Below are 72,089 nucleotides of genomic sequence, written 5' to 3'. Positions count from 1 at the left end.
AGGATGGGAGCAAAACCGAAAACATTAGTTTGCAGAGTTATAGCCATATATGGGAGGAGATGAGAATAATTTAATAACTAGCCTGATTTACAGGAAGAAAACAAAAACTCAAAGACAACGATAACCTAATATTCACAAGTGTGTAATTATATTTTCTATTGAAACACAGTTTTTCTCCCTAATTACTGCCATTTTTATCAAAGATAATCATAGTAAAACCAATTTTTTGTTTGCAAATTAAGTCTAGTTACAACAAATTTGGACCGATTGTTTACATATTTGTAGCAGGAATAGTGTCTGACCATAAAGACTTAAATCTCCAATGTTGGAACCTTTCATAAGGAATCTCAGCCAAGCCAAGGACTTGCCATTAGACACCACCTCTAATTCCTAATGATTTGGATGAATGCCTCTCTCTCTGAGGTCTTCTGAAGTTCCTGGGTCTACCAGGAAGTGACTTTTCTTACCTTGGTAAAGCTGCAGGGAACCCTGCAACCAAAGTTCTAGGCTGATTTTTTTTTTAAAGGGGCTTTATTGGCTCCATAAAGTCAGCCTTACTTCCTTAAAGCTGTCTGGTCATATCTGAGTCTACGTTATCCCTCTCAAATAGGACATTCCAGTCAGAGCTTTGGTAATATAACCAGTGTTTCCAATTATGTCCTGTTACTTGAAGTTATACAAATAACTATATCACCACAAAAATAAGAATATTCATCAGGAATTTCAGAATTCTGTTGGGATAGGGTAGAAAGAAAAATTGTTTTTATCTTTGTTAACAAAGTATACTTTTCAAATTGTTGAAAGCCATAGTTATCTAAAGAGAAAAAGCTTCCTTAAAATTTAAAAACAAAAAATTCAATGCGCTGTTTTAACAAAGACACATCATCGTCAGTTCACTCAGTCCCGTCTAATTAACTCTTGATTGCAATCTTCTGTTAGCAGGTTAATGAATTCAGGTTTTCTTTAGATTTTTGTAAATTCTTAACCAGGTCAGTGGTATGTTCTGTTCTACCGTGTTTCCCCGAAAATAAGACATCCCCTGAAAATAAGATGTAGCACATTTTTGGGAGCAAAAATTAATATAAGACATTGTCTTATTTTCGGGGAAACAGGGTAGTTATCAGGACCTTGTCTGAGTGCTTTCCATGAACATCCTTGAAGATGAAGCACTTTTGCAAAAGCATCGAAGGAAAACAATAATGTCGGTCAGTAACTGAAGTCTTAAAAATGCTCATAATTAAAAACCTGATGATAGTTATGATGCATTGACAAAGAATTTGATCATTTCTGAGACACATATTAAAATAAAAACTGGAATTATGACTGATAACTTTGCATATCAGATTTTTAGAAATTTCATATAAGTTTGGACAGTTGACTTAATAGGATCACAGATCTTCAGGAAACAATACTTACTCGTAATTATCTACTTATAATTATCTACTTAACCAAAGCTACTAAAGATTTTAAAGGCAGGTACAGAAGGCACATAGTTGTGAGCCAAACTTAGCTCTTTCAATATAGAGAAGACAGTTTTTCTAAGCAATCAAAGACCTGAATAAGATAACATGAAGCATAGGAAAAATAATTTGATACAAAACAAAATCTGTGCTTTTCAGCCAGATTATTTAAAAAATAAAGAAAACTTTTTAAGGGCAAGCAGATCAATAGTACAATAAATGTTGTCCTTTTTACATAGATACACCATTGAAAGCAAAGCTTATTTTTAAAAACACTTGTAATAAGTTCACTCTGGTTTAGAAATTTTGACTACACAAAATAAAGTTCTCTCTTTTCTTTCCCAAAACTTCTACTACATCATTTCATCTTTTATTTCTCTCTTTCCTATTCTGAAATAACCAGTTTGCTTTAAAACAAATTTACTTCCATTTTTTATGTTAAAGATGTATCTTCATATTTTATTTTTTTAGCCAAAATACATCCTACTTTCCTTGTATATGGGGTTGTTTTTTATTATTTCTAGTATATTTAATTACATCAATTAGAATTCTTAACCTATAAAAACTTTAATTTCTAGTGAAAACTAAGAAGTGAACTGTCCATTAAGCCAGCATTATTTAGATTAGCAAGTTTATGGATACATTTCAGAAGTTTTAGAAACATATTTCTTCATAGCACAATATTATTTATTTATTTATTTATTTATTATTTTTTTAACTCAATCTTTATTGTTCATATTATTACAAAGGTTCCTCATTTCTTCCCCCCTCCATCAGGTTCCCACCCCCATTGTCCTCATCCATAGGTGCACAGTTTATGTTCAGTCTCTTCCCGCATCCACCACTCCCCTTTTCCCTGAGAACAGTCAGTCCACTCCCCTCCCATACTGCCAACTCTACTACAATCAACAGCTAATATTGTTCATCAGGTTTTTCAATCTCCTTTTTTGTTGTTGTTGTTGTTTTTAATTAATAAACTTTTATACTTCTAAGAATAAATTTTAAAATCTAATAATTTTAAACCTTGTTTTTTTTCTGCTCTGGGAATTGAGAAGCAAACTTGTTTTCATGTAAATTTGCCCTTAGACTATCAAAAGGTGTAGCCATTCAAGTGTAAATGGACACATTGTTTAAAGATAGCTGCTGGTTGGAATTGGATTACCTGTTCTGGGTGGGAAGGGCTTGTCTTCCCCTTTCTCCATTAAAATTAAGGTGTTAACTTTAAAACCTCTTTTTGGCAAGAGACCTTATAGTTTTAGAACTTTAAATTTTTCAGATAGTAAATCAGTTACTTAGCATTTTCTCAAATCAATAATACCTCCACATGCCCAAGGATACACTTCACACAAAAGACAGTTCCAAATAGATCAACCAACCTCATCCAGACCCCACACAAGGCACTCACAGATCAGCACCCCAGCGCTACAACAACTCAACACATCCAGATCTAAGCCTTCATCACTTGATTCAGTAGACCCTCAAGTTCCCCCAAAAGTTTCCAGCCATGTCTGAGAGGCAGCCTTGGGGCGAGGGCAGGCGAGGAGCGAGCTGTTCCGGGCCTGGCCTTTGTTGCTCTGGTCCGCTCCACAACCAGCTGCTCCGGGTCTGGCCACTGCCTCTCCTGGCCTGGCTGCTGCTGCTCCGGGCCTGGCCGCTCCCGACCTGGCTTCTCTGGGCCTGGAAGCTCCAGGCCCGACCGCTCCGGGCCTGGTCGTTCCCGGCCTGGCTGCTGCTGCTCCGGGCCTGACTGCTCTGGGCCCGGCTGCTCTGGGACCAGCTGCTCTGGGCCCGGAAGCTCCAGGCCCGACCGTTCCGGGCCTGGCCGTTCCCGGCCTGGCTGCTGCTGCTCCGGGCTTGGTTGCTGCTGCTCTGGGCCTGGCTGTTCCTGACCCGGCTGCTCTGGGCCCAGCTGCTCCGGGCCCGGCTGCTTCGGGCCTGGCTGCTCCTGGCCTGGCATAGCACAATATTTTAATGTGGCACAAGACATATTTACTAACATAGCCCAAAATTTTTAATTCCCTCTAAGAAGAGGCCAACAGTAAGTAAACTTAAATTTGTTTAGCAATTACTGTTTTATTATTTTATCTTACTTGGAAATGATTTAGACAGTCAAAAAATTCCTGTCTTTTAATTTAATTTATCATGTTACCAAAGAGATTTTGTAAATTATTCTTAAGTGCACATACTGTGACATATAATTATTGCTGAAAAATTCGCCTAAACTTTTATTTCACTTACATCTATCTAAATTGTTTGCCCCCAACGATTATGTTTAGACTATTCATTAGAAATTTCATTAAGCTTTGTTAGTCAGCGATCATCCCAAGCTACTTTCCTTGTTGACAAATTTTGTAATTGAGATAACATGAATTTATTTGACTAGTAAACCCATATATAATAAAAGTTGCATATCTGAATTATATTCAATGCTAATAACTCTGAAGACATACCTATTTTAATTAAACCAAACTTAAACTATTATTGCCAAAGATAATCCTGATCTATGAACTTGAAAAAACGTTTTGGTTAGTTTCTATATTTCTTGGTTTTAAGAATACTTGATTCATAAGTACATATTTTAAAGCCAACTAAGTAGATCTCTTTTACAAATTAATTTGGCAATACCATCTGGAGGTAGGAAAAAATCACATATACAAACATAACCACATACACAGACACAGAGACCAGTATAGCTCCTGTCCTAAAAGTTTAGCCTTTAGACTCAACAACATGTAACTCGCCAGTTTATAAATCACTGTTGAATTCAAAGTGGCAGATGGCACAGTTAGCGTTACCCCCTCCAATGGCTAGAGCTTTATACTGCTGTTTATGGAGAAGATTTTTTAAGATTTGTATTTATCTTGGGTAAGTAATCTTAAGGTGTCTGTGGAATAGACTTGGGGCAAAAGGTCTTTTAAAGCATTTTTATATTTCAAAAGACCTCCATTTTTCTTTGGTCTGAGGCAATTATGGGCAGGATTTTAGTTTACATTTCAAAGACATGACAAGATTTGCATCTTCAAGGGACAGACAAAGAATGCAAGTGTTCTTCTAGGAGTTCTAGTGCCTTTTTGGATGGTTTGGGCAGTTCCAGTAAAATGTAGTAGTGCTGCCCTGCCATTAGGGGGAGCACTGTAAAGTTAAATCTCTGAACTCAGGGTCCAATGGGGCCTCTTCAGGGCTGGAAATGAAGAGAGGGCCATTTGGGTCCCTAACGTCATGGAAATGATAAACACTTCGGGCCATGCCAGTTTTGCCCAGCAGGAGATGGGCTTCATCTTAGTGCTTTCCACTCACTGTGAGCTTTAGCAGTGATCATTGTGATGGGAGGATAGGCACAGAGCCGGACAATAAGCATCCAGGTGAGGACAGGAAGGGCCCTGGTGCAGACATTGGTGGCTCCAGGGGACTTGGCCATCGCATCTCCCTCTCCCTCCTCACTAGAGACTTGCATAGCCCTCTCAGCGTTTCCCTTGGTGGCCAGGACAGCTTGTGAGGCATGCTTATAGTTGTGCTCCGATCTGGGTCAAGCTGAGGGGGCTCAGGATCTGTAGTATCTCGGAGGAAACAAGCATAAGGCCCAGATGAGTCTTTAAGAAAGTTACATATGTTAGGGTCTTTAGTGATATCGGCCAATTGGCGTATTTTGGCAGCTGTAACAATTCAGAGCCTTCCTGCAGCATAAAATCTTTATGAAACATTTTCATTTCAGTGAAAATACAGTTCCTAATCTTATTTTCTACTTGATTGCCTCCTGTTACCCTAACCTTAAGTGTTGTTACTGGAAACATTTGTGGATGACATCCCTGTGAGCCCTCTTCTCAGGTGGCCACTTGCCTCTCCAGGATTGGGGTCTGCCTCCACTGGCTCAGTATGCATAGGGCCTGTGAGAAAAGCCCATAGGCCTCTGGAGCATAGTCTTAGAGCCTTGGCATATTGGTATGTTGTGCCACTGAGCAATGCCTAGGAGGCTTCCATAGGGGTTTGATATTCATCAAGGAGCTGGTCTACCCCTTCCCCCCATTCTTTTTTTTTTTTTTTTTTTTAATTTAATACATCTTTATTGTTCAGATTATTACAATTATTCCTCTTTTTTCCCTCCATAGCTCCCCTCCACCCGGTTCCCACCCCACCCTCTGCTCTTACTTCCCCACCCTCCATTGTCCTCATCCATAGGTGTACAATTTTTGTCCAGTCTCTTCCCACATCCCCCACACCCTTTTCCTCCTGAGAATTGTCAGTCCACTCCCTTTCTATGCCCCTAATTCTATTATATTCACCAGTTTATTCTGTTCATCAGATTTTTAATTCACTTGATTTTTAGATTCACTTCTTGATGGATATGTATTTGTTGTTCATAATTTTTTAAAAAAATATATTTTATTGATTTTGTACAGAGAGGAAGGGAGAGAGATAGAGAGTTAGAAACATCGATGAGAGAGAGTCATCGATCAGCTGCCTCTTGCACACCCCCTACTGGGGATATGCCTGCAACCAAGGTACATGCCCTTGACCAGAATCGAACTCGGGACCCTTCAGTCCCCAAGCCGACACTCTATCCATTGAGCCAAACCGGTTTCGGCTGTTGTTCATAATTTTTATCTTTACCTTTTATTCTCCTTCTTACTCTTCTTCAAGAATACCTTTCAGCATTTCATATAATACTGGTTTGGGGTTGATTGAACTCCTTTAGCTTTTTTTTATCTGTGAAGCTCTTTATCTGACCTTCAATCCTGAATGATAGCTTTGCTGGGTAGAGTAGTCTTGGTTGTATGTCCTTGCTATTCATCACTTTGAATATTTCTTGCCACTCCCTTCTGGCTTGCATAATTTCTGTTGGGAAATCAGCTGATAATCATATGGGTGCTCCCTTATAGGTAATTAACTGTTTTTCTCTTGCTGCTTTTAATATTCTCTCTTTGTCTTTTGCTCTTGGGAGGCACTGACACTAGGTGTTTGAGACATTTATATCTGTCCATTAATTTTTAGCAACATTGCACCAAGGATTTGACTTACAATATCCCATTGGGTCAGGGAACATTCGCAAGTGAAGAAGTGACACAGAGACTGTAGTCTCTGCTGTATTTTCCATTAGTGGAGCACTGGTTTCAAACCAGTTGCAAGGTAAGTTCCCTCTTCCTGGTTGGGACACATAGTCCAGGTGTGCCTCACCAACTCAGTGATCAATGGTAGAAGTCTCCTATCTTTCTCACCTATGGGAATCTTTTCCTCATCCTTTTATCCCAGAGCTGGTCCTTGAGCAGTGACAATAGCCTTGCCCTCAAATCCACTTTCCTGAGTCGCTTTGGCCTTGAGGCATGAAGGATCCTTATGCACATTAATGGTCAATTAAGGCCTTTATAATTAGTGGTCTAATCCTCTTGTTAGACCTTATGGCTTTGACCATGCTGCTCTGGGGAGATCTTTGGATTATTATGGCAGCCATGACCTTTGGGTGTGACAGCACAGAACAGACACAATTTGCAAAAGCACAAAGCAGCTAAACAGGCCCTCCAGTGAGTTGTGCTCCTCTCCCAGATAGTGTTACACACCTGTGTTAGGTAGTTAGTAAGCAAGTTGCAGGTAAAAGGCAGTCACCTGAGTTAATTGCAAGATTAATTATGCAATCCTGCCAACTATGCCAATTGGGTGTGCCAGTCTCAGCCTGTGATGATAGCAATGCTATCTGCAAGAGATGACTGGGGGCACTCACCTGGGTCCCACTGAGCTTTCCACTGACAACTCCCCTTTCCAGACCAATGTTATGACTGGAACCATGCTTATGGTTCTTATTCTGCCTGCAGTATGCTCTTCAGTAATAACCATCAGGAAACCCTAAAGGAAAAAAAAAAAGTTTATTACTGGCCCTGGAACTTACAAGGCATGCCAGGGGGCACACAGAGGGGTTGGGGGGAGGGAGAGATAGAGAGGCAGAGAGAGAGCACACATAGGCTTGGGGTTCTGCTTTCATTGAAGTCAAGATTGGGGGTGGGGGGAGGTCTAGGGTTTCTTTATTAAAGAATTTAAAACATACGAGTGGTAATTTAAAGTGTGGAAAAGCCTGACTGGTGCTGCTTAGCAGTTGAGCATTGACCTATGAACCAAGAGGTCATAGTTTGATTCCCAGTCAGGGCACATGACCAAGTTGCAGGCTGGATTCCCAGAAGGGGGAGTGCAGAAGGCAGCCAGTCAATGATTCTCATCATTGATGTTTCTCTCTCTTTCTTCCTCTCTGAAGTCAATAATTTTTTTTTTTTAAATGAAGTGTAGGAAGAGAGAAAAAGAAAAAATCCCAAGTGGCCAGTTATCTAAATCAACCAGGATCTCTAAAACAAAAGACCTTCCTGATGGGGTGAGGTAAATTCTGACTCTTTATCGAGTTATGTTTCTGGCAATGTGTTTATTCAAAATAGCCTGGGGCAATCAAAGCTTAAATCAGACACTTGCCTTACAGACAGAAAAGTTAACTGTCAGGGCCCACACTGCAGAGAGGTTATATCTATTAGACTGTACAGGAGAGAGTAAGAGTTAAAGTGGGGATGCCTGAAGTTTTGTTCCCAAGGTTTTTGATCTTCTTCCTCCTCCTCCTCCTCCTCCTCCTCCTCCTCCTCCTCCTCCTCCTCCTCCTCTTCCTCCTCTTCCTCCTCCTCCTCCTCCTCCTCCTCCTCCTCCTCCTCCTCTTCCTCCTCCTCCTCTTCCTCCTCCTCCTCCTCCTCCTCCTCCTCCTCCTCCTCCTCCTCCTCCTTCTCCTCTCCTCCTCTTCCTCTTCCTTCTCTTTCTCTTTCTAAAAGTAAAGGGAGCACTCCTGAGGGAAAGAAGAGGGGACAGAAAGGCATGGGCACCCTCTCAGAGAGAGATTACATGGGATCCTTGGTCCTAAGGACTTTTTTTTTTCTTAATTTTCACCGAGGATATTTTTCTATTGATTTTCAGAGAGAGTGGAAGAAAGAGGGAAAGACAGAGAGAAATATTGATGTGAGAGAAACACACTGATTGGTTGCCTCTTGTACACCCCCCACCAGGGCTTGGGTTGGGAAGGAGTCTGCCCTTGACTGGAATTGAACCTGGGATTCTTTGGTCCTCAGACCGACACTATCCACTGAGCCAAATTGGCTAGGGCATCATGCAACTTCTTTTCATCTGAATGATTCTGTGTATTAAGCAACCTCCCTAAGTCGGGCACTTGATCCATAATCTCTAATATGAAGTGGGTAGTTATATCCCTATTTTAATGGTGAGCTAAGGCTCAGAGTCGTTAAGACAAGTGACAGAGCTAATACCTGGCCAAGCTCAAATTGAAATCCAAGTTTGTCTAAAGGCTTCCAAGGCTGTGCTCCCTACTCCACATGAAATTGCCTCCAATCTAGACACTAGCTATTTGGTTAGTGTTTAATTCACTAAGATAGGTTTTACACTGGGGATGGGGGTGGTGGTGTTTATATAATTTCTTTTTAAAAAATATATATTTTACAGATTTTTTACAAAGAGGAAGGATGAGAGATAGAGTTAGAAACATTGATCAGCTGCCTCCCGCACACCCCTCACTGGGGATGTGCCTGCAACCAAGGTACATGCCCCTGACTGGAATTGAACCTGGAACCCCCCAGTCTGCAGGCCAACGCTCTATCCACTGAGCCTAACCGATTTCGGCTATAATTTCTTATTTATTCCAATTAATTGCAATTTGTCCTTCAAAAACATTGGGTAGTGTGACTGCCTGTTTCAGAGAGGGTTAATTAAGGATTGTGAACCTTACATTTTTTACATTTCAGTGATGGAGCGTTTCATCCCCCCACCCCCACTCCACCCCAAGGAACAACTTCAATACTCCTGATAATTTCTAACTACCACAGAAACAGATGAGCCACATTCTGGATTCATGTGTGAAAAAGGAAGAATAGAGGTGATACTGAAAATGCATTTGGTCAAAATACACCAGCTCTGGCACAGCTGACCCCGTTAATCTCTCCCATCCGGAAAGACGCAGAGCCCCAGCGGTGGGCATGGGATGGCCTTCCCAGTGGCACTCGGTCGCTGACTCTCTGCCATTTGGAGACTGAAGGCAGGGGACCGATTCCTCAGGGCTCCAGCCACACCCAGAGCAGGTCTGGGGGGCATGTGATGGATCCGTCCTGATGAAATAAAGAGGTTTGTTTCTGTTTGATGCAATTCATGACAGATTGATAACGGCAAAGGCATTCATACTTGGTGTTTCACCCTCCCTTCCTCCCCCCTCGCCCCCACCCTTAACACCACAGATCGTGAGGCTGTTCAGGCATCTGGTGTTTGTTAGATGGCTGCGTTGCATCATCCTCATGATTGCTGGGGAACATCTCCTAGCATTGGAGCGATTGGAGAGAAGACCATGGGGCACAAAATGGCCTCATCCGGTTTACATCTTCATTACTGTGCTTCTCACATACCTGCTTACATCTGGAAAAAATCTCCAGGTAACCCTCTTGGGCTCTTTTTCTAAAAAGTAACTGTAATTATTAGGGTTATCCCCAAATTCAGCTTAGAATAGGTATGTGGCTGAACTTCAGCCAAAATCCTTTGCCTGTCTAAAAGAAATTTTCCTTTTTTTATTTTTTTTATTTTTTTTATCCAATTACATAGGAGGAGCCTTTTACCCAAACGTGGCCAGTGAGGTTCCTGGTTCTCTACACCCAAGTCTTCTATTTCTGCCCTTAGGTACTAGGCAAGGAGATTTTTCAGGAAGAGACTTAAAGATTTTCTCAAATCTCCCACTGACTTTTTTTTTTTTCTTCTTCTTTTCAGTACTGAATCCCAGAATTCTAATGTATATTGCAGGTCAAGTTAGAATTTTTACATATGCCCAGTGTAGGTACTATCACAAACTTTACCTTACAGAGTAACAACATAAAAAAAAAAAAAAAAAATGTCCATTTCTACTACCGTGTTTCCCCGAAAATAAGACCTACTTACAGGTTTCCTTCTGAGTGAAATATAAGGCATCCCCCTGAAAATAAGGCCCCCCCCCCCCTAGGCTAAACATGAGAGATTTGGTCCACTGATTCTGAAAGAAATGGAGTCACAAGAAATTCACCAGGAAATTCAGGAATTGGATTGTTCTGATGATGTTCCAGAAGATGATGACATGATTGTCATTGAATAAATGAGTAAATTCTTGATACTGTAGGATTCACAGTTTGTCTGGTTTGTGTTGACCACTACCGTACTACCGTACTACCGTACCGTATACAGGTAATAAATTTCCTTTATTTTCATTTAACAATAAATGTGTACCGTATTCTTCTTCATGGAAAAATAAGACATCCCCTGAAAATAAGACCTAGTGCATCTTTGGGAGCAAAAATTAACATAAGACACTGTCTTATTTTTGGGGAAACAGGGTATTGCCTGCTTATTCCCTTGTCTGGGTCTCCGGCAGCCTTAGTGTCACTCAGCCACCATTCCTGCTGGTTTTTCACACCCTAAAGTTATAGGGCCTTCTCTTCCCAGCTTTGGAACCCTTGGCTGTGTCCTGATGTGGGGCTGGGACTACCTGCTCCTCACAGGAGGCCTCTGCAGCCAAGATATTCCTCCCAATAAAAAACATGTGGTGTCAGACCAGCCCCTTTGGTGCTTCTGCCCCTCCTACCAGTCTCAATGTACTTCTCTGATTGTGGGGCTTCCGTTCAGCCAGATTTCAGGCAGGTCTGAATGATAGTTGTTCTGTATTTTAGTTGTAATTTTGATGTGGTTGTGAGAGGCGCTGAGTATCGTGTTTACTTACACCACCATCTTGGTTCCTGTCTCTCTCTCTCTTTTCTTTGCCTTGCCCCGTTTGCCTCCTAACTACCCCCCCCCCCACCCCCCAGATTTGTCCTCTGGGCCAGCAGTCACCAACCTTTGGGACCTTACAGACCACTGGTTGGCGGGCAAATGCCATGTCCCTAAGCCTCTTTCCCCATTCATGATCCTTTGAGGAGCTTAATCTGATAGATAATAAGTACTGCCTACCCCCAGCATTTATTAGGGGCTCCTCAGTGTTACCGTTCATTATCTCATTCAATCTTCTGGGTGAGATTGAAATCACAGACTGTAGGTATGTTGTCTTTCCTACACTTTTAACATACTTTCTCTAATAAATATTGAAAAATCAGGAGAGATCACACATAACCACACAAATTTCAAGACTCTTCTGAATAAAGGGAAAATCTTGGCCGTTAACAGATAGTTCTGGGCAGCAGCTGAGTTTCGGAGGTGAGGGTAATATTTCCCTCAATATTACCCTCAATATTCCCACAAGCCTGCACCACTTCCTATGGTTGGATAGGACAAGGGTCTCAAGGTCTGGACCATTCTTACTAAATGCTGTTCTTATTAAATGTTCAAATGTAGCACAGTATTTTGCAGACAAAGGTGTAAACAGGATGAAACTAACAGGAACTCAAACTTATAAAAGTAACCAACTGCAAAGAAGAAGTCAACATGTAATTGACCAAGTAGTGTATCTAAGCAATGGCTAAGCCTCCTTTCCGGGAGGCAGGGCGTTGGATATGAATCCCCTGTCTCCTTTACTTGCTGCAAGTAAGTAAAACTTCCTTGCACCAGTCATGTCTCCTTTTTGAATAGAGCACACCAAGCAGCAAATCCTTTGAATTCAGTCACATTATGAGTTCCCATTTATCTTCCTACTAGAGGCCCGTGCACAAAATTCGTGTACTCGGTGTGGGGAGTCCCTCAGCCTGCCCTGCGCCCTTTCGCAGTCCAGGAGCCCTTAGGGGATGTCTGACTGCCGGCTGAGCGAGCCTAAGCCATCAATCAACATCCTCAGTGTTGTCTTAGAGGCAGGAGAGGCTCCCACTACCACCACTGAGCCAGCTTCTGGCTTAGAGGCGCTGTCCCTGTGGGAGCACACTGACCATGGGGGGCCAGGGGGGGGGGAGGGGGCGGGGGGCAGCTCCTGCATTGAGCATCTGCCCCCTGGTGGTCAGTGTGCATCATAGCGACAGGCCATTCTGCTGTTCAGTTGATTTGTTTTTAGCCTTTTATTATAGGATGTGGTGTTTTATTAATTCTTAGACAAATGTTTTTTGTACCCCTGCTTTTACCAAATGAAAAAATAAATACAGACTATAGAAGTCACATGAATTTAAAAAAAAACAAAGACAACAACCTACCTATTTCCTGTTTATGACCCTAGAATAGGTGATATTATTACCTTTACTTTACAAATGAGGAAACTGAGGCACATGGAGGTTAAGTAACTTCACCATGATTGTATATCTGGAAAGTATCAGGGCAAAGACAGGGTCATTTGACTCCAAAGCTCATGCTCTGCAATGAAGAAAACGTTTTGATCCTGCAGTTCTACTGAAAAAAAATTCTTGAGCACGCACGCCTATTATGTACAGTTACTTTTAAATTATATTCATCACCATTGTAATATGGTATGCACATTCTAAAATATGTACATAGATAGAAAATTTTTAAAGATGATAAAAATTTAAAAACATAAGTAACCAAATAATTTAATGTTTTGTAGTAGTATCAAAACATTGTTATCGTTACTAAAATATTAAGATTAGAAGTAATATTTTCAGTGAAAACAATGTGATTTGAACAAATCATTATTTATATTTATTTAATTTTTTTGATTAATCCTCACCCAAGGATATATTTACCACTGATTTTTAGAGAGAGTGGAAGAGAGAGGGAGAGAGACACATTGATTGGTTGCCTCCCACATGAGCCAGGAACAAACCTGAAATCCAGGTACATGCCCTTGATCAGGAATTGAACCCAAGACTCTTCATTTGTGAGGGACAACAATCTAACCATTTAGCTACACCAGCCAGGGCAAATACATTCTTATTTTCAAAAGTCTGTATTTAACAGTTTGTGAAGGTCTGGGTCTAAAGTCAATTTATTTTATTTTATATGTATGTATGTATTTATTTATTTATCCTCACCCGAAGATGTGTTTGTATTGATTTTAGAGAGAGAAGAGAGAGAAACATCGATGTGAAGGAGAAACATTGCCTTCCATACATGCCCTGACCAGGGATTGAACCCACAACCTAAATATGTGCCCTGACCAGGAATGGAATCCACAGCCTTTTGGCTGTCTCTTGCATGCTCCTATTGGGAATGAGCCAAAACCCAGGCATGTGCTCTGACCTGGAATCGAACTGTGACTTCCTGGTTCATACGTCAATGCTCAATCAAGGAGCCACACTGGCCAGGCAATCAAAAGTTTAATTTAAAGTTCCCTCAATACTAATGTCTCTTATGTGATTATTTCCTGTGATTGCCATATGTGTTCCTTCTGCTATGAAAAAGGCTTATGCATGTTTGGCCATTTTCCATTGACTATTTTTCTAAAGCAATTTACTTATAGGTAAATTCTTTCTGCATTTTTGATATTAATCTTTTTACTTTTACACATGTGGCAATCTTTTCCCCAGTTTGTTTCTCATCATTTCACTTTTCCTGGAGACTTTTACAGTTTGTCTCAACGAACAGTAAGTTTTAATTTTAATATTGGGTCAAATTGATCAAGCTTTCCTTCCATGGTTATCACTTTTTTTTATTTCTTATTTTATGTATTGGCACGCCTATTGTGTAAGTTACTTTTAAATTATGTACTTGGGGTGGGGAGTCCAGCACATGATTGAACATCATAATGTTAGCAGAAATCTCTGACTTGGTGCTGGTTTTAAGGAAAATATTTCTTACTTTTCACCTATAAGAATAGAATGCTGTTGCTGTAGGTTTGGGAGATTATCAAGTTAAGAATATTCCTTCTATCCTTTGTTTGGTAACAGTATTTTTTTTTTTAAAAAAATATGCTTTTTTATTGACTTGAGAGAGAAAGAGAGAGAGAGAGAGAGAGGAAGAGAGAGGGAGAGATTGAAACATTGATGAGGGAGAGATTTAAACATTGATGAGAGATTGAAACATCTGCCTCCTACATGCCCCCTACTAGAGATTGAACCCACAACTGGAGCGTTTTCCCTGACTGGGGATGAAACCAGTGATCTCCAGCTGGCAACGGTATTTTTTAAATTTCTATTTAAATCACGAATTGGTGTTGAATTTTATTCTGCACTTATTAAAATATGTTATCATTTTTAGGATTTAATATGTTATTTTGGCAGCTAACAGGTATAAGTTTTCTAGTGTTAAGACATTCTTTTGTATCTAAGATAAACTCAACTTGGTAGAATTGGTTCTTCAGTTTTTTGGATGGAATTTTGGCATCTGAGTTCATGAGTGAGAGTACCTGGTAATTTTTTCATTCTGTCCTTAGCTGATTTTGGCATTGCAGTATACAGAGCTTTATACACTTAGGGCATTTTCTCTTCTGTTCTCCAAAAGAGTTTGTATTAGGTTGGAATGATTTGTTCTCTGGTAGTTTGGTGGAGTTCACCTGTAATAACATTTGGGCCTCATGTTTTCTTTGTGGGATTATTTTAACTACCGATTTTATTTCTTCAGTGGTTATAACACTTTTCAGACTTTCTTACTTCTTCTCAATTTTATTTTTATTAGGCTTAATTTTTCTAAGATTTTGTTCATTGTGACTATGTTTTAAAATTTATAGACATCAAGTTGTTCATAATATTCACTCACTGTTTTTATTGTCTGCCATGTTTGTATTTAAGTACCTCTTTTATTCCTATTACATTTTAATTGTGCCTTCTCTCTCTCTTTTTTTAGGATAACCAAAAATAGGTTCTATTTTATTTTATTTTATTTTTTGAAACAACAAAGTTCTAGTTTTGGCGATCCTCTGTATTGTATCTTTGTTTTTTATTTACTACATTCTTACTCTTATTTTATCTCGTTCAATCTACTTTATTTGAGTTTTTCCCAAATAAAAACTTATAACTTTACTAGTATAAATTGGATGCTTAACTTAAGTTTTTTCTTCTTTTCTACTATAACAATTTAACACTATAACTTTCCCTTAAAATAGTATTTTATTTGTATCCTTCAAATTTTGCATTTATATGTATAAGCTTATTATTATTCACTTTTATTTTTAAAAAGTCTATTCTGTTGGCCTCTTTGATTTATGAATTCTTTACAAGTGTGATTTCTCATTTATATTTTTTATTATTTTTATTTTAATTTCATTGTGGTCTGAAAGCAAAGCCTGCCTGATAGTTATTCTTTAAAATTTGGTGAGGTGTGTTTTATTGCCTGGAATGTGGCCAATTTTTGTAACTGTTCCATGTGTGTGTTTGAGAAAAACATATATACTGTAATTGCTAATTCTGTTATGTATTTATTAACTGCAGCATTCAATACTTTTATATCTTCACTAATTTTTTGTCTACTTGACCTGTAATAATTGACAGAGATAATCTGAGATCTCTCAGTATGATTACAGATTTGTCAGTATCTCCCTGAGTTCTATCTTTTTTAGAAATTTGTTACTTGTTGGCTAATTTTTGGTGATACAAGTTAAGAATGATTATTTCTTCCAGGTGAGTTAAATGTTATCAATATGTAATGATCCTTTATATCCTAAAAAATGGTTTTTATTAGTATCTGTTTTGTTTGGCAAAAAAATATAGCAACTCTCCTTATTATTCAGTGTATATACACTTTTATTTACCTTTCACATTTAATCTTGCCATTACATTATATTTTAGTGGGTGTCTTTAAGCAGTATATAGTGGATTTTTTTTTTTAAATCCAGCCCCATAATCTCTTTTAACTGGTTTTATACATATACACATGTCAGAATTATTGCTGTATTTGGATTTGTTTATGCCATCTTATTTTATGTTTTTTACTTTTTTTGCTTATTTTTTACTCTTTTTTTCTCTTTAAGTTGATTTTTTTTGTGTTTTTTCCCCCCACTATTTTTTTTTCCTATTAGTTTGGAAGTCAGAGTCTCTTTTTAAAAATGTTACCCTTGGAATTTATGATGTCTATTTAACTTAATAACATTTAAAATTTTCAATATCTGAATAATTCAACTTTAGTTTATTCTAACATTGATTATTAACTTCCCAATTTAGATATTCTTGTCACATAATTTTAATTCTGTTACTTGGTTCATCTCACACAATGTACATTATTGTTATACTGACTATACATGGAGATAACGATGGATGGTTTGCTTACATGTTTACTCATTTAGTTGCTCACAATTCTCTCTTGCTTCCCCATCTTTTCTTCAGAGGCTGTATTATTCCTGAAGTTCACCCTTTAGGAGTTTGGTCAATGTCATTTTTAAAAAATTTTACATTCATAGAATTTCTTAAAGTTTATTTTTTATTGTTGATGTTATTACAGATGTCCCCTATTTTACACCACTTCTCCCCTTGAGCCTGCAACCCAGGTATGTGCCCTGGACCGGGAATCAAATCTACCACCTTCTAGTGCACAGGCCCACGCTCTAACCACTGTACCATGCCAGCCAGTGCTCTCCATGTTTCTTAATTACGGTTTCATATTTTCTAATTCCTTGCCTCTTTATGCTGCATTCTGGGTAATTTCTTTAGCTCTGTATTCCAGTTTACTAAATTTTTTATTAGTGGGAAACCCTTAGTTAAGTCTAGCCTATTGATTAACTTTATTCATTTAGTTTAAAATGTCATTGATTATGTATTTCAATTCTGAAAGTTCTTTGTATATTCTTAAAATGTGGTTAGCAAGATTCGGCAGTCTCTTGTTCTTGGGTCCTTTAAAAAAAATTATTCTATTAAATTTTGTACATGATTATTTTATATTCTATATCTGCTGATTTAAACCCTGAGGTTCTTAGGGTTTAAATTTGAGTTTGTTGCTCCAGCCATCTCTCATAATAGGCTCCTTTTATGTTTTGTTAATTTTGGATTTGCACTCATATTCTGAAGAAGTGAACTTTTGGGAGGCCAGAGAGAATGTGCACACACTAGATGAGCCATGCCTGTATTTTCATAGCCCTGTATTGTGGAGAGCGTCATCTCTCTCAGCATCACAAGGGGCCATGATTAGTGCCCTGACCCCAACTCTGCTGTAAACACTTTTTCTCACATGATCCCAGGGCCACCAACTCAGGAATTTACTTAGTAGAGTTTACTTACTATTATAGTTCTGTACTCGGGTTCAACTAGCTCCTATTTTCTTCCTGAAGAAGGTACAGGGAAGGAAATGAAATTTCTCTCACATGTTAGTAATACTGAAATGCATCAAAATGATCTTTGTTGTAGTTTATCCAGGTTCCAATTGCATTTTGGTAGGAGAAAACTCTATTGTATCAAATTTGCCATGCTTCTAGAAGCAGAGGTCTCCTCATATTGAGCTGGGTTTTGTTGTTGTTAATCCTTACCCAAGGATATTTTTTCCATTAATTTTTAGAGAGAGTGGACGGGAGAGAGAGAGAGAGAGAGAGAGAGAGAGAGAGAGAGAGACAGAAAGAGGTAGAAACATCCATGTGAGAGAGACACATCAATTGGCATGTGCCCTGACTGAGGCCAGGGATTGAACCTGCAACCTAAATGCATGCCCTTGACTGGGAATTGAATCGAAGACCCTTCGGTGCATGGGTTAACATTATAACCACTGAACTACACCAGCCAGGGCTTTTTGAGCCTTTTAATCAATTCTCCCGTCGCCCATTTTCCTCTCTGAAAAAGAATCATTCCATCTGGAATACCCAGAGCTTCCAATTCCTGTGTCTTTTCTTCCAGGATAACATTTATCAAGTTTTCTTCTGAGAACCCTAGGTTTGACTTTCCTCCACTCTGCTATGTCATTAACCTTCCTCTGTCTACTTCAATCTTATTATAATGCAATGTGTGGTTGCATATGTCTTCTAGTTTTATCAAAGATGGAGTCTGTGTTTTTTTCTGTTTCTTGTTGTTCATTTATCTATTAAGATAATTAAAAAATATTTTATTGATTCCAGAAAGAGGGAGAGAGAGTGAGATAATATCCATTGGTTGGCTCCCATACAGCAATGCAACCAGGGGTCAAACCTGCAAGCTGGGTATGTGCCCTGACCAGGAATCAAATCACAACCCTTTGGTGCATGAGCCAACGCTCCAACCAATCGAGCTGCACAGCCAGGCTATTAGGGTAATTTTTGAGAGGACAAAATTATGGAAAGAGCATTACTCTGTCATCTTCAAAACTCAGCTTTAACTTAAAAGCTTTTGGAGGGAGATTGATTGCTCACTTAGCTTGAAGGAATTATTGTAGTCTCCATGTAGTCCATATTCCCAAAGAGTAGCCTCTTCAACCTTGGGATCCTTTCCAGTGACAGGTAGATAGTTGGTTGAATAAGAGGAGGTGTTTTGACTTTCTCAGATGAGATTTTAGATGATCAATATTGGACATCTCTGACTGGACCATGAAGACAGTGCCCTCAAAAGAGAAGTCAGAACAAATGCCTGTCTTTCATGGAATTAGTCTGCAATTACCATCTTTTCAACTTTTGCTTTGATTCTCTCTAAAGAGACTGCAAGTAAAGACTTTCATATTTGCTCGGAATGAATATTGATACTTTCTATAAGTTTCTCTCTCTCTCTCTCTCTCTCTCTCTCTCTCTCTCTCTCTCTCTCTCTCTCTCTTTCTCCTCTCTCTCTCTCTCTCTCTCTCTCCATGATTTTGTGTCATTTATTCTTGTCTCATCTTTGAATTTGACTTTGCCTCATCAAGCCAATGCTTCTCCCCTATGCACAAAAGATTGAGATCTTAGTGTTGTTTTATCTGGATATCCCTAAGGGCTGTAACTTTCACAAATTAAGAAATCTTTGGAGGATTTAAAATAAAATCTTAATTTCCTTTAAACATGAAGTCCACCATAAAAAATTAAATTTTATAGACTATTCCCAGTTATAGTTCCTTGGATCACCAGCCTAAGAAATAAGAAACTATACAAGCATCATTATATTTATATAAGTATGGGAAACTTGGGCTTCCCACTAATAAAAGTATTTTCATGGATGTGACTTAATTTGAGTTCTTATAATTCTGAGGGAAAATTGCCAGCTTTGTTTGAGGTAGGATAGGAAGAGTTTTATAGTGAAATATTTCAAACTTGTGGTGGAAAAAAAAAAAAGGAAACTACTTAATTCAAAACAACAAAAATGTCAGCCATAAAGATGTACAACATTTTTCAGGAAGTCTTGTCCATCCTGAGCAAATGTTTTTATACCAAATAACAATCCTATTATAATCTCCGTTATTGAGAGACATTCCAAGGTTGCCAGATGGAAATACGTTAAATATGTTCTGAAATCCAATCTAACAGAATCCCAACATTTGAGCTCATTCATGGGAAGGCATTCAAAGGCATCACAATTTTCATAAAATATGTCCGTCGAGGTAATCATGAATGCTGAATATTGTCAGAGTTTCTCAGGAATTCTCAGTCTTGTGGAAAACCTTTCCAACTGGACTTTAACCACCAAGAAGAAATAATAATAACTTGGAATTTAAAATAAACAGTGCTGGAAAAATACTATAACCCCCACCCCAAAAGGCAGCCGTAGGAATTTAATGCTACTTGTAATATGACACAGGATTTGAAAGTGAACATAAATACTAGTCCTGGGGCTGGCTGCCGAGGCACAGGCGTGCATGCATAGAAAGAAAGGATGCCTCTCCAGAAATGACCCACCCTGACAATCCTCCCATCCTCCCCGCAGTCGTGGGTAGATGTTGTCAATGGCAGGAACGTGCAAGTGACTCAGTCATGAGCTCATCACTGCATGTGCTGCTGCTGATTAGCAGGAATTAGTACTAGCTCTTGGCCTCTACCTCTGTGAGAACGCAAGGGAAAAAAAGAAGCGAGCCAGGAGAAGGTCACGCCTATGGGCATGGGCTCTGTCTGCAGAGCTTCCCTGGTTTGGAGACCCCCTCAAAGAGTGGACAGAGGATGAAAATCGGATCTGGGGTTTAATGGTTTCAGGCAACAGTTGCCTTTTTCTTACGTTCTGTTTCCAAAGTCTCCTATAACAGAGCAGGGACTATATCCCAACATAATTTTTTTGCCAACTTGAATCTGTCGAAAAATGACTCAGTGTTGAGGAGAGTGGGGTTTTCTGGCTTTTCCTCATGCATCTGAGTCTTTTTATTCTGATATGTTAATCCTTCAAGTCATTTGATCTGCCCAAGGCAATATAAACAACATTTACAGCAAGTCTTGCACTCTATCCGTCATGTGCAAACGGCCTGCTTTTCCCATTGCCACATGAAAGTGAGAGATTCAAATGGGGCCATTCAGACTTTCCCACTGAGAGACAATTAGACAGTGTCAACTTGGGGCTTTGGCGTCACCCGTTTTTCAGGAGCTAGAACCTGAGGGGGAGGGCGGGCCAGCTTGTTTCAGCGTTTCCCACCTAGCAAAGTGAGCAGAGTTGGGGTCATGCCTGAGCCTGGTGGGGGCTACAGCAATGGCAAAGCCCATGGTTCTGTACTTGAACAGAGCAACTGTGGCTGAGGAAGGGGAGACGGGGAGACTTCAGGCCAAAAATTCACTCTCTATTGGTAAAGTGGATTATACTCGGTGTGAAATTGTCCTTTAACTGCCTGTATTCCACAAATATTTCTTTTGTTCAAGGTCATTTCTGCCTTGTGCATGTCTACATGTGCTTGAATCATAATTGTCAGTTTGGACTATCAGCTTGCGTCAGTCACCAAAAAAGACTTTCCATGTAGGGAACATTGGAGAGGGACCCAACAAAGACCCCTGCCAGTGGGCAGCGCACGGGAGGGTGTGGGAAGGTTTGCAGGGAAGGCTTGTGCATCACCAGTTTGCAAGCGTAGGACTGGAAGAGTCGTCATTAGTAATTACTCACCAAAAGCCACACCACAGGAAGCCAAGGCAGATGGCCTTTTCTCAGTCAGTTCCTGGACAGTAGATGTTGGCTGTTCCCTATGCTGCTGGTGGAAGTGTCAGTTCATCCAGCCGCTCTGGGAAGCTGTGAGGGAGTATCTACAATGACGGAACTGATCGATGCATGCCCTCTGGCCCAGGGATCGCACGCTTAGGCACACAATGCCCCAGCAGAAATGTTCACCCAAAGATACATACTAGAATGTTCCTAACAATGAGGTGAAATGACTAAATAAATGAAGACACATGCACACACTGAAACACTGGACAGCACTGAGAATGAACACACTGTAGCTCCACAAGGCATCATGGATGAACCTCACAAACCCAGTTTGTTCCTCGGAGAAACAAGCCAGACACAAAGGAGTTCATATTACACAAGTCTACTTATATCAAGTTCAAAAACAAGCCGAGTAATCTCTGAGCTAGAAATCAGACAGGTTCCCTTTGGCAGGGGGAGTGGTGGTGGTCAGCGGGGAAGCGGGAGGGGAAGGAGGAGAGCCTGTGTGGGTGCCCATGATGTCCTGGTTCTTGCTGACACGCTGGATGCATGGGTGTCCACTCTGAAAAATATTTGTACTGGACACTTACAAAATATTAACTTTTTCTGTGTATGTTATACTTTAAAAAAATTTACTTTCAAATATAGGTGCTCCCCTTTCCCCTCTCCTCTAACCCCTGGCCATTTTTTAATTTAGAGAGATTAATTTTCTTCAGTTACTAAATGCAACTCAGAAATCAGCAGTTTCTTTTCTGGCCCCATGAGTTCCAACCCACAACTCACCATCCCCACCCCAGGCCCCAGGCTACAATACATGGGGAATTTTTTCAGGGCTGAGAATGCGCAGGCTCACCTCCACTTTACAGATGAAGACATGTGGGTCCACAGAGATGAAGTAACTTGCCCCAGATCTGGAGTCTCATGGACTCCACAGCCCTTGCTCTTTCTTGTAGATCAGTGGTCAGCAAACCCGGCTTGCGAGCCACATGTGGCTCCTTGGCCCCTTGAGTTTTTAGCAAAGGCCAGCTTAGGAGTACCATAATTAAGTTAATAATAATGTACTGACCTATATAGGTGTTTGTTTTTAAATTAACTTTAAAAAATATATTTTATTGATTTTTCACAGAGAGGAAGAGAGAGGGATAAAGAGTTAAAAACATCGATGAGAGAGAAACATCGATTAGCTGCCTCCTTCACACTCCCCACTGAGGATGTACCCACAACCAAGATACATGCCTTTGACCAGAATCAAACCTGGGACCCTTCAGTCTGCAGGCCATCACTCTATCCACTGAGCCAAACCGATTTGGGCTCTACCTATATAGTTTAAGTTTGAAAGATTTGGCTCTCAAAAGAAATTTCAATCGTTGTACTGTTGATATTTGGCTCTTTTGACTAATGAGTTTGCCGACCACTGCTGTAGACCAAAGCTCTCTTCTTCTTAAACAAGAAGATAGCAGCTTGAGAACTCTAGCATGGTAATGTGTAGATTATATAGTCCATCTGCCTCTGTTTACAGATGAGAAAACAGAGGGAAAATGACTGGTCCCAGGATAGTGGCCATCATTTCATGTTCAGACTACTCACTGTAAGAAATGAGTGGAGAAAAATACACAAGTAAAAACAACGTTTAAAGAACTGGGAAGGAATAGACACAGCAAGATGCACTGGTATTGTTAAATACAATTTTACAATCTAACCTACATGTCCTTCGTTTTGCCTTGAGGGTAAGCCCTAACTGGAACCTTTCTTCTACCCAGGTGAGATGGTCCTGCGTTGGGCTTTAGAAGTCCCCCACATATCACAAATAACTATGTACATTGACCTCTTAGAAGCTGACCCTGAGAGCTTATGCAGCACAGCCCATTGCCCCAAACTGAGCCCAACCTCGTGACTGACTTACAACATTTGGGGCTCAGGGAACTGATTCTCCATATGATTTAGCCCTTGGCTGTGGACAAAGGGTGACGACCCACAAGCTGGGAAGGTCTGTGGTTTCTTCTACAGCTCAGATTGAGGCTATGCTGCGTCTGAGCGTGGGGAGAGCGGGGGCAGCAGAAGCACCCAGTAAGGAAAGAGCACATTTCCCCCCCCCCGAACTTGTCAAACCCTTCTTTCTCCGCATGAATGCAATAGATGTTGCATTAAAGAAAACAACATTTTTTTTGTAGCCCAGAGGGTCCATTTACTGGCTTTATCTTATGTTCTAGAAAGTGGTTCCACCCTCATGCACTGTTGGTGTGAATGCAGACTGGTGCAGCCATCCAGGAAAACAGTATGGAGGACCCTCAAAAAAATTTAAAGTGGAACTGCCTCATGACCCAGCAATTCCACTTTTGGAGGGTTATCTGAAGAAACCCTAAAGTCTCATTGAAAGAATATATGCACCTCTTTGTTCATTGCATGTGATTTACAATAGCCAAGCTATGGAAGCAACCCAAGTGCCCATCATAGATGAGTGGATAAAAAAATAAGTGCTGGTGCATATGTACAATGGAATATTACTTGGCCATAAAAAGAATAAAATCTTACTATTTGCGACAGCATGGATGGACCTGGAGGGTTTTATACTCAATGAAATAAGTCAGAGAAAGACAAATCCCACATGATTTCACTCACTTGTGCAATCTAAAGAACAACATAAAGGAACAAACAAGATGGAAACAGACTCACAGATGCAGAGAGTGGACTGGTGATTGCCAGATGGAAGGGGGTTGGGGGACTGGAGAAAGAGGTGAAGGAGATTAAGAAGAACAAATTGTAGTTACAAAATAGTCACAGGGCTGTAAAGTACAGCATAGGGAGTATAGTCAATAATATTGTAATAACTATGTGTGGTGCCAGGTGGGTATTGGAAATATCGGGGGAACACTTTGTAAAGTATATGATTGTCTAACCACTATGCTGTACACCTGAAACCAATACAAAATAATATTGAAAGTAAACTGTAATTGAAACAAAAGTGGTTCCAGAGGTGTTCATGTATTATTTTGTATTGACAACAGTTGCCATAGTGGCTGAGGAACATTTGTGACATGAAATAGGTCATGTTACACACACAAACACACACACACTCTCTCTCTCTCTCTCTCTCTCTCTCTCTCTCTCTCTCTCTCTCTCTCTCTCTCACACACACACACGTCTAGACTTGAAATACACAAAGCAAAATACCAATTTTTTTTTTTAAATATATTTTATTGATTTTTCACAGAGAGGAAGGGAGAGGGATAGATAGTTAGAAACATCGATGAGAGAGGATCATTGACCAGCTGCCTCCTGCACACCCGCTACTGGGGATGTGCCCACAACCAATGTACATGCCCTTGACTGGAATTGAACCTAGGACCCTTCAGTCTGCAGACCGACGCTCTATCCACTGAGATGAACCGGTTTCAGCAAAAATACCAATTCTTTACATTGATGATTAGTGAACATCGGATTGGCTAGAATTGGAAATAGTTTTATTTTTTTAAATGTTGAGTAAGACTTTTTAAAAACTTACTAGCTAATTTTAATCGCATTATCAGCAATAATATTTGATACCCATGTTAGCACTCATTAGTGTTGGCTCTTAGAGAAGTCAGTGGCTTTTCTGAGATTACTTCCAAAGATGCACTTTGAGCTTTTTGGGATGCTTCTATCTTAAGTAATTGAAGACTTAAACACTAGTTTTTCTAAAGACAAATATAGAATGTCAGCAAAATGGCAGATTAGGAAACTCCAAAACTCTGTTCTTCCAAAAAAGTGGTAAATATGGTAACCTGGCAAATAATGTCAGAATTTACTTTTTTAGAATTGTGACATTCAATCAAAAGCTCTCAAGAAGGGAAATGCTTAATGAAGGGAAAATACAGCTGAAATCTGGTAAGCGAACTTAATGGCTGTTGTTGTTAATGTTTTTAACTTCATTTTTAACACTATTACCCTCTTTCCCCAAAATAAGACAGTGTCTTATATTATATTAATTTTTGCTCCCAAGGATGCGCTAGGTCTTATTTTCGGAGGATGTCTTATTTTCGGGGAAACACAGTAGATATTTCCTTTTCCCCCCCAGAATAAGTCATAAGAATTGCAGTAAGTTAAATAAAAAGTCAGGTTTATTTAAATAAGTATGATTTAAAACTTTAATATTTTCTATATAATAAAGAGGGAATATGCAAATTGACTGTACCTCTGCCACAAAGTTAGTGACACCCACAGCAGAGGCAGGGGGTTTCTGTAATACAAGATGACTGCACCCACAGTGGAGGCCGAATTCCCTTAACAAGAAATCACCAGGGACCTGTGGCTGCACCCCCCCATCCTGTCCTCCATGGGGCTTGATAGGGGACCTTGGGTCATGCCCCCAACCCTGGTTCCAGGCCAGGGGACCTCAGGTGGTGCCCCCAGCCCAGCAGGGCTTGACAGGGGACCTCAAGGTGCACCCCCCGCCCTGGTGCTGGTCTGGAGGATCTGAGCTGCACCCTTGCCCTAGCACCAGGGTCGGGGACCTGAGGCCATGCCCGCCCCCCCCTCAGTGGGGATTGATGGGGGACCTCAGGCTATGCCCCCCCCCCTCAATGGGGCTTGACAGGGGACCTGAGTCTGTGCCCCCTGCCCGTCAGGTCTTGTCAAGGGTGGGACCAGCCAGGTCTGGATCTAGCCCAATGTGGGGGGCAGCCTGGTCTGGGTCTCATGCAATTCTGAGGCACACGTGGGTGGGCGGGGACTTGACTCTGGGTCCTGTGATGCGCCCCAGACTCTGACAGGAGGAAGGTTTTCATATACATTTTACTAATTTTCTTTCATCTCTGACACTTCTATTATAGAGAAAGGGCAAATAATGATATTAAAATATTTTCTCTAATTAATCCCCTTTTAATGTGCACAGGTTTTGTACACCAGGCCACTAGTATTAATTATAATTTGTATTTTGCTTTTAATTTTAAGAGCTAATATCAATATTTTAGGTAAAAATAACTTTTGAATCCACATTTGAAAAATAATTTTAATTATTTCAACATTTTTACATTTAGCTTAATTTACATTTTGATGACATATATGTAACTTTTGTACACATTGGATATAATATTGTCGGTTGAACCTAAATTTTACTTAAATGAAAGAACAGACTATTTATTTTATAGCATTAATACATAATCAGTTACACAATATGTATATTTCCATTTTGTTACTCATCTGAGCGTCACTGACCATCAGCAAAATACCCAGACCTGAGCAATAATAGTAAAATTTAGATTTTTGCTATTTTACTGACTTTTAGTCTTATGAAAACCATATATTTGCATCTATTGTTTAATTTTGTTGCTTTACTGTTGTTAATATGAAGAAATATTTGTCAAATAGAAATATATTTTAAGTAGAAAAATATATTTTATTTAAGAGTCTGTAAGCTTGACTTAAAACTTTAAAATATTTACACATAAGGTATAATTGGCTCTGCTCACACCCTTGCTTTGAGCCCTGCAAATGTTAAATGCCTCCAACATTTCTGACCAGATCCTGCTTGCCCTTGTGTTCTAGGCAGCTGGTGAAGGGCTGTGGCTGTCACCAGGTGCCTCCTCTCTGGCCACTGCAGTGCTGACTGGCTGTCTGGCATCATTGAGTCAACATGGGTTCAATTCTCCTCGCATTGTAAGTCAGTGTGCACCGCTCTCTCTAAATCATAGGTCTCTTATTTGCAAGAGAGTGTTTTAGTAGCAATAGGGAAAACTTCACAATGCCTTCCATCACATCCCTTTTTCTATTAAATCAGAAACATAAAAATGGGTTGAAGTAAGGAGTGGCTCTGTTGGTTGAGCATCGTCCTATACACCAAAAGGTTACCAGTTCAATTCCCAGTCAGGACACATGCCTGTGTTGTACTTGGGTTGGAATGCCTGCAGGGGTACATGTGGAAAGAAAGCAACTGATTGATGTCTCTCTCTCACATCAATGTTTCTCTCTCTCTCTCTCTCTCTCTCTCTCTCTCTCTCTCTCTCTCTCTCTCTCTCTCTTTCTCTCTAAGGTGAGCATTAAAAAAAAAAAGTAAAGAGTTTTGTGACTTTTATCATTAGCCCATTTGAAGCTCTCTGTGATTTCACTACTCCTTCGCCCCTTCCCCTTCTCTTTTTCTTTATTCCCTTCTCTTTCTTTTCCACGTCTTCCCCCTTCATTTTAGTGAGGAAAGACTTTTGGTAATTACCATGTCATTTATTTTTCTCTACTCCTTCTTTCCTCTTCATCAATGCCTATTTTGTTCAAACCTGAAGTGTCAAAATTCTTTTTGAACCCGACTTCCTGCCAGAATTCTTTAAATAGATCAACCCGTTTGATTCTCTAACATCTTAAAAACTCACTCGCACAAAAGAGAATTGGAAGGTTCTACAGTATAGTTCTTCTGTGGTTTCCTCACGATTAACAAGGAATGTTATTTCACTTGACAGCATTTTAAGTCCAGTAATAATGGAAGTTCTCTCTTTTATATAAATGTCATAGGAATAAATAAACAATCTGGAAGTACGATTGTCATTTCTACTGGATTTTCAGATAAGGGTCTTATCTCGGTAGTTCACCCTTCATGACTTTTCTATGTACTTGCTTGTTCAGTGAGTGGAGAGGAAGTGGGTTTCCTACATCATGCTAAGACAAGCTGCCCCTCATTTGCTGCTGTCCTCCTGACCCCACGTTCCCACAAATTACTCCGAGTTGGGTGAGGTGGTTGCCAGGATAGGCAGTCTAGACTATAATTAAAACAAAGATTTTTTTCACTCTATAAATTTAAGAGTTTGTTTTTTGAAACCAGCCTGCTTCTCTTTAATATGGCTCTAGGAAATAAACCACAAGTGACACGTTTTCCACTGTGGTTTCCTCAGGCGTTGTGGCCATCATCGTTTGGGGTGTAATGGTTTACAACGGCTTCGGGTCCGGGTTGGATGGTGGTGGTGGCTATCACAAAGTCTTCACAGCTGTAACTCTATTCAAGTAAATCAATAAAATGGATTTGACAAGAAGTGAGACCTCTTGGAAACTGCCAGGGCTAAATTACTGAAGTATTAGCCTGTTCTTATTTATAATTCAATGGAATAATCTAGACTTTCAAAAGCACTGGGTGCTCTCTGGACAACTTAATTCTGCCCTGAGTTAGATGTAATATAGCCCTGGCTGAGTAGCGTTGATGGTTAGAGCATCATCCGGATACATCACGTTTGGGGTTCAAACCTCAGTTGGGGCACATATAAGAATTAACCAATAAATGCATAAATAAATAGAATAACAAATCGATGTTTCTCTTTTTCTCTTTCTCCTCCCCTCTTCCCATCCTTTCTCTCTTTCTCTCTCTCAAAATCAATTAAAAATAAAACTTAAAAAACAGTAACCTGAAATGGGCTCCACAATGAAGACTTTAAAGTGTCCCTAAAAAAGTGTACAGTTAAAGAAACATATGCAGAAGTTGCAAAATCCTTGCAGACTGCTTCATTTCTGTTTTTGAGTACTTCCTACAGATATACATATATATTTGTTTGCAAACCTTTATTGCTTACTGCTGTATCATGAAGCTGCTGTCCTTGGGAAATATGTAGGGACTGAAAGGTCTGGGGCTGACCAATGTTGTAATCTCACCCCCAGTTCTGGCCATACAATTGCTCAGTAATCTTAGGCCGTAACTCATTTTTCTTTGGAAAATGGTTACACTGTGTTGTCTTGGGAGGTGTGATAAGATTCTGTCACATGCTTATTTAACAGAACCTGAGGGCCCAGAGACAGTGAGGCTGTGTGATTATGCAGAGTACATCTTATAACCCCTCCAAAAAATAAAAAAAATTTTCATTGATTTCAAAGAGGAAGGTAGAGGGAAGAAGGATAGAAACATCAACAATGAAAGAGAATCATCTATCTGCTGCCTCCTGCACGTCCCCTACTGGGGATGGAGCCTGCAACTGGGGCATGTGCCCCAATCAAAAATCGAACCATGACCTCCCAGTTCATAGGTCGATGCTCAACCACTGAGCCAGACTGGTAATTTTTAAAAACACTTGGCTTTCAGCAAACCTGGGTACTGTCCCCCTCCTCCTTTGGAGTAATAAAAGTTATAATGATAACCACAATGAACGTTAATGACACTTGTACTGTATGCCAGACATTGGGTGAAGTGCATCATGTGCATTTTCTTATTTATTCCTCCCAACACCGCCCGAGACCCCTGCAATCTCCATTTTATAGTTGAGGAAACTGAGGTGCAGAAAAGCCAAATAGCTTATGTGAGGTCTCCCAGCTAGAGGGAGGTGGGAGAGAGAATACAACTCGTCTGCCTTCCGAGCCCACATTCTTAGTTTCTTCACTCTCCTGGGGCAAATATATTTGATCATCTATTATGAAGCAATTGAGGAGATCAAGATGTATTCCAAGGCAGACTTTGCTGCCTTTTGAGTCCTTAATCATTCTTTCAAACTCTCCAGTTGGCATGGCTCTCTGCTCATAAAAAGATGTTTCATTTACCGAAACATGACTCCAGCAGTCTATGAATGCCGCCGACACATGGCGGGGAAGAAGGAGTTAACGTGCTGGCAGTCCTCCCCGCAGGTCCAGCCAGCAGCAGTTCATCACAGATACGGGGCTTTGATCCTGACAGCTTTCCTTTCACTGCGGGGAGCAGGGAGGCTTTGACATGGGGAAGCAGGAAGGACTATAGAGAAAAGGGTCTTGTTTGCTTCCTGGGTGGATTGCCTCCTTCTTGGCACACCTCCAGGAAGCGAGTCTTTTCCTGCCCTAAAACTTCGGGGAAATAAATCTCTCTCCTGTAAAACAGACCCGAGAGAGGCCCCAGGGCAGCTGCATGAGATCCGTCAGGTCTAGCGACTTGGCTGTCAGGGTGGCCAGTGTGTAGCCTGGCAGGTTGCTGCAGCCTCTGACCAGGGCGGGTCTGGGAGGGGTGTCCACGTGACCCAGGGAAGAGAAGGGTGATGCGGGTCTGGCCTTTGATCCCGGGGGCCAGCAGCCAGAGGAAATCGTGTCCTGAGCTTGATCCGCTGGGGAAGGAAGCCCAAGGGAAAGGGCAATTTTGAGAGCATTTGGGGTGGGGGGTGGGGGCAGCCTGAGAGGCAAGCACAGAGGAGACTGAGCCCCGCAGTCCAGAAGCCAAAGGCAGACTCCCATGTACAGAACTCGAGAGGAGCAGGAAGAGTAATGGGTACAAGCCCACGAGAAACAGTCCCCACAGGAGGAGCAAGAGCAGGAGCAGTGAGGTCCCTAGACCCTATGTGATTGTCTTGCAGCCCAGGATCCTCTCATTCTTGTAACTGCAGCCTGGTTTCTGTCTGTGGCATTTAACCCATGCATTCCGAAAAAAGGGGATCTATCTCTCCAGCTCAAGTCAGCACAGGCAATCGATCCTGTTTGTCAGAGTAACTGGTGCAGGGATGGGTGAGGATGTACCAGGGCCAGTGAGAAATAATTTTCTGGGTCTTCAGACAGGCATTCTTCTCCTCAAGAGGTTGGTTAGAAGTAAATACAGTTGAACCTTGAACCACACCAAGGATAGGAACGCTGTCACCTACAGGGAAAGTCCACATACAACTTAAGTCGGCCCTTTGCATACTTGGCTTCCCAACTGTGGATAGAAAACAAACATATATCAATACATACCGATGAGATTGTATCTAGTTGGGATCATGATTGGGGAAGCACTCGGTGTTAGGTTTTAGTATTGTTCAAACATGTACCTTGTCTCCTCCTCCCACCCCACTTCCAGTACAGGAATATACCTCTTTATTCACTAACATTGGCCTTTGCTGTGTGACTTACCTTACAAGTGGGCAGCCCTGAAATTTGGGTTCTGCCATGTGACTTGCTTCAGCCAATGGGGTGTCAGCTGCTGGAACACAAGTAAAATTTTTTGAAATGTGCTTGCGCAGTTGGGCTTGCTCTTTGTGCTTCTACTGTGGCCATGAGGAGAATCTTCCAACCTAGATGTCCCCTCCACTGCCCAACCTCAACATGAGTCCCCAACCTGCATAGAGGACTCCAGCTTAACTGGACCCCTGTGTGAAGTAGAGTCACCCAGAACCTAACTCAGCTGATCCGCAAAGGGGGTGAGTAAACCCGGTTGACATCAGCTGACGGGCAGATGTATGACAAAGAAATGCTCATTGCAGGATGCTTCTGTGGTTCTGGTTTGGCACCATCACTGCGATAATAGCTAACTGATGCAGCCTTTTTTTCAGAATGAAGCCAACATGGCAGGACAGGGCTAAGAAACAGAGTGAGGAAAAGAAAATAGGTCCCAGTGACATCATTTGAACCCCCTGATCAAGCTGTTCCTAGAGTCTGGCTACTTCTTAAATTTTCCCATCTGGGAGCCAGTAGAATGTAGATTAAAAGTGAGAAGGATCTCTATGGCCCTACAATACAAACACAATCCCATATAATAAAAGCCCAGTGGCCACAACAGGAGAAGAATGATCAGAATGACCAGAATGACCAGAGACCAAAATGACCATGGCTCAGCCATCCCTGCCCCCCAGCAGGGACCCCCAACCCAGATCCGGAGCCCCCATCAGGGCAGGTTGGCTGGCACTGAGCCTCTATTCAATATAATAAAAGGGTAATATGCAAATTGACCTTAACAGCTGAACCACCAGAATGAAGGCTTGATCAGCAACTATGAGGTGCACTGACCATCTCTAGGTCCCATTCTCTGTCCCACACACAGGGCAACCTGAGGCAGGCCAGCGCCAGTGAATGGGCAGAAACAGCCAACCTCTTGGTCCTTCCCCCGGCTGTCAGGCTCCAATTGCCCGATGGCAAATGGGGAACTGGGGTAGGTGGTGGTGGAGGGGGGGGGGGGGGGGCAGGTCCAGTGAGTGGGCAGAATGGCTGACCTCTCGGTTCCTTCTCCCCAGCTTGTAGGTTCTGATCACCCGATGGCATATGAGAACCAGGGGTGGGTGGCAACAGGGGGCAGGGCCGGCTTTGGGCAGCCAGGGAAGATGGCCCTGATTGCAGGCCAGGCCTAGGGACTGTACCCATGCATGAATTTCGTGTGCTGGGCCTCTAGTATATACTCATATGTATAGATAGAGATATCTGTTTATGTAAAGAAGCAATAAGAAGACAACAAATTCAGAAACCAAACAACAGGGGAAGGTAAGGACTTATGTTTAGTTTTCTGGGATGCAGATTCAGAGATGGAGGTTTATATGCAGCTGAACATTGGAGAGAGTTGTGTAGGATCAGTAGTTGGGAGGGTGTGAGAGAAGCAGATGAGGCAAAGGGAGAAGTTGAACTGAAGTGTAATTTTGTACCAGAGGCCTCAGGGGATCCTATGGGAGACCTGGAACAGGACTGGTTCCTCAGACTCGTCCCAGTGGAAGCAAGAGAGCTAGACTTTTGTATCCATCCTATTGACCAGGCCCTGAATGTGCTGGCCTTCAAAAGACACTTAACCTTGGGTTAAGCAGTTCCCTTTAGTGGAGGGCACATCCTGGAGAGAGGCTCAGCTGTGAGCGGTCACTCTGGGGTGGGTGGCAGTGTTGGTGGAAAACCAGAGTATCCACTATAAGGGCCATACCTGATGCAGGGATTTGAATGGTTTCAGGCTGAAATTATCTAACCGGTGAGAGCAGAGTATTACTGAAGCAGTCATTACTTGACCTTCTTTTGCTTTGCATTATCAGGAAGGGAGGAATAATCAGCCAGTCAACAATTTAATATAAAGAGGTTATAAAAGAGTCCCACATTTGTATAATCAGAGAGATGGAAGAGTGACATGAGTCATTCTATTTTAGAAAAGTGAGAAGAAATTTATGTCATGAAAAGCCATGACATAATGTTTTATTTTTCATAAAAGTGATAGTAGATTGGAAGGCCTGGCTGGTTCTCTGATGTTTGGTTCTCATGGTGATGGTGCATATGAATAAAACTTCTCCATGTCACCAAGAGGTATGGCATTCAGTTCGGACTAAGGGAATCAAGCGTGTCCCTGCAAAGCCGGAGGAAATCTCTTGATCCCAGAGCTGACCTGGCACTCGCCATGTTGGGAAATGGGGGCCAATCTCCTTCCTTTAGCAGCCTTTCTGTCCCTTGGGATGTCCTTGTTTTCTTCATTCCATCTTTCTCAACAGTTACCGAGTCTCTTGGGAGCTAGCTTAGAAGGTGAGGGAGAGCCTCTTTACATATAGATCCTCTTGCTGAGAAATTCTGCTTCTTGACTTTTCAGCACCCTTATGTGGAAATGTGTTACTTACAATGCCTAAAATATTTGGGGTGGAAGGGATGGAAGCAGGGAAAGTAATAATATTGGCAACACATCATAAATCCACAGAGACAGGGATGCTGAAAGTGGCAGAATTAAGGACTTTGGAAAGCACATGAGGTCAGCTGTGAAGAGGGCACTATTGTGAAACACTCAAGGACTGTTTTCTTAATCCTGGTGTGCAATATGGTAGAGAGAGCATTCAGGAGTTACACCATTAGAGCACTGATTTCACAGGAGTTTAGTGTTTCATGTTAATCGTTTTGACATTTCCAGACATTGGCTAATATTGGTCCCCATTCTATAACAGCCTATTTCCCTCTTCTTCACATGAAAGGCAAAGTTGTTGAGTGTTCCATCCCTGTTGAGTCTGGATTTTTACCAATTGTTTGTCCTAGGTGAAGTATAGTTCCTAGGTATAAAGGAGACTACATTTTTATTTCTAGTTGGTCCTTTTTTGAGACTGGGCCAGGGAGTTAGAGTTTGAGGAAGACAAAATGTATTGTGAAAAGAAGAAGTGTTTTAAGCCTCAGAATAAGGAAATTTATTAGGTCTTAAAGGTAGGATTTGAAGTTTTCTTCTCTTAATCAGAGCATGAAATGACATCTAAAACTAAACATAAGTCCTTACCTTCCCCTGTTGTTTGGTTTCTGAATTTGTTGTCTTCTTATTGCTTCTTTACATAAACAGATATCTCTATCTATATGTATGAGTATATACTTTGAGTTTTTGTACTCACAATTTTTATTAATTTTTATATTATTCTGTTATAACTTAGAACAATGATTCACTTTTTATATTATGCCCTGCTAATAGCTCTAAAATAGGGACCCCCGCCATGTTTAAAAAAAAAAAAAGCCCACTTTCTCCAAGGACATTTACTTACAGATATTTTGCTATGATATAGATCCATTTGGAAAAGTTGTAAAAGCACAAAAGCTGTAGCAAGATAAGCTTTATTTTGAATTAATAGCATTATGAAAATCCTATGTTTTAGGGGATTTTGCATTTTATAAAATTCAATGGCTTTTCTGGTAAGAAATCTTAGCACACTTGGAATAGAGAATCTTTTTTTTTTTTACTTTATTAAAAGTGGCCACCACGAAACTACAAAAACACTATGTGTAATGAAGCAGACCCCTAAATGCAGAAAGAAGACAGTGAGCCCATCTGTTACTGCTATTATTCAACACTGTGGTGAGGTCCTAGTCATTGTGATAAAAATAAATGTATAAAGACTGGAAGTAAATAGAACACTATTTAGCTAGAAAATCCAAGAATCTCAAATAAAAAACCATTAGAACCAACAAAATAGTGCAGCAAGGTAGTTAGATATAAGATATCAGGAGCATAGTGAGTGTAAAGGAAAGAAAGACCCCATTCACAGGATCAATAAAAATAGGAACAAATCCTATATAATAAAGAGGTAATATGCAAATTGTCCACCACTCCAATACACAAGATGGCCGCCCCCATGTGGACATAAGATGACCGCCACAAAATGGCCAGCAGGGGAGGGCAGTATGGGGCGACCAGTCTGGCAGGGGCATGGTTAGTGGGTGATTAGACTGGCAGGCTGAAGAAGTTAGGGGCAATCAGGAAGGCAGGCAGGCAGGCAGGCGAGTTGTCAGGAGCCAGCAGTCCTGGATTGTGAGAGGGATGTCCAACTGCCTGTTTAGGTGGAATCAGGCCTAAACAGGCAGCTGGACATCCCTTAAGGGCTCCCAGATTGGAGAGGGTGCAGGTTGAGGGACACATCCCCTACCACCCTGCATGAATTTTGTGCACCAGGTTTCTAGTATAAACAATAAAGGAGATAAGACCTACATGAAGAAAATGGTAATACTTTGCCAAAAGACATGCTAGAAATCCTGAATAGATTGAGAGTCACATCATGTTCTTTAATGGGAAGACTCAATATTTTTAAAAAATGCCAATTGTCCCAAATTAACCTGTTAAGTGAGTGTAATTCTAGTTAAAACAAGGAGCAATTCTGGATTTCCTTGAAAGAGGAAAAAAATAAATGGCTTTATTTTGCTCCCCAAGCTGATAAAGTGAACAAAATCAATTCTGAATTTATAAACATAAGGATAATTAATTAATTGTCTAACATTCTTCTTTCCTCTAGACATTATCTTTTATATTTAGGAACAACATATAAATCTGTACCTGTTCCATGCCCTTAATTAGATCATGACATCTTGAAGAACATGCACTATGCATCCTTCTTTTGAAAATAGGCGGTCAATGAATTTTTAATAATAAATTTCCCCAAACAGAAAGTCCAAATGATGGTCCAAGAGTATTGATGGAATCAGTTATTATATGTATTCATTCACTCACAATTGTTTTTGAAAAGTCCAGGAGAACAGAGTAGATGCCAGGAAATTAGAAAAATGCAGTTATGGTGCAAATCTTCAAAAGACTTAAGTTGAGCAGTCCTTTCAAATTACTCTCCCTCACTGTCAGTTTGGAAGATTTGGGAATAATTGTATAAAGCTGAAATATGAAAAGAGAGACACACAAAAAAGTTTAACAAAGCAATTCGAACTAGAGTATGTGCCTATAATAAAGGGATAAGGAGACTGGTCCACAGATGGTCACTGTACTTTGTTGAAGCATATTGCCTGCCAGGACCCCACACAACTTCATTTATCAAATTCCTTAAGCTTAAAAGAGAAATTGTGATGACTTCACTTTACACTGGCCTTGAACACAGTGAAAAAGATCAAGGGGGAAATGCTGGGCTATATATATCCAGAAGCAGCAGTGCCAGACAATTTGGTGAGGTTTGATATCATTTTGAGTGATCAGGAGTGAGAAAAGCCAGAAGACTCTGCAGTCTAGAAAAAGCTCCTGTAGATATTGGGAAGTTTAGGAGATACCAAAAACACCAACAAAGATCTGAGAATTGATGCCAAACAGGAAAGAGAAGACGAAATCGGTGCCAAAAAGAAAAAAAGAAAAAAAAAATCAAGCTAACTCCTCAGGGAAGATAGACTCGGGTATTCAGAGTTGAGAGTAATCCGGAAAACCACAGTGACATATGTGATGTCATGAGGATAGTGACAGCAAATTAGATATGTAATCAGTGTGTCTCTTCCTCGAGCTGCCTGTCTAATGTACTAGTATGCCTTGAAGTCCCGTCACCCAGGGAGCAATCTGGGGTCACGTTATTTTGGGTTCCGTGTATGAGGACACAGACGCATGACTTGTCCCCTTTACAATCCCTGCCATTCTTCTACGCTCTTCTGACAACCAGATTTTGGCTCAGACTCTCTCCTGAGAAATCTTAGTGCCGGGCCCTCCTGCCCTGCCATTAGGACATCGTGCTTTCTGGAATGTGACAGGGATGTTTGCAAGTGTCCAGAAACGTTTCTCCCTGCTTTCCTCCTCCTGACCACCAGGTGAGGAATTTGAAAAAGCAGATTTCAATAATCTCCTTTCAGAACTCACATTCCCGGCAGGGTTTGCCATTCATTTCTGTACCAAGAACTTTATGAAGTGGAAATGGCTAAGCTCATCTGGCAGGGCTTGATCACAGACGGCCGGTTCCCAAATCCCTGAGGTGTGAGGGCTGGGTTCTCCCCAGTACGTTCTTTTCAAATAAACGTTCCCACACTTGGCCTTTCCCTCCAGCCGTCCCAACCCTACCCCAGCATCTGGAGCTTTCCGCCTTGGCTCTGGCTCCTTGAAGCCTGGGCTCAGCCTTCCAATCCCAGGTTGACCTTGGCTGAGCACCCCGCATGGTCATTCTTCTTGTGAGAGTAGAAAATCTCAGGCACAGATTTCTGCACTTGGCCTCTCTGCAGGGCTTTTAAGTACTCGAGGCACAGGCAACCCCCAGGTGACATGGAACACGAGTGAGAGCCCTTGTTTACCCGAAGTCTGTGTTGACTGAATTGGATTGGCCTTTGGCAACCCTGCTGCTGAGTCCACGGCGAGAAAAGCCAGAGCTAAGTCAGGTTTCAGGTCTTCCCAAGACTTGTAAGCGCTGATGGGCATGTTGGGCTCTCTCACTGACATTCTCAGTACATACTTTACTTTCCACCTTGTAGGACAAAACTCTGTCAGTGTGTTCTAAACCATTAATGCACTACTAGGCATTTTACAAAACAAAACAAAACAAAACAAAACAAAACAAAAACACACAAAAAAACAAAAAACCAACAACAACCCACAACAATACCCCTCGTTGTATGCCTCATTTTTCTCCTCTGCAAAATGGTCACTTAGGATGGTTGTGAAGATTCATTGAGGTAACTATTTAGCTCAGTGTTTGGCTACTTGAAAATTTTGTATTATTAATTGATTCAGCCAAGTCAGGTAATATTGATAAGGAAGCAGTGTGAGAACAAATTAGAGGAACAGTCAAGCTGGAAATCTTCGGATCTCTAGTTCCTTCCATAGTTTTTACTTTATGGTAAAGTCCTCTTATTGTCCCTGGGGTAGCAGCTTTTCCCTTACTGTTAGCAGGCTGGGGGCTTGGATAGACCTCCGGTCCTTGCCACCTGACAGACCTGCAATTAAAGTGAGCTCTGCAACTTCTATGTGACATAAAATCTTTGAGTCTCAGTTTCTCTGTTGCTAAAACAGGTACCATAGTTCTACCATATGAAGGAGTCTGGAGGTGTAAATGCTCCCAGTACTTGATAAATGCTTGATAATCCTTATTTTGACTCATGGTGCCAACACCTTCCTTGGTTCTGACCAAGATCCCCCAGGCCCTGGCTTCTCACGATCTTTCAGCAAATGGCATGAATTATGTGGGTCAGTTCTCCACTTTCTATTTCCAAGTCTAACCTATTTGGCTCTTCAGTTTTTCTTCCTTATCCAGTCAGTTTTTTGGTGTTTTGGTGTGACATGTTATATCTATATCTATAAAAAGGCTAAGTGTCCTTCAGTCCAACCAGTAGCTATGATGCACATTGAGCACCACGGGGCAGATGCTTAGTACAGGAGCTGCCATGATGCATATTGGCCATTTAAAAATAAATGGCACCATGGACCTGGTGCTCACAAAGCAACACTCGGCTTCCTCCAAGTGGGACACAGGCTCTGCAACCACCCTGGAGCAACACCCCACCAAATTGCAGTCGACACTGCTGAGACCCCAAGGCACAAAATGTGGCTCACAGCCCAGTCCAACCTGGAAACGGTCACTGTGGGCACCAGGTAATGATGTCATGTAGCAATTCCTGGCTTCTTCTCCCTAGTGACTAGCCTCATTGACGGTTCTTCAGCCAGGAACCCGACTTCTTTATAGCCAGGTGAAAACATTTTACAGTTTAACTAAATGTTTGTGAAGCGTTTTTCCATGCCTCATCTCATTTGATCCTCATAGAAGTCCTGGAGTAGATAGATAGGACACTCAGTAGAATCCTATTTTCTTTTCATTAGCCAGAAAACAGAGATTTAGAAAGTTTAGAAACTTGATCCAACTGAAAAGAAGTAAGAAATGGTGAAACTTGAAAATGATTTCAGGTTTTCTCACTGTGCAGAATATAGTCAAACACTGCTAGTTGTGGGTAAACTAGTTTACCCTTTGTTCTCCCTGTGTGATCTACAATAATAATCTGCTTTGTGTTGATATATATTGTTTTGTTGTTGACAATTATCTGAAAGAGAAGTTGGGGTGCTTCACTGGGCTGGAAAAAGTTTTGTTAAATCAGAAAGCATGTCTAATTAAGCAAGTTTATTCTATCTATAATAATAAAAGTGTAATATGCTAATTAGACCAGACAGCTGAATGACCTTCCAGATGACTTTCAGAATGAATCTGGGCTGTGAGGGCTGAGCCCCTTGTACGAATTTCATGCATTGGGCCTCTAGTGTGTGTGTGTATGCCAGTCACACGCATGTTTTGATCTGTCATTGTCGATCATAAATTTGGTTGATACTTCTATTATAGGGAAAGGGCAAATAGCAATATTAAAATATTTCTTCTAATTAATTTCTTTCCATGTGCACGAATCTATGCACCAGGCCACTAGTTATAAATTAAATGCATTTATAAGTTAAAAGTTCTAGGCCAATTTCATTAAGAATCTTGAAATTTTTTTTGGTTAAATTCACCATTCTTTGATTCCTTGGCTACCCTTATCAGTGGTGTCAGGGATGGCAAATATATGTTGCACATGCCACCAGCACACTCTCCTGAGTCCATAGCAGACATCACTAATTAACCACGGCATGTTTTCCCATGAGCTGGGCCAGAGTCTCAGTCCCTTTGATCACATCTGCCATCTATCTACACATTTTCCTTGTTACCTGTCTTGGACTCATGATACTCAGTAATCAGCTGTGCTTCTCTTGTCTCCTCCGTTAGACTTAACATGCACATATTATTTTTCAAGGTCTGTGTATATTCACTAACCATTAGTCTAAAGCAATAGAAAATAAATTACATGACCAATAGCCCTTGCCTTGTTGCTATAACCAGGGTCTGTCATTGTAGGTTATGTAATTAAACAAAACTGTTTTATTACACATTTTCATTTTTCTACTTAATCATAATCATTTCCCATGACATTAAATAAGTATTCCTTAAAAACATGATATTTAGTAGCTGTGCAAATAATCTATCAAATTGATAGATTCCTGTTTATTTAACACGTTTCCTGCTTTGAGACCTGGTATTTGGCTGCTACCAGTGTCTGGTTATGATAAATCACACTGTGATGAATTTCTTTGTATCTATGTGTGTGCCTAAATCTCCAATTAATTTTTTAAATTATTGAACTTATTGGAGTGACATTGGTTAATAAAATTATGTAGGTTTCAGGTATACAATTCTATAATACATAATCTATAATTTGTAATGCATATTCACCACTCCAAGTCAAGTCTTCTTTCATCATCATTTATATCCCCTATTCATTCTCCTACCTCCCTTTGTCCCCTTTCCCTCTGGTGATCATCAGGTAGATTTCTAAAACTTGGAATCATTGTGTCAAATGGTTAAGAACAGCTTTAAGATGATTCTCTTGTTGTTATTATTAATCCTCACCTAAGGATATTTTTTCCATTACTTTTCAGAGAGAGTGGAGTGAAAGGGAGAAAGGAAAGGGGAAGAGAGAGAAAGAGGGAGAGAGAAACATTGATGTGAGAGAGACACATCCACTGATTGCCTCCCAAATGTGCTCCTGATTGGGGTGGGGAGCAAACCTACAAACCAGATACGTGCCCTTGACTGTGAATCAAACTCATGACCTTTTGGTAGCTGTGCCAACACTCTAACCACAGAGACACACCAGCCAGGACAAGATGATTCTTTATACACTTTGCCATAGTGCTTTCTGGAAATAGCAAGACTACTTATACTCCTCTCAGTAGTGTAAAATAATAATGACAATCATTGCTAAGTCTTGTGAATCTTATCTTTGTACTGGGAACTTTTAAAATAATTTTATAAACATTAACTCATTTCATCCTCACCAGACCCTTATTTTATAGCCAAGGAAACTGAAGCGCAGAGTGGGCAAACTAAATTGCCCAAGGACACACAGGTGGTGCTTGGCAAAGCCTGGAGCTGAGCCCATTCACCTACCCCGGGGTCCCAAGATACTTTATGGCACTTTCAACAATCTTTAGTGCAATTGGATTTTTCTACTTAGGTAGTATTTAAAGAAAATCGACTTCTGCTGGCATGACTTGAATGCAGTCTTATCTGGAGTCGAAGGACGGCCCAGGTGACCCTGCTCAGTCTTTGTAACACGAAGTCTTACAAAGAATCCCACGTGCTTGGTGCAGAGTAACGGAGAGATTTGGTAGAACTCTACCTATACAACGAGATAAAATGTTATCATTCAAAACAACAACAAAAACAGTATTTTTCTGAAACCTATTTCCCCAGAAAGCTCATCAGGTGCTTTGAGTCTGAAGTGGCTGTTGTTGGTTTCATGGCAGGAACACATGGGCCAAGGAATGTTCACCCAGGAACACAGGTGAACAAGAATTGCTTATTTCTAAACTGGAGAGTGGTCCTAAGGACTCCTTCCTGCCCCTCATACAAGAGGATGCATTCGAAGCAGCCCAACATGTGTCAGCTGGACCACAACACAGCTTTAAGGTTATTGCAAACAACAGTTCTCTCTTTTACCTTAAATTAAAACAATGCTAATGCTGATTTAAACATTTAAAAAATTTAAATAACTTAAACATGATCAGCTGCTAGAAGGCACCGTATTATAATTTATTTCTCCCTCTTCCTGAAATCTAAAGTTAAAAATCTCAAGTTACAGGGATTCCTGACTAGCAAAGCAGTGCTTTTTCTTTGTTTTTCTTGGTGTCTCAGGCAAATGATTGGTTTCCTTCAGAGCCTTTTATTCCTGTGATTTCTCAAAATTAGGATATGACCCAGGGGATGGGGTTGCCAATTTTAGCAAATAAAAATACAGGACACCCGGTTAAATTTGAGTTTCAGATAGACAGCGAATACTGATTTTTTAGTATAAGCATGCCCTGGGTAATATTTGGGATACACTTATACTAAAACATTACGTTTGTCTGAAATGCAAGTTTAACTGGCGGTTCTATACTTGACTGGCTGCACATTGGGGGAGGTAGATGAGGAAAGCTCAGGGAAGAGAGAGGAGGAGAGGATTTCAAAAATTGAAATTGTTTCTTTCAGGTTGAAAAAGAAATGTGAACAGCGTCTGCTGCCCTGCTCATTGCTGCCATCCCTTGGGTTTTGGAATTGTCCGCTTCCTGAAGAGCCTGCTGCGTACTGGGTCAGGCCGTCCTGATGCCCAAGGGGAGTTTCTCAGGTTTGCAGATGTGCCCTTAGCACTTCCCCTGGAAATCACAGAGCGCCAGACAGACCTTACCATCCCGATCATCTCCGTTGTCCAAGTTCACTTTTGATGCTGAGGGTCCCTTTCCCAGAGGAAAGTCTGGCATTTCCCAGAGACAACAGAAAGGCGCTTAGGTAATGTATGAAAAGACAATAAAAATCGCAGCCACTTTGGCTAGAGTGCATGTGGTGGTGGTGGTGGGGTTGTTTGGTGAAGCCGGGAGGAGCGGGGGAGGTTAGGATGGGGGAAGGGATTATTGGAAGTTGTTTGAAAAAAAAAAAAAATGATCACAGCCTGATCACAGCCTTCTACGCCCTGCCATGCTGTCTGCCACTCTGCTGCCACAAAGTTGAAGTCAGGACACCGGACCTTGATAAATTCATCAAGTCATCTTTCTATACATCTCCTGGGACCCCCACATCTCCTGCTGGAGGGGCTGCCTTTCTTTGATCTCCTTTGGGGGCAATGCCACACACAGAGTGACAGAAGAGGGATCAGCTCAGTGGCAGGCACTGGGGCTCCCACTGAGGAATGGGAGAGATGAAGGAGGCTTAGAAATGACTTGGGTGCTAGTGTTCCCTGGGTGTAGGAGGGCATGGGTTTTGCTCCTGGCAGCAGAATTCATATATGTTAGGACCGTAGGGCACTACAATCCTTAACGGCCATCTGTAAGCTTCCAGCCGCAGGAGAGATAAAAGACCAGGAAAGACTCGCTGGCCACCAGGAGTCAGACCATCCAAGGAATGGACACTGTCTTGAAGGCACCTGATCGCACCCCTACATGTTATCCGCATCACAAGCTCACCAGCTCAGCCCCCGGACCACACAAGTTTCCTGCCAGTGACCGCATCTAAGGATGACACTCGAGCTCGTGGGTGTTGCCATCGTCCACCCAATGTCCCCTGGGCTCAGTGCTGTGCGGCCCTTCCCTCTGGATATGCCATCCCCACCCCCTCTCTCTAAATAAGTCAATGTTCTTTAATCACCTGTGAGATGGCTAATAGCCTGCCCGAGAGCACCTCCGCCATGTTCCCCTTTCACTTCTCACACTCTCACGGTGTCTCCTGGCCTGGCTCCTTTTCAGCATGGACCTAACAAAATACAGACCTTAAAAATACTCAGATTACAAAACGCCAAGCCAGTGATGTCCACTTTTACAGAGAGGGTTAAATGTCTTGCTCTTATTTTCTTGGCAAGTTAGTGGCTGAGAGAAGAAAGCAATCAAGCCCCGTTTAATCACCAATAGATACACATTCTCTCTCTCTCTCTCTCTCTCTCTCTCTCTCTCTCTCTCTCTCTCTCTCTCTCTAAATCTTTATTTTCCCCATTATTTATTTAATTTAAAATGAACATGCATTTGTAATTGGCAAAAATAAACATGCCAGTCATGGGAAAACTTAAAAATGCAGAAAAATATAAAGGTGAAAAAAATCCCAGCTCAATCCCATGCGCTACAGATAATCCCTCTTCACATCTTTATGCATTTCTTTCCGGTCCTTTATGTGTATGTGGTTACATCATTGGGAGCATACTGATTACATAGCTTTACACGCTTTATCAGTTTCTCTGTGCTATTAATTTTTGCATAGTCCTGTCCGAGGAATACCCCACAGCTTGGATATACCAAGACTTACTTGACCGTGTACCCATTGATAAACGTTGAGGTTGCTTTCAGGTTTTCATTCCTACCAATAAAGCTCTGTGCATTTCTAATTATTTACTTTATTTTCAAGAACAGGTGCTGTTGGCAGCATGCTTGGGTTCCCAGGCTCCTGAGATCCTGACCATGGAGCTTAATCACTGTGGTGGTGCCCAATGGCTCCTTTGCAAACCTGTTCCAGGTTTGAATGGGGCATCAGTAACACATTCCCCCGCCCCCCTCCACCTATGGCCTCTGACACATGGCCCAGGCAATGAGATGGGCAGCCTCTTCTCTCTCCTTCCATGATGTGTTTAATTGGACAATGAGACTGGGGATTCTGTCAGCTCAGAAGCCATGAACGGAAGGGCTTTGGATGGAGACTGTAGTGGGGCAAAAACAGTAGTTGGTAGGGAAGGGCGAGGAGACTTCTACTGAAGTGAATGCCCTTCTCAAGCCTGTGTCTTCTGCTCTCTTTTCTCCTTAGGATCTCAAGAAATGAACCACCTGCTGGTCTTTGTGCTGCCCCTGCCTGCTGCTCGGAGGGAGAGAGACCAACTGGTGGATGTCCTCCTGGAGCAACTGTCGCTGGAGTGTCTCTCCCTCCTTCTGTGTCCTGCTCATCCTGGCTTCCCCAAAGACAAAAACTGCCTGCTCAAAGGGATTTCCTCAAGCTCAGGGACACCCCCCTATCCTCACTTTCAGAAATGCTCAGGGCACCTAGCACTTGGCCAGGCACATGCTAAGCACTCACTATGTATTTGTTACTTCATGGCCAGAGCAATCAGTTCAGTGGTGATTTTTCACTTTTGCAAAAGATTCCCGGCAGGGTTCCTTTAAATGGCCTGCTCCCCTAGAGCATTTAAAATTCGACTTGATTTATAGGAATTCGATGTACATGGTTCTGCAGGGCCACATCAATCGTGTAAATTGAGATGCATGTGCTGCTGGGTTCCCACTGACCGAGAGTGTTGGCAGCTCTCCTCCACCAGCTTGGAATGCACACAGGCCCGGCCTTCGCTGCTCCCGGCTTTTATCACAAAGGAGCTCATTTTGTGAATGAACAGCCACTGCCAACAGCCTGATGCTATTCCCAGTGACCTTTGCCCGGGGATTGGATTCCCGCCCAGCGGGGAGACTGGGCCTTAGGAAAAGGTTAGCTCATTGATTGCCACAGCCTGCTGGGCTGAGGGCTGGGGAGGAAAGGGCCTGGGGACCTTTTCCTTTTCCATGAATCTCCTCGGAGAAGCCGTCCTTCCCGCCTCCCTCCATAGCTTTCTGTCTTCTTTGTGTGGGCAGATTGGATTCTGTTCAGCAGGGAAGTTTTATTGCTTCTGCTGCTCCTGCTCCTGTTTTTCTGTTTGTTTTGTGTTTTTTTTTTTTTTTTTTGTAGCTGAGAATAGTAATCATTCTGGTTTGCCATGCTGTTTCCCAACAGCAATTCTGGGGTCTTCCTGAGCTTCCGCCCTTTCCTCCCCCCACCCCCATTTCCTCCCCCCCTCCCCTCCCCCTCCTCCTCCTCCTTCTCCTCCTCACCACAGCTTTTTCAGTTTGATGTTTTTAGGTATCAAAGGAAGGTCTCCAGGAACCCTGCAACTAAAGACTTTAATGAGGACCATGCCCAAGAAATCCTGGCTGCCAAAGACATGATGATGATTTATGTCGCTCACTCACTCCCTAACAGCAAGAGGACTATTTGTAAAAATAAAAAAGCTGCTCATATGGAATTAAACAAGAGTATAGCTGCCTCCTTCCAGACCCCGGGAGCTTAACAAAGAGCATCCACACTCTGCTGCCAGCAGCACATGGCTCGGGGCTGATATTAGTCTTCCTGTCACATAAAGCTAAATCCTGTTAGTACAGGCAGCAGCGCGCACCCTCCCTATCGGTGGACCTCAAAAGGCACATTCCCAAGGAAGCACAAATGTGCATCAGACACAAAAGGGTAGCCGCTTAACCTCCGGCCCAGGCCAGGCCCCTGAAGGAGTCTGGGCCACAAGAGCGGGTGGGAGCTGCCAGCTGCCGCTGTCCCCACACACAGCCTGGCAGTCGGGTAATTAGGGTCCCCTATTTGTTCCTGGCATCAGAGAGATGCCTATTGGATTCTGGCCACCCCCGTGAAGAGAGCGCTGGAGGGACGACATAGAAACTCTGATGCCTACGCTTCCTCATTTGGTGACTGAAGTTACCTCACAGTGTTGTGAGCAATAAGGAGAACAAGCATAGGAAACATGTGACCCGATGCTGATACATGCTCCTTATTATTATTATTATTATTATTATTATTATTATTATTAATTCTGTGTTATGGCTGCTGGGGAGGGGTGTCATTTAGGCCTCTTGCTGCAGAGAAGCCAGCCCCTAGGTGTGGAAGCTCCACCATGTGGTCCCAGAGGGACTTGGGCTGGTGTTAGGGATCACCCTTTTCTGTGCTTCTCCTCTCTTCCCTTCCCCTCCGCTGCTAGTTCTGACCCTGAGTAAATGTGGGCTTGAGGGGCAGGGCTTCCAGGCAGCAGAGAGAGAAGGCAAGGCAGGAGCAGGAAGAAGGGATGGAAATTCCCAATATTAGCAATTGGGAGATCAGGAAGTTCTCTCTAGAACTGGGGTGGTCGTGGTGATGATGGTGCGATACTTGGTGATTATTGCTATTATTACATAAGGGAGAGGTGGAAGGCTGCCTGCCTTGGTGGGTAGAAATATCTGTCATTGCCTGCTAATGCACCCATGACAGGGGAGTAAGAACTAGGAGTGGATGACAATGATGAAAACAAAGGTGGTGATGACTACCTTTTGTTAGGTTTTCTGTGTGTCAGACCACGTGTCTGCACTATAAATACATTCTTCGTGTATCATCTCATCACAGCTCTGTGCAGTGGACATTCCCGTTATTACTTTGAAGATGAGAAAGTGGAGGCTCAGAGCTACGAACAAGCTGGTAAGAGCAAAGAAATCCCAAATTTAGAAGGACTATCTATTAGGCCCATGCACAGGTCCCACTACTGCATTCAATTCAACAGCTCTTCACAAAGCAGGAACCGGAAGCCAGGCTCTGACAAGAATGAGAATAATCACCACTCTTATTTTTCAAAATCTTGCAGTCTTGTGATATTTCCGGAAGACCTCATTTCTATTTCTTCCTTGCACTGAGTCCGTGCCACTTGACATGAAAGTCCCTTCTTAGGCTTTGAGAGTCTCATCATTGGTTTTTCTCACCTGGGTCACTGTCTTCTCCAAGGAGACACGGCATCCTCATCACCTGGCCAGCGGGCTCAAGGCCTTTCCTGAGCTCAGCATGAAGACAGAGACAAGAAACCAAAGAACTGCCATGTGCCTTCCAGTGAGGGTCTCAGTCTGCTCATTTCTGTACATCTAGAGCCTTGAATTCGGTCCCAGGAAGGCAAGCAAGGGTCAGTGTCCTAGTAAGGCCTGAAGCAGGAGGCTACTGCCAGAGGCTCAGGGAGAAAACCAGGGCCTCCTATTAGAGAATACAGCCATCTTTCTTCAGTGTGACTTAAGGAATAAATTCAAAGGAAGAACAGAAATCCATAAAAGCTGTAACATCATGTCTTTTGATGGGCTTTCCCCCTCCTCTTTCATTGACACTTACAATGGGGGTAAAGTAGCAGTAATTATTCTATGGATTGGCAATGTATTCTACCTAGCCAAGCTGAAAGAAGTCCCAATGCCATGCACTTGTCCATGTTGGAAGTCAACTATCAGATCAGGCTGGTCAGTCTCCTCCAGGGAGCAGAGCACAGCCCAAGAGTTGTATACCGCGAAGGTGGAGATGGTGCTCACTCAGGGCTCAGACTGACCCCAGATCTGGTCTCCATCTCGGAAGGAGAACCTGTCATGAACTGAACTGTGTCCTCCTCAAAATTCGTACGTGGAAGCCCTAACCACCAGCCCCTCAGAATGTTATATTTGGAGTTAGGGTCTTTACAGAAGTAAGCATGTTAGTGAGGACTTAGGGGGGCCCTGCTCTAATATTATTGTTGCTCTTATAAGGAGAATACATTTGGATATAGAGACATAGATGAAGGCAAGACATGTGTGAACAGACACAGGGAGAAGACAACCATCTACAAGCCAAGGAGAGAGGCCTGGAACAGATCCCTCCCTCATGGCCCTCAGCAGGAATCAACCTTGCCAACACCTTGATCTTGGAGGTGTAGCTTGCAAAGTTGTGACACAATACGTTTCTCCTGTGTAAGCCCCCCAGTCCATGGTGCTTTGTACGGCAGCCCGAGCTGACTGATAACACTCCTCCTTCCCTTCCCTGTAGATTGAATCTGGCCCCATTCTTCTCCCAACCTTAACACAAGCGGCGCGGGAGGAAAGATGGCGTTTTTCTTTCCCAGACAACTGGGGATTAACCTTTGATCCCAGGAGAAAGAGCAGGGGACGTGAGGCCTGAGGAAAAGCAGAAAGCTGGGCTTACCACAATAAGCCCTTGGTCAAGCAAGATGAGGAAGAATTGACCAAACAACACAGGTCCCAGAAGCCTCCAAGGCAAAAAAAAAAAATGGGAAACACACACTTTGCTGCTTTGATTTTAATGCACAGATGCTATTGGAGAGCAAAGAGAATTATTTTGCAGAACTAAAAATAGTGATAGGCTGTCTGATAAGGATCAGGGTAGATCAATCACACCGCAGTCCAAAAAGAAGAAAAATGAGGCGAGAAGAGGGGCACGCTGAGGGACTAGAACCTAAACAGCAACTCATATGAAGCCTTTGTCTTGCCCCGTGAGAAGCCTGAAATGGGAATTTGTGAGAAAGGGCTGAGTGATACCTCAAACTCACATCTTGACATTGCTGGAAAGGAAGGTTTCATTGGCTCTGGGTCAGAACCAAGAAACATGAGCAATGTTAACTTGCAGGGTGTGATGTGACGATCCAGTCACTTTCCTGGGGGCAAATCAAGTCAGACTGTGACAGATACTACATTATAGCAAATCATATCTGTCGGGGAGCTAACCAATGCCCAAGGCAGGGGCTGCAGTATCTTAATGCGCAAACCATCTCCCTGAAGTAAAACATTTCATGAAATTGCCTTATTCACCCTGGTGTTTTTTGACATACTGAGGGGTAGTTTCCTGCTAAGACATTTTCTTTTTCATTTTTATGTAAACAACAGAAATGTGTGGGGTTACCAAAGATAAATCTCCCAACTCAAACATACACACTGAATGCCTGTGCCTCCTTTTAATGTCCCTGAGGTGAGACCACATTGCCCAGTGCACCTAGCATGACTTTAGGCCTCTCGTTCAACTCAACTTGTGGAGCTCACCCACCTCACCCCCATCTGTCCAGGGCTTATAAGATAGAACAAAGAGCAAACAATGAAAGACAGGAAAGAAGTAGGCTTTACATTATACAACAGTATCTCTGCCCCCACCCATGCTGAAGGAAATAGCTCATAGAGAACCCACACTCTTTGTTAGAAAGGAGTAGCCCCAAAGGAAGGCCATGGGCAGCCTACGGGTCTACTGGTGACAACCAACCTCAAGGGAGTTAGCAGTACAAGTCACAGCTGAGGAGAGGGGACTTCTCTAGATAGTCACTTCTCAGGGGAACTCAATTACTTATTGAGTAACAAATAGGCACTAAGAGAATGAGGTTCAGGGAATAGAGCCAAAAGGATCAGCCATTAGACACTAATTGTGATCTACAGATTTGAGTTACTGTCCCAGCCTACCCACACTGGGAAGATCTATTCTTTTTTTTTTTCTATTCCTTCCCCTCACTTTGTGTTTTCCTCTTACCTTCAGGATCTCCTTAGGTAGTGAGAACGTCAATTTGTATTCCCCACCCTCTTGCTAAAACAGCAGAAATGGGCATGTCCATGTGGGCATTCTGCTGACATTTTAGACTCATAATTTTTCCCCATCCATATCTTCCACAGACAGACAAAACCCCAAAGCAGCTCCTTAACACAGAACTGTTCTTCACTAGGGGTTGAAGCTTCAAACTCCCTGGACTCCTTCTTCTTTCCCAATCCAGTTAACGACTGTGCTATTTTTGACTACAAAGTACATGGAAGTTGCTTTTTCCTTCCTGTTGCAGCTGTCACCATCCCTGTCCCTGCACTTGTCATCCCTCAAAGGCATTACTGCAACAGTCTTCTAACTGATCTTGTCTTCCATCAAACCGTACCTCTATTCTTTAAGTTTCCTTCAGTATTCCCATGGGTGGAATTCCCTTTGCTGCCATGTCCTCTTGGAATCCTCCATAATATGCCCTGTGAGATAGGGGCCCTCCTTCTTCTGAAATCACACAACCAAGATTTATCTTAACTTGTGTACATGAAGATATATCTAAGGTTTATACTATGTATTTTATGCATCATACAGACCTATTCAACAATTTACTTGACTTCTCCACGTGGATAAACTATAAGCACTTCAAATTAACATATCCAAAAGAGAATTCTTGGTTTTCCCTCTCAAAATGAGTCTTCCCATTTTGTAATAGCAACATGATTCTATTTGTGTGAAATTAAAATCTGTGGATTTATAATAGATTCTTCTTCATTTCCATCAAATCTATCAAAGTTTTCTACTTCCAAAATATTTTTGGATTTACCAATTTTCATTATGCCTGTTATTATTTTAGTGTAAACCAACATCTTGCCAGAATGATTATAATCTACTTTTACAGGATCTTTCTGTAAAGTGATTTATAGAAAATATAAGTTAAATCATGCCATTTATCTGCTGAATACCCTCCAATATCTTCTTATCACACTTAAAATAAAATTCAAATTCTGTACTCTGTCCTACAAGGCTCTATGTTCCAGCCCCTGTTGCATCTCTGACCTCATCTCCTACTATTATACTTTCCTCCTTACTTACCTTGCTCCTTTGGTCCATTCCTTGAATACATCCTACATTCTCCTGCCTCAGAATCTTTGCTCTTCTTCCTCCTGTCTGGGACACTGTTTGCTTCTTTGCATGGCTAGCCCCTTCTCTTCATTCATATCTCAATTGACATGACACCTTCTTAGAGAGACCTTATTCCATTAGAAAATAGGACCCTTACTTACTTCACCTCATCTTACTTTGCTTTATTTTTTCCATATCATTAAACTCTGCATGAAATTCCCAGTTTTTATTTATTTATTTATTTATTTATTTATTTATTTATTTTTTTGGTTTGTTTTTGTTTCCTCTCACCTTGAACATGAGCTTCATAAAAGCAGGAATCTTATCTGTGTAGGTAACAAACTTTTACTGTAATGGCTCTTGGAAAATTATACAATCCCTTGTATCTAGCCTCCTTCTAGTATGCAAACTCATGCATAATTATTTCCCACGTTGAATGGCTATGACTCACATAATCAATAGGGTATTTTGACAATGATCAAGCAAAAACTTCTGAGACTAGATCATAAAATACATTGTGAGTTCTGCCTTATTTTCAAGGATAACTCATTCTGGGACTAGCCAGCTGCCATATCATAAGGACACTCAAGCAGCCCTGCAAAGAAGCCCATGTGTTAAGAAACTGAGGCTCCCTGCAAACAACCAACATCAACTTGGCAGTCATGTGAGTGTGACATTTGGAAGTTGATCATTCAGCCCCAGTCAAGCCTTCAGATGACTGCAGCCCCAGCCAATGTCTTGATTGTTACTATACCTTCTTAAGAGACCCCACACTAGAACTATACATCTAAAATGTTTTAGGATTCTTGAACCACATAAATTGTGTAGGATGATAAATATCTTATTTACTTTTAATTTTTAACTTCTGAAGTTTAAAAATATTGTATGTGCTTTTATTGATTTTATTGAGGGAGAGAGAGATAGAAACATCAATGAAAGGCAATCATCAATTGGATGCTGCCTGCATTCCCCCTAACTAGGGATCCAGTCTGCAACCTGGGCATGTGCCCTGACCAGGAATTGAAACAGCGACCTCTTGGTGCATGGGACAACTGAGCCACACCACTGGACTATATCTATTTTTAAATGTTTATACGTAGTTTTAGGCCACTCCATTTTTTCTTTTGTCTGTGAGATTTATTTATTTATTTATTTATTTATTTATTTATTTATTTTGCTTAGTTGCTTCACCTTTTTCACCCAGACCCCCAACCCCTCCCCTCTGGCAGCTGGCAGCCTGTTCTCTGTATCTATGAGTTTGTTTCTATTTTGTTTGTTAGTTTATTTTGTTCATTAGATTCCACATATGAGTGGAATCATATGGTACTTGTCTCTTTTTGAGTGGCTTATTTCACTTAGCATAATACTCGGCAGGTCCATCCATGCTGTCCCAAAAAGTAAGATTTCTTCCTTTTTTATGGCCAAGTAGTATTCTACAAAGCTACTCAATTTTGACAGGATTTGTTTTGTGGTACTAGATAATACACTACAGTGGTTATTGCTGCTACAATGCTTTTTGAGGGGGCCCAAGAATAGAAAAAAATATACCATACAACATTATAATTTTGGGCAAAGAAAAATTCATCAACTTATTCAACCCAATAATACCCAGTTAGGAAGTATCATATGGAAAAACCTGAATTGTGTATTGTTTGGATGAACCTAGAGGTTTTACTTTCCATACTTAAGTCAAACAAGAGGGTTGCAGTTCCATCTCTTACCCTTCAGTCTGTTGTGAGTATGCCCTATTTCCATGTGCTCTTGTGTTTAAACATTTTAAAAGTGTGCTCCCCAAAATGTTTTTTCTGTGCTAAAACTTTATTGATAAGTACAAAATTTCTACCTTCACAAGAATAACCTGAGTCCTCTAAACTAGGAAAAATTGGTGAAAAAACATTGCAGAAAGAATACTTCAAAGAATAATTCCATCACACCACCAACTCCAATGTAATTCTTACATTAAATTGCATTTATTTCCTTTAAAAGTTTATGACATAAATACTTCTTTTTATTGTTCAATTGTATATTTTTATGTCTGTGAAAATTATTTGGTATCTTAGACAGAAATGGAACACATCATAATTTTTCCCTTTAATATTAATGGGAATATTTTTGCATTTAACTATTTTTCATTTTGTGGCTGGGTTTTAGGAACAAATTAAAGTTCTTAAGTGAGGAATGAGATGGATATACATGATTTATAGAAGACGATCAATAGAGAATTGGACAAACAAAAGGTTCTCCTGCTCCTTAGACTTTGTGCTGGGCTGGAACTCAGATTTCATAAACCAGGATGCTTTCTTTTTATCATATTCCATCCTGCCTTGGGTTGTAATTATTTGCATACAAATCTTATCCTAATTCTTGAGTGCAACCTCCTTACGGTCAGGTCTTTTAAATTCTGGTTATAAATTAAAGTGATCTTGTTAGAAAATAGATTGTAGGCCTACCCGTCACATCTATTTATTCAGCAAAAATTGACTGAATGCTCCTCCAGATGTCAGGACTGTGCTAGATATTGGGGATCCAAAGATGAATGCAATATGGTCCCTGATATCAAACTGCTCATAATTTAGTGAGAGAGAAAGAGGGAAAACAGAGTTAAGCACAGTGCTGGGGCAGGGGGCTTAAATGCTTTAATGGAAGAAGGAAGGGAACATTGTGGAGGGAATGATTACATACTACCACAGCGAAAGAAGGATTAGAGAAAACATTTAGTGGAAGGGTTGCTTGAGTTAGATAATTGAAGAACAAGTGTTAGTAATCAATGAATGTTGGTTGACATTGCCTCCAAGACACTGCTGGTATTGGCCCTGGAATTGTTCTTGAGGTTGCATTATCTTCCCCACCCCACCTGGTGGAATGTAGAAATTAATGAGGAAAGAGAAGAAGCATTGACCCCAAAGCTGGGAAGAATTTATTCCTCATGCATGTTAGATTAATTCAAAGAAGATGAATACAGAAGATTATCAATAGTACTTCCTTGAGCTCCGCCCCCCCCCCCTTTTTTTTCCTTTTAAACTTTGCTACAGCAATATTCTCTTAAAGCCTTTCAAATGTATAGGAGACTGTCAGTTGGTTGTTATGACTGAAGTGGAAGGGCTGGAAACATTTTCAGAGGTATCCAAGTGCATAAGGTGCAACTATTAGGTAATGAGTTGGAATTTTAACAGTCCTGAACGCATACATCTTAATGAGCCCGGTCCCCCAGGGAGGAGGTCAACCGCTATTGGAATTACTGGAAACATTCTGAGAATGCATGTCTCTCTGGAAATTGTCTGCAAACCTATAGCATGTTCTTTTGAGCTGCCTTTATGATGAGTAAATTTTAGTCCTTTGAGTCTGAATTCTTACTTATTTCTAACGGGTAATTTTCCAGGCCATGCCAGCCGGGGGGAATAGTTTAATGATAAGACAATGACATAAGCTCATTAGTCCACAGCTCAGTCCTACCAGCTGGGTTGCTAAAATTTTGAACCACCTCATTCTGCCTCCAGGTACATGTTGGGGAGTGAGGAGCAACACTGGGATGGAGAGAGGGGATGAGTTTAGTTTTTGTTGTTGTTGTTTTACAAAAAGGTTTATTTTCACTAATTTTCTATCTTTTTCTTCATAACTTTTCAATTGTCTTGCAATCAGCCCAGTTACTCCCACCAAATCTGGAAGATACTTTCTGGAGATATTCCATGTGGTTGTTTGTCTTACAAGGTGGTTGCCATCATTCTTTCGCTCTTATGCTTTTCCTGCTCCCTTACTAAGAAGTGAAGTCTACCCTGTGCTTAAATCCATGCTGACGTGTGATTGCTTTGACCAATAGAATATAGCATAAGTGACTTTGTACCAATTCCGCTTTCAGTCTTTAAGAGGACTGGCAGCTTCTAATTCCTGCTTCTTGAATTACTCCCTCCAAGCAACACAGCTACTAAGCATAAGCCATGCGAAGAGGCCACAGTAGGTACCCCAGTGACAGCCTCCAGTGAGCTTACAGTCAATGGCCTGCATCATCTGGGGCCTTCAACCACCTCAATGAGCCTACTAGGCCCACAAAACCAAAAGAAATGATCATTTTTGTGTTAAGCCAGTACGTTTTGAAGCAGTTTGTTATGCAGCAACAGAGAAGCAGAATCTCCGGTGCCCTCTTATACCAGCCCTGGGCAAGCATTGCTGGCTCACTGGTGCTGCTACCATTGACATTCCTCCACGCAACCTACCCACAGCCAGTCCCTTTGCTAAGTGACTCTGGTATTTAGGGAAGCTGAGCTCCAGAATTAGCCTGTCCATGAAGATGGCAGTTGAAACTATCAGCCATAAATGACAGTTTTTCTCTTTTTTCTTTATTCTCTCTTTATAGCTGAAACCAAGCCAGTAGGAGGAAGTCAAATCATTTGTTCTTAGGCGAGACCATGTTTTTCCAGAACTTTGGCCATTAGGGTGGTGATTCTCCAAATTCTGTTCTCTAATAGGTCAGAGAATTCAAGTCCTCTGCCTTGTCATCCATCTCTGCCTCTATTACCATTATCTATTCTCATCAACTACTAGCCGGCTGCGTTCCTAGAATTTGTCTAGATGATCCAAATCAGTTTTAACAAACAAGCATAGTGCTGCACACAGAAAAAAAAAATACTTTACAAAGTCTCTGTTGGCTATTTCCCTTACTCATTCACCAAGCATTCATTCAGATGCTTGTTTTATGTTAAAAAAAAAAAAAATAATGTGTGCCAAGACCGGTTTGGCTCAGTGGATAGAGCGTTGGCATGCGGACTGGAAGGTCCCAGGTTCGATTCCGGTCAAGGGCATGTACCTTGGTTGCGGGCACATCCCTGGTAGGGGGCATGGAAGAGGCAGCTGATCAATGATTCTCTCTCATCGATGTTTCTAACTCTCTATCTCTCTCTCTTCCTCTCTGTAAAAAAATCAATAAAATATATTAAAAAAAATAATGTGTGTGTGTGTGTGTGTGTGTGTGTGTGTGTGTGTGTGTGTGTGTTTTGGAATGGGGAAAAGAGGAAGGGAGAAAGCTTTTGCAATAAGTAGAAATCTCAGAAAGCCAAAAGGAGCTAAGTCTTAGAAGGGAGATGAAAAAGCTGTGGAATTCCATTGTTAGTAAAAAGGTGTCATTTGTACAGTGTTTTCAAAAGTGTATGTGCCACTAAAGAGACAAACTTAAAATGTCATTGATTTAAAGTCTGGAATGTTGGGAGTATGACAATTTTTACTAAAACATGATTTGGGGGTAGGAGGTAGGGGGTTGGGTAGAAAAGGGGAAGGAGATTAAGAAGTACAAACTTCCAGTTACAAAGTAAGTTATGAGATGTAATGTACAGCATAGTGAATAAAATCAATAATCCTAATATATAAAAACCCAGGGTCCATAATGACTGACGAAGGCTTGACCAAACACAGGGAGTCAGTCCTACAGTCACCAGTGTAGGTGCAGCAACCCAGCACTGACGCCAAGGCGGCTGCAGATCAGGTCTGCAGAGAGGCCCGGAGAGAGAGGCAGGGTCTGATCCACAGCCTCTGTAGCAGCTGCTGATCAGCCATTGCCTCTCTCTTTCTCTCCAGGCCTCCACAGGGGCTGCTAATCAGCCCCACCTCTCTGATCAGGCCTGAAGATAGGCCTGAAGATGCTGACTGACATAGAAACCTACCTATCAGAACCAAATCTGGGTGAACTGTGAGGAGCCAATGGCTGCCTAGGAGGCAGAGCTTTTGATGCTGACTGGCATAGAAACCGACCAATCAGGACCAAATTGGCTGGCACCTGAAACTAATATAATACTATATGTAAACTATAATTAAAAATAAAATTTTAAAAGTGTATACATGTGAAATGTTTTGAGCAAAAGCAACATAATTGGAAACAGCATAGCCTCCTATGGTGACTTTTGAAAAGGACAGTCCTCATTGGCACAAGTAGGCACTCACTTAGTTGTTTAGTGAATAAATTAGTTACTCCTAATGACAGAGGAGGGAGAATTCATAACCAGAGGAGTGGCTGCAGAATCTAAATGACCAGCTCAAAGTATAATTGTTTTGGAAGTCTGATGTTTTATCTTAAAATATTGAAAGATTTTTGTCAACTATTTCATAATAACATCTATTAGATAGAAAAGATCCTGGAGTAAAATTAATGTTCCAAAAAGATGTGTGATGTCCATCATTCATTCACAAAGGAGACTTTTGTTGAGCACCCATGAGGTGCCAGACACTGTTCAGGGCAGTGGAAGGTATAGGGAGTCCCTTCTGTCGCTTTGTAATCTTTCTAGCACTTATGGCCACTGGAAGCATGTGTCCTGCAGTTAGCGAAGCCCAGAATTTAGGGAGCACTTGTGACATTTCCCCCCCAAATGCTGGCAATAATGTTTTTATCAAGTAATCACCATTTTTTGGAGGTGTACTGTGTGTTCTGATTTTCCATTGTTGCATAACAAACCACCCAAAACTTAGTGAGTGGTGTGAATGTGGGTTTTCTAATCAAGACCTGAGCAGGACACTACAGGGACAGCTCCGCAGCTCTTATTTCTGTTTCATTGGTGGGGACCTCAGAATGGTTAGCTTGCTTAGGGTGATGTGCCTGGGGACTTAGTTCTGGAAATTGCCTTGATTGGTTGATTATCCTCCAAGTTATATTTTCTGAACTTGAAATGAATGTTCTTCACTGATATGACTGGCTCCTGAGCTGGACCAGCTGGGGCTGGCCAGGCCCCTTTCTTTCTCCACATGGCCTCTGCCTGTGGCTAGCTTGGGCTTCCTCACAGCATGGAGGTCTCAGAGTAGCTGGAATGCATACCTGGCAGCAGGTTCCCGCAGAATGAGACTTCTAAGAGACCAGATAGAAGCTGGAAAGTTTCTTATGACCTAATCTTGAATATCTCAGAAGGTCAATTCCACCACATTCTATTGATTGAGCAAATCACTAAAACTGGCCCATATCCAAAAGGAGAGAAATTCTACTCTACTGCTCAGTGGTAGGGGTAGCAAACCATTGTGTGACCATCTTTACTCTACCGTATGAAGCAGGATGCTTTAATCTACTTTTATGTAGCAGCATACCAAGTGCTGCACTTGCAGGGAGTTTTGGAATCCTATGATATCCCTATGAAGTAGATACAATTATGGTTTTCATTTCACAGATAAAGAAATTGAGTCTCTGAGGGAGAGTCACTTCCCTCTGAACTATGGAGCTAGTGGTGGAGCCAGCAACAAATTAAAGCTCAATTTCCTTGAATCATAAAACGAACAGATGGCATTCTGCCTCCTTGGAGATGGCTTCAGGGAGCACAGAGAAAAGCAAGTGGAGGAGGGAGACGGGTTCTTAGGCGCATCCTTGGAACTGCTCGGAGGGAAGGAACTGCCGCAGCTTCGGCCGCAGTCAGCCCATCTTGGAGCTGAGACCAGGGAGAGGGCTTGGGCTCCAGGGAAGTGTCAGTAGCTATAAAATAAAACAGCTATGCCTCAGGGTGTATGTGAACCACAGCAGGTAACCCCAGACTGGAATATTGATTTCTTCAGGGCAAACGAAAGAGAGCATGTACGCCAAATTCCGTGTGTGCATTTTTTTTTTTTTTTTTTTAACCTAAGAAAAATAGCGGCGAGTCTCTGGATCAACCCTAACAATCCCACATTCATGAAGTGGCTCCAACCAGCAGGGCTGTGTTTGGAATGGAAAGGCAGGGGCTGAGGCAAAGAAAAGTGAAATTTTTCTCTTTGGAGTCGTGAAGTCTCTCCTTACCTCATGGCTTCAAGCTGCCTGAAAAGCTCGAAGGGCATTTCCACACTTAGCACACTTCCCGGGGCTGCCCGCTGCCTGGCTCCAGGGCGCATTCTGTGGGGTTTGAGTGTGTTCCGTCCCTCAGGTTGTAACAGATACTGGCAGGAGGGCCTGGTTCTGGCTGTGGAAGGCAGGTTGCCCCGGACGGTTACTGTGGCCTTGCTTCCTGGCCGAATGCTTGGTTGATGGTATCTTGTCTGATGCATATCCTATTGGAAATGGTGTGAAACAGGGCCCTGGAGTAGGTCTGGTTTTAGTCAATCCGGCTTGTGCATCTGTGTTTGACAGGCGGCAGGGGCTGGGCCGCTGGCTTTGAAAGAGAAATACTCGTTTTGGAGGAAGCCGTTTCCCTCTTCAATAGATTTAGAAACACAACAATTGCTTGTGGCTGACACAGGGCTGAGCCTACGTGAAATGCTTAGAAGTCCGTTTGCTTGCTTCATGTAGGTATGCACCAAATGTTCATTTGGATGCCTTCCTTATGCCAGGAATTGTACTGGGTGTTAGGCAGGCAGTTATGTATAAAATAGACATTGCTCCTGCCCTCATGAAGATTACAGTCTAGTGGGGAGAAAATCGAACGGATTCAAAAACTAATATAAATGTTGCTGCAAATGAAAGATACAGGGGCTCAGAGGGGATGTAGCCGGGCTTGACTAAGATGGAGGGGAGTAAGTGCCAAGGGAGAAACACTGAAACGGAAACTGGAGATCACAGAGGAGATATCAGGGCAAAGAGTGGGGAGAACAGTATTCCGGACAGAGAGAGCAGCAGAGCTGAGGGGAAATGGCTCCCATCCGGTTTGAGAGACACAGAGAGCCCAGATCATGCAGAACTTGAAGGCATGATTTTGTATTTTGAGTTCTCTCTCCAATCAGTTTTGTTTAAACCACTTTTTACCGTTGTCAGTTTGATTAGAAGCAAGTACCTATCAGGCATTGAGCTAATTAGATCCTGAAACAGCCAATTAGTAGCCAGGCCTGTTATTGCCAAGGCTGCTGGCATCCTCCACTGAAGGGGTGAATGGGAGGGTCCACATGAGAGCACTACCTTGGCAGAAAAGATGGGATTTTATTGTCCCGTGTATCATTTTTCACTACCTTTGTCCATTTGTACTTCCTTTTTATTAAACATTACAGAATACATCCTCTATGCAGCATGTCTTAAAGATTCAAAGAGGTCTGTGACACACCCATCTCCCCTCTCCAGCAGCGTATGACTCAGTAGACAAGCCAGCTCTGTGACTCACCCCACAAAACCACAGACTCATGCAGAGGAATGGACAGCATCTTCAAGATCACCTGGTCCAGGTTCACAGATATAGTCCCCAGGGTCAGAGAGCTTGAGAGTAATTGTCTTTTAATTCTGTGGTTTTCATTTTGATTATAATTTAAAACGTATTTTACTGGTTATAAGGGGGAAAATATGTCCTCTCATTCACATTAATTATTTACAATTGAAAGAGATTTTATGGAGTAAGACTTTAGTTGCTTAAGTTAATGTTTGTCAAACTGGGGTCCCTGGAGGGTTCAGGGTCCACAGATATATGTTCAGGAGTCTATGAGAATTTTTACCCCTTAAAATTTGTCTTTTGGTCTCCAATTTGGGAAACTTATCTATCCCAGCGCATCACTCTGACAGATAAGAAAACAAGGGCCTAAGAAGGATAAAAATAAAATGCCTACAATATTCGGATACCTTATATTAGTGATTATTGTTTTCAAAGTCCTTTTGCATTCATTATCACATTGGTTTCTTGTAAATATCCATGAGCCACAAAAGGTAGACATAATAGCATGCTTTCCTTACAGATGAAGAAACTGAGGTTTGTAGCTGTTAGCTAACCTGCCCAAGTATCAGTAACAGTAAACATAAATAGTAGAGTTAGAATGAAAATATTCCAATTCCTAGCCCAGTGCTCATCCCATTGTTTCACCTGCTAGAATTATGACAATGAATATAACCCATTATAATTTGCAATTTCTGTTTTAGGCACGTGGTTTTGTTTTGTTTGGCCAATTCCACAAAATTTCTCATTTGGTCACAGTCATCCCCTGATAGCTTAATGATTTTTCTCTCCTTAGCTGTGGTGGTTTTAAAATAACTACAAAGGAAGGTCTATGTGTCCTCCTTTGGAATCTGGTCAACTCATGGAGTGTGAAAGAAGTGACTTCTGAGGCTAAGTCATAGAAGGTGATACAACGTCCACCTGGTTCTCATGGAATGGTCCCTCTTGGAATCCAGCCATCATGCTGTGCACAAGCCGAGGCCACATGGAGAAGCCATGTGCTGGTGCTCAGTGGGCATCTCCAGCTGAGGTCCCACCACAGCCAGCTTCAGTCCCAGACTTGAGTGAAAGCCTCTGAGACACTCCAGCCCTGGCAGCCATCCAAGGCAACTGCACAAGAGAGTCAGCGTGAGAGCTCTCTAGCTGAGCCCAGATCCCTGGAAGATGACAATGAAACAATTCCTAAGCCACTGATTCTCAGGGTGATTTGTGAAGCAGCATCATTGGCTGGGAGGTGAGCCGAGCAGCCCCTGCTTTGGGGAGCTCCATTAGCGTCCCTCCTGGGAGGCCTCGGGCTCAGCCTCATGCAGGGAACTCCCAGGTTGTCTCCCTGAGACCAGAGCTGGCCAACGAGGGTTTGACGGTCCAGTCTCTAAGCTTTCTGGTTCTGCTGGCTCATATGTTCTTTTTTTCCATTAGAAAATGCTGTGCTTTTGACTCCAGCTCAGTGCTGCTTTTGTGAACAGAGAATCAGCTCAGTCTTGAGTAAAAACCCCATGTTCCTTAGCATTCCTGCTGATGAGGTGTCTCTGTTCGCAAGTGTTGAAAGGGTTTCCCTTCCAGATCCAGGCCCCCTTCCCCTCACCACCACCCAGAGCCAACTGTTCTGGATCTAAGGCAGTGAGATGGAAAGCAACAGGCAATGAGCATTTTCAGAACAAGAAAAAGATGTCTGCATCTTTGGCCCCAACTTCCTCCCTCCCAGCACATGCCTGTTCAGATGGATCTGGGTGTTCTGAATTAATTAATTAATTAATTAATTAATTAATTAACTCAAAGTAGCAATAGATTCACATGATCTGAGTGAACTTGCTAGGCTACTAATGAATCATCACTGTACATACTATTTTATGGGAGAAAAATTCTCCGTCTCCCCCTGTGCCAAAGTGGGGAGTGCAAGGGAACAAAGTCATTTGGGGTTTTGGGCAAGTCAATGAGTGAGTAGAAGATCTTTAAAATAAAATATTTAACAGGAGAAATAAGCTTAATTTGTAAGAGTTACTTTCTAGCTGATAGTCACTAAAAGGCAATGTCCCTTGAAAGTGAGAGTCAAAATATTATGTACAGGTTGCAGGTTGTCTGCAGAGATCTCTCTTACAGAAAGCAGAGATGCCTCCTGTGTGATGGATGCACTTAGAGGTTCCAGGAAGGCCCCTAACCTAGAGCTTCTGCAAATGAACACACAGGCTGAGCACCATGAAACACTAGTAGACACCATTCACTGAGACCAGAGCTTCTCAAGAATTAAAAGGGATTAAGGCCTGGTTGGTATGGCTCAGAAATCACTGAATACTGGTACATCAGTGGTTGAGCATTGACCTATGATCCAGGAGGTCAGGATTCGATTCCAGGTTGGGACACATGCCCAGGGTTGCTGGTTCCATCCCCAGGAGGGGGCATTCAGGAGGCAGCAGATTGACGATTCTCTCATTTAAGTTTCTATTTCTCTCTCCCTCTCCTTTCCTCTCTCTGAAATCAATAAAAAAATTTTTTTTAAGAGATTAAGGTGGGATTCTAAAGACTCCAGTCTAAAGAAGCTAAGGCACATACCTAACTGAGAAAGCCAGGTATAAGTGGTATTTAATGTGTCATGAGAACTCAGAGGAGGAAGCAGCTGGTACTGCTGTGGGAGGATCAGAGAAATGATATCTCTGAAGGCTGACTGGGAGCTGGTCCAGTGGAGAAGGGGGACAAGGGAAATACAGTCAATAGGAACAAACTAGTCTACAGAGAAGTAAGAACTGCAGAGTATTCTAGTCAGCATGGGCAGAGGGTCCCACAACCACGTCTGCTCCTACTTTCCCAGGAAGGGCAAGTATTATTCAATCATTGGCTCTGCCTGCACACTTAGCAGATGGGAACTGAGACTCAGTCATAAAGAAACTTTGAAAAACCAAAGACATAAATTTTTTTCTTACCCTCTTAGACGCATTCATCCACTAGCCAGTTGACAAAATCTTGCAGAAAAGCCATTCCCTAATATGGCACGTTGGCTATACAATGTAAATACTTGTGTTCATGGGACAAATAGGCTTGAGAGGGTAAAGTCTCTTGAGACACATCATTCTTTCTATTTCGTTCTCTGTGATGTGATATGCCATTATACAGTGTCAGAGACGTGAAGAATCTTGTGTAGTCACGCATTTTCCCATTGACTCACTCATGTTATTGCGATTATGCATTATTTTCCCAGAAAGAAATATCATAATCCATTTGGAATGGTCATGTTTTTAATGGTCATGTTTTTAATCACACAATTCTCTATCTCACGGTGAAATGATGGTAGAACTGCACCCCGAGTTCCCGCTCCCCATTTGTATTATCCCCACCCAACAACTATTCCTTCTTTCTGACCCTGGCCCTATGCTTCAGAATGGGAAGATCTGGTGAAACCCTGTCACTAAATAGCTTTGTCCCTTCACTTGGCATTAAGTAATTCTCTGCTTGATGAAGTGCCAGTTGACATGAAGCCAAGAGCTCACCATGTGCTCCGGTCACTGAACCGACCTCAGAGTGGGTGTAGGAGGCGGGATCTTTCTGCTGGGCTCGCCCATTCCTGGGCAAGGAGCACTTGTCAGGCTCTTCGGGATCAATCCCCCAGGACAGTTGGTAGCTCCTTCTGGTGGGCTGTGCTGACTTGGCCTCAAATCCATCCAGAAGGTTGTCTGCCAGCCCTCACTGGCTCTCCTGGGTGCTATGGCCCTGTCAGGCCAGCTGTGCTTCGTGAGGATGTGAGGGGTAGGTGGTGAGCATGCCCTGCTGTAAGTGAATCTAGAAGGCAGCCTGGCGCTGCCAGAGAATCCTGGATGATGGGTACAAGACAGTGAGAGGCCCAGGCAAGCAGGCAGGCAGCCTCTTGGTTCTCTGGCCAAAGGGCCACAGAGCTTGTAGGAGTAAGGTGACCAGACGTCCCGCTTTGGGCGGGACAGTCCAGATTTTTAACAATGTGTCCCGCCTCCCACGGTGTTTTAAAAAAGTCCCGATTTTTAAAAATCGGGACTGCCCGTCAAAAGCGGGACGTCTGGTCACCTTATGTAGGAGGGCTCTCCCAACTCCTGGTCAGGAATATTTCCCCATCCACCTTATCCTGAGAAAAGGTCCCTGGCTTTGTGGACATACCAAAATCTGGGAGCAAAGGCTTTTGCATTTGAAAGAGCAATAGGAGGTAATTTTTAAATCAAAGGACTGAGTCCCAATCAATCAAATGAAGTTCCTGTCTGCTGACCTGTGGTTGCATCATGGGAAAATAGCCGGAGGGCTGTCGCTGTGTGCAGAGGCTACGTTTAGGATGATCTGGCTTACAGCTAGACCCTGAAGCATGCAGCCAATTCTTCAGGGAGACCGTTGGAAATCGTCCTCCAGAGAATGTTCAGGCCTTGCTTTGCGGTCCGGGTGCTTTTCACAGCAGCACTTCCAAAAGCTGCGTTCGGTGGTGAATAGCCAAGGGTTCATTTATCTGGCTGCATTGCCACTCGCTTGCAGGTGGTAGGATGTCAGCCCTTGGGGAGGAGGCTGGAGGGCTTCCTGGTTGCCCTCAAACCACAGAAAATGAGCAACATGCCCGCCCATTCTGCTGCCCCGGACTCCTCTTTATTTCTCCTCTAGGAAAAGAAAACCATTCGGATGCTTGCTAGACAACACATGCTACTTCGGGTGGGAGGGAAGGAGAGGGGAGTGGGATGCGGAAGTGGAGGTCAGATCAAACTGTGGCTGCTCCAGGGGGAGACGTTCAGGGTCTCATAGGAAGTGGGGGGGGCACCGGGCACCCTCAACCAGAGTCCCTTCCCCTCAGGCCTCACACAGGCGCAAGGGGAGGCCAGGCCACTGCTGGTCTGAGGGAGCCGACCACTCTGGTTCTCCCTCCCCCAGCCTGACTATAGGTAAATCTGTGCCTTTAACTAAAACCACAACCATTTAAAACTTTCCTGGAAGCCAATTAAAGCAAGGAGAGCCACAGTAGTAGATAAAGTTAAACTGTGTACCAATTCTCTCGGCTTATACAAGTCCCTGGATTGTTTGTTTACACATTAAGAGCATAAAAGGACTGTAGTCTTTCCTCTTAATTGCTGTCATTATGCTTGTGCCACCCACAAGAGAGGCTGCTGATCTCCTCTCTAAAGGGCAATTGCTCTAGCCTCGCTCTTCTTAGTGCTTTACAAGGTTTTTCTCATTTTCTGATTACCACTGGCCTATTGAGCTGCCAGGAGGAATTTATTCTCCCTGCTACACCCCCTCCTTTCCCTCCCCCCTCCCTTTCTCCCTCTCCCCCCCTCCCTCCCCCTCCCTTTTTCCCTCTCCCTCCCTCCCTCCCTCCCCACTCTCTTTCTCCCTCTCCCTCTTTCCCTATCCTTCTCTCTTTCTCCCTCTCTCCATCTCTCTCCCTCCCTCCTCCTCCTCCTCCTCCTCCTCCTCCTCCTCCTCCTCCTCCTCCTTCTTCTTCTTCTTCTTCTTCTTCTCTCTCTCTCTCTCTCTCTCTCTCTCTCTCTCTCTCTCTCTCTCTCTCTCTCTTCTCTCTCTCTCTCTCTCTCTCTCTCTCTCTCTCTCCCTCTCCTGCCACTGCTGCATTACCAGGAAGAGCTGACTTCCTTGGGATCAAAAGAGATTGCAATTTCTGTGATCAATTGTATGCGGTTAGGCATTCTCAGAATATCCTGAATGTGGGAGTACTCAAAAGCCCATAATCTGGATAATAGTGGTCTGTCCTGGCCACATCCCTTAGGAAAGCCTCGGGAAACCTGGGTCAAAAAACACACAACAACTCTTGCAAACTCTTGTCTGGCTCACGTGCATCCAATGCTGAACCGGGCCGAGCGTTTCCTTTGGGTTACTTGATACGGAGCAATTTGAAGTATTGTTGTAGCCTTCTGCGCTTATCCCTGAAAGTCCCGCCTGCATCCTTTCCCCGCTTAATCGTGAAGGAATGCCGCTCCAAAGACTTGGGGTCAGAAGGGCACAATAAATCAATCCAGATACACCCCTAATGAATGGCAAATTAAACAGCATTTGTTTTAAGTTCAGAGGTCCTCTTGGAAGATGGCTTTTTAGTAGAAGCCACATTCCTGGGTTGCAGGTATGGAGGGCGGTGGGGGTGGTGTGTGGCAGCCTCACAGTTCCTGTTCTTTTTTAGCCACGGTTTTTAAAAGTACTAACCGGGTCCCCAAAATTCGTTTCCCCAACTGGCTTTGAACGTGCAGTGCTTTCTGCAGTCCTCATCCCGGGGCAGGATTCGCTGATGACTGTGGGTGGACTCTGGAATGACCAGACTCTTGGTCCAGTTTCCCCGTTAGCTCATTCAGTGGGTCCTGGGGGCTGGGTAGGTGTTTCTGAAAACCTGCCATTCTCAGCACGGCAAGGAGTGAGCTGAAACAAATCTGCCAGTCACAGGCAATTCTAGCGTAACCTTGGAGACCGGGTATGTGGCACTGAGAAGATGAGAGGCCCATGTTTAACTGAGTCCCCCACCCCACCCCATGCCCACACCCCACCACCTCCAGCCAGTGCCTGGATGGAGCAAGCTGGTCAGAGCTACAACAGAAAGCAGAGGACAGCCTTTAGTCTCCCACCGCCCCTCAGCATTTTGGAAATAAGTAACGCAAAGTATTTATTCCATGTTACAGGGACATTGTGCAATTCAAATGCTGTTAACCATCCCACCTTCTTCCTCAAATGTTAACAAGAAGAAACAAAAAGTGTTTGGATTGGGAAGAGAGGTCAGCGGGAACAGCCGCCTCAGAGTCCACAGGGTGTGGTAAAGAGAGCCTGTGTGTTTCCAATCGTCAGAGAATGCGGGGAGAAAGGGGAGTGAGCACGCACAGGAAGTCGGGAGATTATGGATTCATGCCTGGTGTTGCCACTGTCTGGCTGTTACTTGGGACAAGAGTACTGTTCTCCTTGATCTTGGCTTCTATTTATCACCCAGAGGGGTTGGAAACCTTCCTGTTTTATTAGCTGTTCATTCAGCTCTCATAAAACCAATGGGCCTCTCTCCCCTAAAATCCAGAGACACGTGCTTCTCAATGGTGCATCCTTTTACCCAGGAGGGCCAGGGGACAGGCAAGGGATAAGATAGCCCTAGGCGTGGCCCTGGCCTCAGTTTGCCGTGCTGTGAATGAGGTAGCAAAGTCCTCCCTAGCTTGCCTTCTTCCAACATAGCAGAAAGCCTCTGGTCGTGCAGGGTAGTGGTTAAAAAGCAAGGTTATGAAGTCCAGCTTTTGATCTTGTTCTAGTCCCAGGTCCCCTGTCACCAATTGGGACCTTCGGCAAGTTACTTCTCTGAGCCACAGGGTCCTCATCTGGGAAATGGTTGCAGTAATTCCTCATAGTCACTTTTTTTTTTTTTTTTTTTTTTTTGCAAGTACCAAAAACAAAAAGTCTTCTGTGCTATAAGAAAATTGGGCAATTGTAATAGAAGACCCTAAATCCTAGGAAGGTAAGCCCAGGGAGCATGAGAAACAGGGGGACTGCTTCCATTTGCCTGGGGCTGTTCTGGTTTTAGCACTAAAAGTCTCATGCCCAAGAAGCCCCTCAGTCCCAGGCCCGCAAGGATGGTTGGTCATTCTAGTGGGAGGAGCCAGAAGAACAGCACCTAACCTACTCCTGTCAAGTGAGGGGGGGCTTCTTGGCAGAAGGATGACTTGCAAGGATAAGTAGGTGCTAGCCAGACAAGGCTGGTGGGGAGTGAGGGGCAGACAGGATCTCAAATAAAATGAAGCTTGTGTGCAAAGACCCAGAGGCAAGAGAGACCTTGCAGGAAGGGAGGAGCCTGGGGAGAGAGGGGAGAGGCCATCCACTGACATAGGCACAGGTTGCCCTATAAACGTGTCCCACTGTCCCTTGAGCTCCCCTCTGACTCATGTCGCTTGAGAGTGTCGATCTGGAAAACTTTTTTTTTTGGTCAGATTGGCAAAAAAAATGTATTTTTTTGGTGTGCTGCAGAATTTTAGTTATTAGTTTATGTGTTTCATGAAATGAATCTGGTTGAAAAATCACTGCCCTAGCCCAAACCAGTTTGGCTCAGTGGATAGAGCATCGGCCTGCGGACTGAAAGGTCCCAGGTTCGATTCCGGTCAAGGGCATGTACCTTTGTTGTGGGCACATCCCCAGTGGGGGGTGTGCAAGAGGCAGCTGATCAATGATTCTCTCTCATCGATGTTTCTAACTCTCTATCCCTCTCTCTTCCTCTCTGTAAAAAAATCAACAAAATATATTAAATAAAAAAAAAAAGAATTGCTCTGTAAAAGCTTTTGGTTCGAAAAATCACTGCCCTAAATATTTTTTCCATAGGAATGCTCTTTGCCTTAACTTGTTTCTGTGCTTTGCAGTCTATTCTGCAAATATGAGCAGTATTAAATCAAGAAGGTACTTGTTTAATTTTTCAACACCTCTTTCCCAAAATGAATCACTTTGAGAAAGGCTATTTCTGAATTGCTAATCCTCTAGGCATGTGTTTTATCTTCTAACTGTAGAGGCCCGATGCACAAAATTTGTGCAAGAGTGGGCCTTCCTTCTCTCAGCTTCCGGCACCAGCATCCCTCTGGCACCTGGGACCTGGGCTTCCCTTGCAGCCCTAGCTTCATCCAGAAGGTCGTCTGGAAGGACATCGGTCTGGAAGGATGCCTGGCCTAATTAGCATATTACTCTTCTATTATTATAGATATTGAGCTGGTATAGACACATCGGGAAAAACAACTTAATGTCTTTTCTATAACCTCTCCCAGAACAGAAAAGAACATTACAAAAAAGTAAAAACAAATAAAAGTCTTGACATCATTTAGTAATGCTTTATGAGTAACTCCTTCGCTCCTCCAGATAACGTTGCTAATGCACATTGCTCAGTGGGAGAAAATGTCCCAGGCTACACTTTACAACAGGCAGAAAGCGGAGCTGTCTCGCCAGTGCTTTATACTAAGTGCCAAATCCTTATTCCTTTCCTAGGCATTTATTGTGAGAACATGAATCATGATGCATCACTCTGGTATTCGTGCGGCTGCTCAGTGTTAAGTCCCCAGGACCTCCGAGGAGTTGACTTTATTTGGTTTTCCACTTCCGTTTCTGAGTGAGAGCCACATGAACTCAGACGTGAAGGCTCACAGGAGCCCGAGTGGGCGGCCCTTTGCGTCCCTGTTTTGGTCTGCCTGTACTCATTCCAGGGTGCCGGTGTGTGCAGATCTGAACCACTTCGGGGGACACTCAGCTGGAACTGCCCCCATGTCCTGAAATTTCCACTGAAACAAGAAGTGTGGGATGGTGCTCAGGAGCCTGTATGATTGCAAACCTCTGGGGCCCTTGGGAGAAATGTTGGCTAGAATTTTGGAGCACTGACATGCATGTTTTCTAACTTTGCATTTGTAATCCTGAGAGTCGGGCTGGATATTAAGACCTGGAGATGGGGTTTTCCTAGAGGACAGGAAAGCTGTCCAGAAAGATGTCCAGGCTTTGTGGCATGTTTTTGACTTGATGGAGAGTTTGAATGGGTAGCCTCTAAATAGGAAGGCTAATAAGCCCAAATGAAATGTTATCTGCTTCTCTTACTTTGTGACCAGCGGTCAGTCTCTTTACCTTGAAAGTTTTAGTTATGCCGGCACATCACTAGGGGTGACATCGAAAATACTTAGCACAGGCAACAAAGAAGAGAGTGGACATGGTTAGTGATGATCGTTAGCACAGGGATGACACGACTATCACAACAGGAAGGCCTCTCCTGTGTGTCTCAGCTGAGGATGAGTCCGGCAGAGCACCAACCACTCGCAGAGGCTGTGACACAGACCTGAAACAGATGGTCCCTTCATTTGTTCGATAACTACTGAGCGCTTCCTAGGTGTCACTCACTTAGCTAGGCACCGGAGGAACAACGCTGAGCAGACCCAACGCTGTCCTCCTGGAGCTGAAAGCGTGTTCAGAGAGACATATATTAATTGCACAATCACATCAAAATACATAAAATACCAATCTTGACAAGGAATTGCACAAGGTACCATGGGAGGCCTTTACCTAGCTGGGGATGGTCACTGGGCTGAGCCCTGAACGATGAGGAGTGACTGACTGGACCACCACGGGAGAGAGGAGCTCTTTAGGGAGAGGAAAAGTGTGCACAAGTGAACTTGAGTGATTTGCCCAGCCACACGGTTAACAGCTGGCAAAGTCAGAGATGGTGTCGAGCTCCAGGGGTCCCAGCTCTGTCCAATAGAACAATGAAAATAGTCTAATGTTATACTGTCCAAGATAGTAGCCAGGAGCTAAATGTGGCTATTGATCACTTAAGCTGTGGCTGCTGTGACTACAGAACTAACATTTGATTGAATTGTAATTCATTTAAATGTGAATAGCCACATTTAAAAGGGGAGGAAGTATTTTTTGAGATGATAAGTGCATTGACCTCAGGAACTTCATCTATTCACTCTTTCTCTCAGAAATAAAAATCTACTGGGTACCCACAGGGTGCCAGGCACAGGGCTAGACCTGGAAATTCCCTGATTAATAAGACAAAGCTCCTGCTCTCAAGGCATTCACAGTGTAGTAGAGGGAACAGGCTCAGAGGCATAATAGCAATATGACACTCTGACTGAGGTGATAGGATCTTGCTCTTTTAGGGCTGCTGTTAATGGGGGGAACTGAGGGGTAAGTCTCCTCTAGCTCAACCCTGGCTATTCTCAACTCTATGGGCAAAGGGCATAGTTCCTAAATTCCCATTCTGCTCTCATTCCCAAGGCTTTCAAACAAAGGGGGTAGTGGTGGGGGTGGGGGTAGGTGGGAAGAAGAGTCTTAATATAATACTACACATTTTAAAAAATCTCCCAAACTCTGTAGAGCAGGCATTAGAAAAAGATAAATTTGCATTTCCATAGACTTTGACTCATTATATGTCTGACATCTATTCCTGACTTTGGGGATTTGGGATAAATACTCTTCAGACATAGATCATGGGACCTCGAGTCAGGATCTGGTAAGTGACGTCTCATTTTAGTCACAGCCATGCTGTATTCTTATGGGACTTTTGGGGCATTAACTTTTGCTTCTGAGCCAGGCTAATGAAAGAGCTAATAACTTTTACAAATTTTTTTACAGAGCACTTTTTTTCACAAGCAGTACTGCTTAATCACTTCAAATGCTTAAACCTTCCTGCTATTGCATACAGAATGCCAACAGTTATACATCATCATAAGAAACACTTCCTGATACACAATATTTATGTGTGTGTAATTATGCCTAAATATTCAATTTCTGCCAATACACAGTTTAAGTAATCACTTCAAAATAATTTGTTTCCAATGATCAGGATCTACTAAATTATCTCCTCCAACTAATCACCTGGAGAAACATTACAAGTCAGAGAGAATAGAAACTTTTCCCATTAAAATCCCAGGACACTTGCCCAGAGCTGCTTCTTTATAGTGCAGTGGTCGGCAAACTGCAGCTCGAATGCTACATGCGGCTCTTTGGCCCCTTGAGTGTGGCTCTTCAACAAAATACCACGGCCTGGGCGAGGCTATTTTGAAGAAGTGGCATTAGAAGAAGTTTAAGTTTTAAAAATTTGACTCTCAAAAGAAATTTCAGTCGTTGTGCTGTTGATATTTGGCTCTGTTGACTAATGAGTTTGCCGGCCGCTGTTACAGTGCCTTGGTTTTTCCAAGGGGCCCTTTTCATCTTGGGGACCTAGAGGACACATCCTTCTGGTTAGTCAGTAGCAACTATGACTTCCTAGCAAAATTGGCTGGGGAGCTTCTAAAAATCACAGAGAAACTTCAAGAGGCCTGGCAATCTATATTTAAAAACATCTCAAGGGATATAGGAATGACTGGTTAACAGACTAGCAAATACCATCTTAGTCAATTAGCACATTTTATATTGTTACACTAATTTTCAAAGTGTGAGGTTTATCAATGTCTATTTTCTCCCGAATTAGTCAAGTACCTCAGAATTCCCTGATACCCAAGGGGCCCTCCCTCTTCTGTATTATGGCTGACCAGACATTGTATTTCCACTGTCAACACTCTTTTAAATTTCCCCATGTTTTACTTATTTCTTTATTCACCAATGCTTCTTGCATCTCCCGCTTTCCTTCTGGGTTAAATTTTATTCCCGTCGAAGTATTATCCTTTCTTTCCATGAAGGTCTTAGGAGTAAACTCTTTTAGTTTTCGGAAGTCTGAAAATATCTTTATGTTGTTATCATTCAAGAGTGATACCTTAACACAGTGGTCGGCAA

General features: G+C 42.4%; 1 long non-coding RNA gene across 1 annotated transcript; it reads left to right on the top strand.

Annotated features, from left to right (window-relative positions):
- Positions 1-26,797: 26,797 nt before the first annotated feature.
- On the top strand, positions 26,798-42,639 carry LOC311619364. Its single transcript, XR_014794488.1, has 3 exons — positions 26,798-26,905; positions 42,136-42,432; positions 42,592-42,639. It is a non-coding gene; the product is annotated as an uncharacterized lncRNA (long non-coding RNA).
- Positions 42,640-72,089: the final 29,450 nt, after the last annotated feature.

This window comes from Pipistrellus hanaki (assembly GCF_964339955.1).
Source record: "Pipistrellus hanaki genome assembly, chromosome: 3".
Classification (NCBI taxonomy): domain Eukaryota; kingdom Metazoa; phylum Chordata; class Mammalia; order Chiroptera; family Vespertilionidae; genus Pipistrellus; species Pipistrellus hanaki.
Note: the sequence above shows the minus strand (reverse complement) of the source record. Positions and strands in the feature narration are given on the sequence as shown.